This window comes from Thalassophryne amazonica, chromosome 3 (assembly GCF_902500255.1).
Source record: "Thalassophryne amazonica chromosome 3, fThaAma1.1, whole genome shotgun sequence".
Taxonomy (NCBI): Eukaryota; Metazoa; Chordata; class Actinopteri; order Batrachoidiformes; family Batrachoididae; genus Thalassophryne; species Thalassophryne amazonica.
The window spans coordinates 146,920,644-146,992,732 of NC_047105.1; the positions used below are offsets into that span (position 1 = coordinate 146,920,644).

The 72,089-nt window shown below is 44.0% G+C and overlaps 1 protein-coding gene across 1 annotated transcript; it reads right to left on the reverse strand.

The window, feature by feature from the left end:
• Window positions 1–6,619: 6,619 nt before the first annotated feature.
• Window positions 6,620–43,769, reverse strand: ldlrad2 (low density lipoprotein receptor class A domain containing 2). Its single transcript, XM_034167639.1, has 4 exons — window positions 43,270–43,769; window positions 25,196–25,333; window positions 20,510–20,650; window positions 6,620–6,924 (listed from the first exon to the last, which is right to left on the reverse strand). Exons 1-4 carry the CDS (start codon window positions 43,709–43,711, stop codon window positions 6,620–6,622), a joined length of 1,026 nt encoding a protein of 341 aa, XP_034023530.1. The 5' UTR covers window positions 43,712–43,769.
• Window positions 43,770–72,089: the final 28,320 nt, after the last annotated feature.

Sequence of the window (72,089 nt, forward strand, 5' to 3'; positions counted from 1 at the left end):
ACATCCAAATCTTTCCATACATGTTGGTGAACATTGCAAACACAGTGGAACTGACAGAAAATTATTGTTGATGACAAAAAAAAACATCTACTTTTGCAGATGATGTGGTTCTGTTGGCATCATCAGGCAGTGACCTCTGATGTTCAGTGAGCAGGTTTGAGGCCAAGAGTGAAACAAACAGGATGAGGACCAGCACCTCCAAACAAGACCATGGTCCTCTGTTGGAAAAGGATGGATTGTCCCCTCTGGGTCACGGGAGAGTTACTGCTTCAAGTGGAGGAGTTTAAGTATCTCGCGGCCTTGTTCAATAGGAGCACTGGTGTTGTGTCTGATGTTCTATGGATGCAGTACCTGACCATTGTGGTGAAGAAGGAGCTGAGACAGAAGGAGACACTCCCAGTTTACCAGTGGATTTATGCTCCTATCTTCACCTTCAGTCATGAACTTTGGTTAATGTTAATGTTAAGATCGCAGATACAAGCAGCAGAAATGAGCTTCCTCCATTAGATATCTGGGCTTCCACTCCTGGACAGGGTGAGAAGTTTGGCTATTCTGTACAGCTGCTGCCAGACATTTGACAGGAAGCAGAAAGTTTGACCACATGACACCCATCTTGGCGTCTCTTCACTGGCTTCCTGTCCCAGTGAGATCAGATTTTAAAGTTCTGCTGCTAGTCTATAAAATTGTTCACAGACTTGCAACTCCCAGCTGGCCTACTTAAACCCTACGTACCGGCCCGGGCTTTGCGTTCTCAGGGTGCAGGACTAGTTTGAGTCCATAGGGTGCATAAAAAGTCTGCAGGTCACAGAGCTTTCTCTTATCGTGCCCTGTTCTGTGGGACAGAGACAAAACAGTCAGATTCTGTAGACACTTTCAAGTCCAGCTGCATCTGTTCTCCCTCTCGTGTGACTAGCATTCTGGCATACTATGGCACCATGATTCCTATCTTTTTAAAATCATTTTATTAGCAGTGGAACAGGTCTCTGCCTCAACTTTACCTAAAGTCTGGGTCTGTTAGTGAAGCTTAGGGCTAGCAGCCGGTGATCACCTTCGTATATTCTCTGCTTTCTTGTTGATTTACTGCTAATTGACTCTAATTTGAATCTAAAAGCTAATTTCTGTTGACTGCCTCTACTGCTGGTTGGCTCTCACTGCGGTATTGTATCACTTCCTGTTCCGGAGCACAGCGGTGTTTTGCTGTATCTGTTAGCTGTTTAATCTGCGCAGTTAGATTGATCTAGTTACCTAGATAACGATTTGTTTCACAGTGTAATCTTCACATGCCTTAACTAAAGCACTCCCTCTGCTGAATCACCTCAAAATTATTTACACATTATTCATTTTGTGTGTTTTTAGGAATCCGCTAGCTTAGCGCAGCTACTAGCTCTTAGCCGGTTTAGCATGGCAGCTTCTCCTGTCTCTCCCGCACTTTTCTGCTCTGGGTGTGAAATGTTTAGTTATTCCTCGGCCTCCTTTAGCAGTAATGGTACTTGTAATAAGTGTAGCTTATTCGTAGCTTTGGAGGCCAGGCTGGGTGAATTGGAGACTCAGCTCCGCACCGTGGAAAATCCTACAGCTAGCCAGGCCCCTGTAGTCACTGCGGACCAAGGTAGCTTAGCCGCCGTTAGTTCCCATCCGGCAGATCCAGAGCAGCCGGGAAAGCAGGCCGTCTGGGTGACTGTGAGGAGGAAGCGTAGTTCTAAACAGAAGCCCCATGTACACCGCCAACCCGTTCACATTTCTAACCGTTTTTCCCCACTCGGCGACACACCCGGCGAGGAACAAACTCTGGTTATTGGCGACTCTGTTTTGAGAAATGTGAAGTTAGCGACACCAGCAACCATAGTCAACTGTCTTCCGGGGGCCAGAGCAGGCGACACTGAAGGAAATTTGAAACTGCTGGCTAAGGCTAAGCATAAATTTGGTAAGATTGTAATTCACGTCGGCAGTAATGACACCCGGTTACGCCAATCGGAGGTCACTAAAATTAACATTGAATCGGTGTGTAACTTTGCAAAAACAATGTCGGACTCTGTAGTTTTCTCTGGGCCCCTCCCCAATCAGACCGGGAGTGACATGTTTAGCCGCATGTTCTCCTTGAATTGCTGGCTGTCTGAGTGGTGTCCAAAAAATGAGGTGGGCTTCATAGATAATTGGCAAAGCTTCTGGGGAAAACCTGGTCTTGTTAGGAGAGACGGCATCCATCCCACTTTGGATGGAGCAGGTCTCATTTCTAGAAATCTGGCCAATTTTCTTAAATCCTCCAAACCATGACTATCCAGGGTTGGGACCAGGAAGCAGAGTTGTAGTCTTACACACCTCTCTGCAGCTTCTCTCCCCCTGCCATCCCCTCATTACCCCATCCCCGTAGAGACGGTGCCTGCTCCCAGACCACCAATAACCAGCAAAAATCTATTTAAGCATAAAAATTCAAAAAGAAAAAATAATATAGCACCTTCAACTGCACCACAGACTAAAACAGTTAAATGTGGTCTATTAAACATTAGGTCTCTCTCTTCTAAGTCCCTGTTAGTAAATGATATAATAATGGATCAACATATTGATTTATTCTGCCTTACAGAAACCTGGTTACAGCAGGATGAATATGTTAGTTTAAATGAGTCAACACCCCCGAGTCACACTAACTGCCAGAATGCTCGTAGCACGGGCAGAGGCGGAGGATTAGCAGCAATTTTCCATTCCAGCTTATTAATTAATCAAAAACCCAGACAGAGCTTTAATTCATTTGAAAGCTTGACTCTTAGTCTTGTCCATCCAAATTGGAAGTCCCAAAAACCAGTTTTATTTGTTGTTATCTATCGTCCACCTGGTCGTTACTGTGAGTTTCTCTGTGAATTTTCAGACCTTTTGTCTGACTTAGTGCTTAGCTCAGATAAGATAATTATAGTGGGCGATTTCAACATCCACACAGATGCTGAGAATGACAGCCTCAACACTGCATTTAATCTATTGTTAGACTCGATTGGCTTTGCTCAAAATGTAAATGATTCCACCCACCACTTTAATCATATCTTAGATCTTGTTCTGACTGATGGTATGGAAATTGAACACTTAGCAGTATTCCCTGAAAACCCCCTTCTGTCTGATCATTTCTTAATAACATTTACATTTACTCTGATGGACTACCCAGCAGTGGGGAATAAGTTTCATTACAGTAGAAGTCTTTCAGAAAGCGCTGTAACTAGGTTTAAGGATATGATTCCTTCTTTATGTTCTCCAATGCCATATACCAACACAGGGCAGAGTAGCTACCTAAACTCTGTGAGTGAGATAGATTATCTCGTCAATAGTTTTATATCGTCTTTGAGGACAACTTTGGATGCTGTAGCTCCTCTGAAAAAGAGAGCCTTAAATCAGAAGTGCCTGACTCCGTGGTATAACTCACAAACTCGCAGCTTAAAGCAGATAACCCGTAGTAAGTTGGAGAGGAAATGGCGTCTCACTAATTTAGAAGATCTTCACTTAGCCTGGAAAAAGAGTCTGTTGCTCTATAAAAAAAGCCCTCCATAAAGCTAGGACATCTTACTACTCATCACTAATTGAAGAAAATAAGAACAACCCCAGGTTTCTTTTCAGCACTGTAGCCAGGCTGACAAAGAGTCAGAGCTCTATTGATCCGAGTATTCCTTTAACTTTAACTAGTAATGACTTCATGACTTTCTTTGCTAATAAAATTTTAACTATTAGAGAAAAAATTACTCATAACCATCCCAAAGACATATCGTTCTCTTTGGCTGCTTTCAGTGATGCCAGTATTTGGTTAGACTCTTTCTCTCCGATTGTTCTGTCTGAGTTATTTTCATTAGTTACTTCATCCATACCATCAACATGTCTATTAGACCCCATTCCTACCAGGCTGCTCAAGGAAGCCCTACCATTAATTAATGCTTCGGTCTTAAATATGATCAATCTATCTTTATTAGTTGGCTATGTACCACAGGCTTTTAAGGTGGCAGTAATTAAACCATTACTTAAAAAGCCATCACTTGACCCAGCTATCTTAGCTAATTATAGGCCAATCTCCAACCTTCCTTTTCTCTCAAAAATTCTTGAAAGTGTAGTTGTAAAACAGCTAACTGATCATCTGCAGAGGAATGGTCTATTTGAAGAGTTTCAGTCAGGGTTTAGAATTCATCATAGTACAGAAACAGCATTAGTGAAGGTTACAAATGATCTTCTTATGACCTCAGACAGTGGACTCATCTCTGTGCTTGTTCTGTTAGACCTCAGTGCTGCTTTTGATACTGTTGACCATAAAATTTTATTACAGAGATTAGAGCATGCCATAGGTATTAAAGGCACTGCGCTGCAGTGGTTTGAATCATATTTATCTAATAGATTACAATTTATTCATGTAAATGGGGAATTGTCTTCACAGACTAAGGTTAATTATGGAGTTCCACAAGGTTCTGTGCTAGGACCAATTTTATTAACTTTATACATGCTTCCCTTAGGCAGTATTATTAGACAGCATTGCTTAAATTTTCATTGTTACGCAGATGATACCCAGCTTTATCTATCCATGAAGCCAGAGGACACACACCAATTAGCTAAACTGCAGGATTGTCTTACAGACATAAAGACATGGATGACCTCTAATTGCCTGCTTTTAAACTCAGATAAAACTGAAGTTATTGTACTTGGCCCCACAAATCTTAGAAACATGGTGTCTAACCAGATCCTTACTCTGGATGGCATTACCCTGACCTCTAGTAATACTGTGAGAAATCTTGGAGTCATTTTTGATCAGGATATGTCATTCAATGCGCATATTAAACAAATATGTAGGACTGCTTTTTTGCATTTGCGCAATATCTCTAAAATTAGAAAGGTCTTGTCTCAGAGTGATGCTGAAAAACTAATTCATGCATTTATTTCCTCTAGGCTGGACTATTGTAATTCGTTATTATCAGGTTGTCCTAAAAGTTCCCTGAAAAGCCTTCAGTTAATTCAAAATGCTGCAGCTAGAGTACTGACGGGGACTAGAAGGAGAGAGCATATCTCACCCATATTGGCCTCTCTTCACTGGCTTCCTGTTAATTCTAGAATAGAATTTAAAATTCTTCTTCTTACTTATAAGGTTTTGAATAATCAGGTCCCATCTTATCTTAGGGACCTCGTAGTACCATATCACCCCAAAAGAGCGCTTCGCTCTCAGACTGCAGGCTTACTTGTAGTTCCTAGGGTTTGTAAGAGTAGAATGGGAGGCAGAGCCTTCAGCTTTCAGGCTCCTCTCCTGTGGAACCAGCTCCCAATTCAAATCAGGGAGACAGACACCCTCTCTACTTTTAAGATTAGGCTTAAAACTTTCCTTTTTGCTAAAGCTTATAGTTAGGGCTGGATCAGGTGACCCTGAACCATCCCTTAGTTATGCTGCTATAGACTTAGACTGCTGGGGGGTTCCCATGATGCACTGTTTCTTTCTCTTTTTGCTCTGTATGCACCACTCTGCATTTAATCAGTAGTGATCGATCTCTGCTCCCCTCCACAGCATGTCTTTTTCCTGGTTCTCTCCCTCAGCCCCAACCAGTCCCAGCAGAAGACTGCCCCTCCCTGAGCCTGGTTCTGCTGGAGGTTTCTTCATGTTAAAAGGGAGTTTTTCCTTCCCACTGTAGCCAAGTGCTTGCTCACAGGGGAGTCGTTTTGACCGTTGGGGTTTTTCCGTAATTATTGTATGGCTTTGCCTTACAATATAAAGCGCCTTGGGGCAACTGTTTGTTGTGATTTGGCGCTATATAAATAAAATTGATTTGATTTGATTAATGATACCTTAGTTATGGGTTTTCCAGTGACTGATTCTGCACTTTTTCTCTCTATCTGAGGTGCGGAGGGAAATGCGTGGGATTGGTGTCTGAGGACAACAGGATGCTGGACTGATCGTGAGATGCCATGCCTGAAGCTGATGCAGCAGATATTTTGATTTCCTGTTTTCTTTTTCTTCAGCTTTGTAAAGCTTTGTAAAAACTTTGTAACTGCTGGAATGGCCCAAGCAGAGGGTCACCCTCCTGAGTCTGGTCTGCTTGAGGTTTCTTCCTCAAATCATCAGGGGGAGTTTTTCCTTACCACTGTGGCCTGTGTTCTTGCTCTGGGGGTTAGTAAGATTAGACCTTACTCATGTGAAGCACCTTGATGCAGCTTTGTTGTGATTTGGCACTACAGCAGCCTCCAGTGGTCACAGGACGCTGTGTTGAGCAACAAGCTTCTCTTTGTGGTCTGCAGCTCTGTGAGATGATGATAATTCCACACAGCATCCGACCAGTGTTGTGGTTTTTCCAGCCCAGTGTGGTGTTGCACCTTTATGAAGCAAAGCTCACCTAGCTAGCGCTTCGTGCACATCATTCTTTAAAGAGACCCAGTTCTCAATCCTGCTTTACTGTTTCTTTGCAATAATCACAGACAGTAACACAAACAGCTTCATCTTTTCCATATTAAAAGCACACATGTAACACTTTTCTTTAAAATGTGGGACCACATGTGTCCAGTGTATAAGCATGATGAAAACATTCTTGGTTACGCTGCATGGCTCAGGGCAAAGTCACCTCTGAGCACAGTTTAATGTTTATTTGTCTGTCGTCTGCAGCTTAAGTTGCCCTGCCGCTCAAACAGCCACAGGCAGAACGTTTTCCTCTGGACTATTGTTGGTTGCCGCCGTGCTCACTGGGGTTCCATTTATTGGTGCATGTGGGGTGACTTTTGCCACTCGGTGCTCTTTGTTGGTGCTGCTGTTGCGGGCGCAGAACTGGCATGAGGCACAGGCTGAGTTACAGTAAGGCAAAAAGCGGCAGGCGCTGACACGCCACAGGAACCAGCCAGGGGACCAACAGCACCAGCACAGGACAATGGCGCTGGCTGCCACACCCAGGATGACGTAAAGAACCAACAGGGTCACTGAGCCTGGAGGATCTGTGCATAACAAGGGAAAAAGTGGGAACACAAATACGGTAAAACATTAATGTTTGTGTTGACAGGAAAAGAACCTGTGATTGACCTTGAATGAACGTGTGGAGAGAGGCCCTTACAGACTACCACCCACATTATTAGTCATGAAACTGAACATGTGCACATGAAGGGATCAGCCTGTGGCCTGTCAGCCACTCGTCTGTCACAGGTGGTCTGTAATGACTACATATTGACTGGAGTGTGAGAGATACTGGGTCATATTTGGGGTCACTCAGTGTTTGCCAAGTTGGTTTCTGAGTGCACTGACTGTCTCTTCAAGGTGTTCCTCCCAGGTGTTGACTATGTGGTGGGAAAAGAATTTCTTCTGGGTTTCATAGTTGTGGGGTGACTTGGCTCACAGTGGCCACACGTTGTGTGATTGTTTTTGGGGGGGGGCTTCTTGGCCTCAGTGATATGGCCACTTAGGTGTCCATACACCAAACTCGAATTCTTTTGGAACTATCTACTACTATGAGCAACAGCTTCATCATTGTGTCCTGCAGCTGCGTGGACTCAAGGTTACTGACATGGAGCAATACCTCCACATTAATGGAAGTACAACAAAATTCAATAAGCGCTCCAGCAGTCAAGGATTTTTTTTTAGTTTAAGTTTAGTTTGCCTTCATAGTGGACTTGCACAGAGAAGAATTTTCTTTCAACAAAACAGATTAGCTCCATGCTCATTCACCACTTTAGTGAGAGCCGTCTCTGTGGAATGATATTTTCTAAAAGCAGACTGCAGTGGCTCAAAAAGATTATTCTCAGTAAGATAGTCTACAAGCTGCCGTGACACCACTTTTTCCAGAATTTTAGAGAAAAATGATAGATTTGATATCGGCCGATAGTTTGTCAATACACTAGGGTCAAGATTAGGTTTCTTAAGTAATGGTTTAATCACTGCAGATTTGAAACATTTAGGAACAGATCCAGAAGTTAAAGAAAGATGAATCATTTCCAGCACAGTCGGCCCAAGAGTGGACCACAGGTCCTTAAACAGTTTTGTTGGTATAGGATCAAATAAACAGGTTGTGCTTTTTGTTGACGTTACGAGTTTCATCAGCACACCTCGTGAGATACTGTCAAATTCTGTAAATCTAGGTAATACCTCAGTAGTGGCGCCCACCTCAATAGCAGGGTGTAGTGGCTGGATTAAGGCATGCTGGGATATGTTTAACCTGATGTCTTCTATTTTCTTCTCAAAGTAATCCAGGAAATCTTGTGCTGTAAAAGGAGAGTGAGCTACAGGTGGTTGTCCATGAATAAGTGTTGCCACCGTGTCAAACAAGAACATTGAGTTATGCTTGTTTTTGTTGATCCAATCAGAGTAGTAAGTCCGCTTTGTAGCAAATAATGCATGCTTATAGTCTAAGATAGCATCACGCCACGCAAGGTGAAATACTTCTAATTTTGAACAACGCCATTTCCGTTCTAGACCTCTTGCCTTATGCTTGAGGTCACGCAGTTAATCACTGAACCAAGGTGACTGTGATTTGGGGGAGCGCGGTTTTAACACAGGTGGCGCAATCATGTCGAGTGTAGTTTTGAGCACTGAGTTTAAACTATCCACAAGTCTGTCTACTGACTGGGTGTTTGTCAACTGTGAAGCTAAGACATCAGGCAGTCTAGCTTCGAGTTCAGTCTTAGTTGAGGAGTTGATGCATCGCCGTAGTGATACACAGTGAGGAAAATAAGTATTTGAACACCCTGTGATTTTGCAAGTTCTCCCACTTAGAAATCATGGAGGGGTCGGAAATTTTCATCTTAGGTGCATGTCCACTGTGTGAGACATAATCTAAAAATAAAAAAAAATCTGGAAATCACAACGTATGATTTTTTAATAATTTATTTGTATGTTACTGCTGCAAATAAGTATTTGATCCCCTACAACCAGCAAGAATTCTGGCTCACACAGACCTGTTAATTTTTCTTTAAGAAGCCCTCTTATTCTGCACTCTTTACCTGTATTAGTTGCACCTGTTTGAACTTGTTACCTGCATAAAAGACACCTGTTCACACACTCAATCAATCACACTCCAACCTGTCCACCATAGCCAAGACCAAAGAGCTGTCTAAGGACACCAGGGGGAAAACTGTAGACCTGCACAAGGCTGGGATGGACTACAGGACAACAGGCAAACAGCTTGGTAGAAGACAACAACTGTTATGATTATTTATTAAAAAGTGGAAGAAACACAAGATGACTGTCAGTCTCCCTTGGTCTGGGATTCCATGCAAGATCTCACTTTGTGGGGTAAGGATGATTCTGAGAAAGCTCAGAACTACACAGGAGGACCTGGTCAATGACCTGAAGAGAGCTGGGACCACAGTCACAAAGATTACATTAGTAACACATGATGCTGTCATGGTTTAAAATCCTGCAGGGCAGCAAGGTCCCCCTGCTCAAGCCAGCACATGTCCAGGCCCGTTTGAAGTTCACCAGTGACCATCTGGATGATCCAGAGGAGGCATGGGAGAAGGTCATGTGGTCAGATGAGACCAGAATAGAGCTTTTTGGAATCAACTCCACTTACCATGTTTAGAGGATGAGAACAACCCCAAGAAAACCATCCCAACCGTGAAGCATGGGGGTGGAAACATCATACTCTGGGGGTGCTCTTCTGCAAAGGGGACAGGACAACTGCACCGTATTGAAGGGAGGATGGATGGGGTCATGTATTGCTAGATTTTGGCAAACAACCTCCTTCCCTCAGTAAGAGCATTGAAGATGGGTCATGGCTGGGTCTTCCAGCATGACAATGACCCCAAACACACAGCCAGGGCAACTAAGGAGGGGCTCTGTAAGAAGCATTTCAAGGTCCTGGAGTGACCTGGCCAGTCTCCAGACCTGAACTCAATAGAAAATCTTTGGAGGGAGCTGAAACTCCAAACCTGAAAAATTTGGAGAAGATCTGTATGGAGGAGTGAACCAAAATCCCTGCTGCAGTGTGTGAAAACCTGGTGAAAAACTACAGGAAACGTTTGACCTCTGTAATTGCAAACAAAGGCTACTGTACCAAATATTAACATTGATTTTCACAGGTGTTCAAATACTTATTTGCAGCAATAACACACAAATAAATTATTTAAAAAAATTCAAAAATCAATATTCGTGACAGCAATACCATGTGCAAGAACCAGATCCAGGGTATTTCCACTAGTGTGCGTCGAGTCCCGAATGCATTGCCAAAATCCTAATTCATCCACAATTTCCATAAATGATTTGCAGACGGGATCAGAAAGCTTATTTATATGAAAGTTAAAGTCACCAATGATCAGAATATCTGCACTAGTTGACAAGTTAGAGATGAATGCACCAATTTCATCTATGAATTCAGAATATGAGCCAGGAGGTCTATATACAGTGACAAAGTAATACGGCTGACCTTGGCAATGCATAATATCCTGAGCAGAGCAGAGAATCAGATGCTCAAATGAGTTATATTTGTGATCCCCCAACAGCTAATAAGCTAAACCTAGATTTATAAATAAGAGCAACACCCCCACCTTGCTTCGCATCACGAGGAACATGACTAAATGTATATGCTGGTGGGCAGGCCTCATTTAAGGGGAGAACAGCTGTAGGTTTAAGCCAGGTTTCACATAACCCAATCATATCTAAGTGATGATCAATAATTGGATCATTAATCACAATGATTTTGAGGACAGTGATCTTATGTTCATGAGACCCAGACTAAGGACCTCAGTGGGGTTGACAGTTGAACTGTTTGGATTCAGGGGTGGTTCCAGAGTAGCATATATAAGCTGCCTAGAAGTAGGTTTAGGTTTGAGACATTCCACGTGCGTTGTAGGTCGCAAACATGAAATCTTTGCTATTGCTGGAACAACCACTGGGCCATCCTCAGTTTCAACATCATCCAATGTCATAATGGGTATTAAGTTTGCAAAGCATATCCCTCTATGATTTTTATGGACACGCCTACGGAAGCAGGCCACAGTCTCAACTTGGTGAATTTCTCTCCCTGGCAGATAAACTGCACTGTTACCACAGTGGATTTTCTGCACTAATTTCCTTGCTAAGCTAATGGGTTCCACACTCACATCTGTCATAAGCCTTGCAGAGTCTCTAATCACCTGCTGCGTGGCCTGCTGTAAATTCCTAATGTTATCCTCCCTGTAGAGCTCTATCTATGTTTGCAGACAAGATGGCGGCATCAGCAAGCCACGGCAGCCCCAGAACAAGGCCAGTTATCAATAAAGCTAAAGCCTTGCTGTCAATAAAATTGCGCCAGCCACCTATTTAACGATGTCAGCCTGCTAAATACCTCATCAGTACCCCGGGAGGGCAGGGGACCAGAGACTATTAATCAATGCCGACACATCTTTCTGACAAGGTCACAAGTACTCTCTATGTCCATTTTTGTGACCTCTGAGTGCTTCATCCTGACATCATTGGTGCCGACGTGAATAACTATGTGACTTTATCTCATGTCATGTTCCTTAGTCTGTCTTCCCTTCTGCAGCATCAGCACCCTAAGATGGGATGCAATGTCAGGAGCTGTGGCCCCAGGAATACATTTAACGTCAGCCGTAACCTGACTTTGTGGGTGATAGAATCCCCTATCACTGAAGTGTGTTTCGGCCTGGAGACAGGAGTGGAAGTCACTTGTGGGCTCAGAGAATTCACATCAGGCAATTCCAAGGGCGAGAACCAATTCACAGTTGACAGTGTCGAGTGTGATCGGGGTGCCACAACCGAGCACCAAGCCCTACGGGGCTTCCTCCACCTAGCCACAGTCCAAAAGCCGTCCTCCACAGCCGGCATTTCTAGGCTAATGCTAATGGGCTCGCTAGCCGGCCCAACACTAACCTCATCTGGAGTGCCCCTAACATCTAATTCCACTGAGCTAAGAAGCTGCTCTAGCTTATGGACACGGCTCTCTAAGAGAGCCAACTTATCTTCCAACATCACGCAGGATTTACGGAGGGTGTAAAGTTGGTAAAGTAGTGTACTTTTTGCACTAAGAAATTCAAGAGTATAGCCAAGCAAGCATGAGCTAACCAATAATAGATAAGCTAACCACTCCTAAGGCTCACACAGGATTCACACAGACATAAATAAATGAATTAAAATTCACCTCCTCCGACAAGTAAACCACTCCTAAGATTAACACAAGAGTAAAGTACTAAGATAAAATTCACAACAGTTACACTAAAAAACTAACAGAAGTATATAAAAAAACGGGGTTGAACTAGCTAATGCAAGCTAACTGCTAGCAAAAATGCTAGCTGCTCCTAAGATTTACACAGGAGTAAAATAATGACCTAAAATTCACAGTAGTTACACTGAAAAACAGAAGTATTAAACAGGTAAAAAAAAAAAAAAAAAGAAACAGCTATCTGCCCTTTTCAGGTTTCAAATCCCACAAAACTTCGAAGAGGTCGCTGCGCTGTGAGATCTCAGTAACATTGAGAACTGCATTGAGACGCTCTGATCACGCTGCCCTTTAACCACTGCACATGGACAACACCATTAACATCGCAACATAAAACTATTTTTATATTGTGCCTAAAACTCTCGTGCCTATTTGAAGAGTTTCAGTCAGGTTTCAGAATTCATCATAGTACAGAAACAGCATTAGTGAAGGTTACAAATGATCTTCTTATGGCCTCAGACAGTGGACTCATCTCTGCGCTTGTCTTGTTAGACCTCAGTGCTGCTTTTGATACTGTTGACCATAAAATTTTATTACAGAAATTAGAGCATGCCATAGGTATTAAAGGCACTGCGCTGCGGTGGTTTGAATCATATTTATCTAATAGATTACAATTTGTTCATGTAAATGGGGAATCTTCTTCACAGACTAAGGTTAATTATGGAGTTCCACAAGGTTCTGTGCTAGGACCAATTTTATTCACTTTATACATGTTTCCCTTAGGCAGTATTATTAGACGGCATTGCTTAAATTTTCATTGTTACGCAGATGATACCCAGCTTTATCTATCCATGAAGCCAGAGGACACACACCAATTAGCTAAACTGCAGGATTGTCTTACAGACATAAAGACATGGATGACCTCTAATTTCCTGCTTTTAAACTCAGATAAAACTGAAGTTATTGTACTTGGCCCCACAAATCTTAGAAACATGGTGTCTAACCAGATCCTTACTCTGGATGGCATTACCCTGACCTCTAGTAATATTGTGAGAAATCTTGGAGTCATTTTTGATCAGGATATGTCATTCAATGCGCATATTAAACAAATATGTAGGACTGCTTTTTTTGCATTTGCGCAATATCTCTAAAATTAGAAAGGTCTTGTCTCAGAGTGATGCTGAAAAACTAATTCATGCATTTATTTCCTCTAGGCTGGACTATTGTAATTCATTATTATCAGGTTGTCCTAAAAGTTCCCTGAAAAGCCTTCAGTTAATTCAAAATGCTGCAGCTAGAGTACTGACAGGGACTAGAAGGAGAGAGCATATTTCACCCATATTGGCTTCTCTTCATTGGCTTCCTGTTAATTCTAGAATAGAATTTAAAATTCTTCTTCTTACTTATAAGGTTTTGAATAATCAGGTCCCATCTTATCTTAGGGACCTCATAGTACCATATCACCCCAAAAGAGCGCTTCGCTCTCAGACTGCAGGCTTACTTGTAGTTCCTAGGGTTTGTAAGAGTAGAATGGGAGGCAGAGCCTTCAGCTTTCAGACTCCTCTCCTGTGGAACCAGCTCCCAATTTGGATCAGGGAAACAGACACCCTCTCTACTTTTAAGATTAGGCTTAAAACTTTCCTTTTTGCTAAAGCTTATAGTTAGGGCTGGATCAGGTGACCCTGAACCATCCCTTAGTTATGCTGCTATAGACTTAGACTGCTGGGGGGTTCCCATGATGCACTGAGTGTTTCTTTCACTTTTGGCTCTGTATGCACAACTCTGCTTATAATCATTAGTGATTGATCTCTGCTCCCCTGCACAGCATGTCTTTTTCCTGGTTCTCTCCCTCAGCCCCAACCAGTCCCAGCAGAAGACTGCCCCTCCCTGAGCCTGGTTCTGCTGGAGGTTTCTTCCTGTTAAAAGGGAGTTTTTCCTTCCCACTGTTGCCAAGTGCTTGCTCATAGGGGGTCATTTTGACCATTGGGGTTTTTCCGTAATTATTGTATGGCCTTGCCTTACAATATAAGGCGCCTTGGGGCAACTGTTTGTTGTGATTTGGTGCTATATAAATAAAATTGATTTGATTTGATTTGAATATATTCTCTGGATTTATAGACGTTGTTATTGTGTTTATTTTATGTAAACATGTGAGAATTACAGTCTGTCTCTCCGTTATTTTCAACAGGAGCTGCTGTGAGCTACAATCGCTTCCTGATCATGTCGTTCTGGGGGAAAGTGAAGTTTGCTCTTTAACGTCTTGATTATTGTTCTTTACAACACTGTTTGTCCTCTTTGTTCCAGACTAATATATATAATATGTCTGAAATTTGGTTTGTGCTTATTAAATTCCACGCAGATTAAACGTAGCAGACACGCATTATTCGTCATAATTGTTTTAGCAAGTTTTCAGGGTATCATGCAGCAGTCTGTTATTAACGTGATGAAAAGCATAAAAAATACATTTTTGTAGTATAATATTAATTTACAATTGGCATCATGTGGATTCTCTATGTTGTTTTGACTGCAGCTACTCTCTGGTGCGCAAGGGATTATGGGATACATGAAAACCCTGGATAAAAGTAACGGCAGGGGGGGAGTCGACCTAGCTAGTGAAAGCTAACCTAGCGATTCACAACAGGACTGTAGTTAAATAAGGTTCAGAGTAGATACACTTAACAACCAGAAGAGTGCTAAACAGAAATTAAAGAAACATATACAACCATGTAAAGTTCAGAAGAGCGTCACAACAGCAAACAATCCGTCAGAAGCAATTATCAGGGGTGCCCAAACTTTTGCATACAACTGTATATATATTCCGATAGACAGTGAAGGCAGCACGAATACTCCCTTGGTAACGCCCTTTCTGGTGATAAAAACCTCTAACGCTTATTCCATCCTGTTCATGCCGATGTCCAACCCGTACCAGAAGAAGCTCCTGTGGAACCGTGACAGCCTTTCAGAGATCAAGGAAGGCAGAGGAAGGTTTTTGGGGGTTATTCCTATGTGATAAACAACCTGACTGAAGCAGACACTGGCCTCTACATGTAAGAAACCAAGATTAGAAAGAGGTGTACAAGAAGAGCGTTGATGTAAAAGCACACTGCCACCTATATAAAGAGTCCAGGTGAAAGCCTCAGCTTCACTTTCGATCAGGAACCCAGCTTGTGCAATATCTACCCGGACTGTGACAGTTTTGAACACAAGCTGAAGGAGTATAAATTACACATATTGTTGGACTTTGTAAAGCCTTGTGGGATATTTGTTGAGAGGCTTCACATGCCGTGGTGCAGTGGAATGTTTCACGTTTGGGATCAGCTGGGCCACTTAGCCATGGGGGGGGTACATTCAGAACACAGGTTCCAGTTACAAGAGTACTGGCCGTGGTGTTGCTGCCTCTTTTGTTGTGTGGCTGGGGGTGCCTGGCTGCCTTTGTTTCTGTCTTCTGTTCTGTCTTTTGTTTTTCCTTCCAGGTGGCACGTGTTTAGGACTGTGTGGCTGAGTTATCAGGACCTCACCCTGATCACCTGAGGCTGATTATGTGCAGCTCGTCAGGACTCACAGCTGTGGTGCATCTACACGGATTGGAGCATGGTGGCATTTAAGTCTGGAGTACACAGTGTGTATTTGCCAGAGACTCGACCTTGTGACCAGATGGGTGAGATCGTCGTCTTGAGAGCCATCTCATCATTATGGATGCAGAGAACGTCCAGGTTTGATGCCATGGTCTGTGAAAGAGGAGGGGGTGAGGTCTCACGCTCGTCAGCACACTTCCTGAGGTACGTTAGGTTTTGTGACTAACATTAGTACAGTCAGTAAATGTGGTGTCCCTCACACCTTATTATATTGAGCTGTTATGTTAGTCGTTTAATCAGCTTCCACTGCAGTTTGAGTATGTGAACTGGGTGTTCCATGCCTGCAGGGTGGGAAGCTGATTAGTAATTAAGCCAGGAAGTGTTTGCTGTTTATGTACACCTTTGAGTGGTCTCTCTGTGTGTGGAGTGTGGACTCACATGATGGTTTCTTCTTTCACAGACTCGGTTTGTCGCGGCCACCTGGGGGGTGTCGGCGGGGTCCTTGGGTCCGAACTGTTTCTGGCTCTGGACCGTTTGTGCAGCTGGGAGCGCACCGTATACCCACCTCACCAGTCCGCGCACTCATTTGTTATACTTTAGCACGTCACTGTTATGTTTATTAAATTTTGTTATCCTTTGTACCATGCTCTGCTTATTTCATACTGGGTCCTTCAAACGCTGGTCGGTTCTCCGGGCTGCGTCTGACACATAACAGTAGTCTCTGGCCAAACATCACGGACCCAGCGGTAGCAGAGACGGTAACGTGCCGGGAAGGCGGCAGCAGATGTTCAGGAGTTATCCGGATCAGTTGCGGGTGCTCTCCGCCCGGATGGTGCGTGTTTGAGAACCCATTATCGAATACAGATTTGAGCTCTCTTGCAGCCGTGTTCCTGTGTTGTGCCTTATCCGAGGGTCGTGGTGGAGTGTGACTGGCGACGGCTTCGCGTCACACTTCGACCGGATAAGAGGTTTAAACGGGAGCTGCATGAGTGGGTCTGTAATGGGTGAACGCGCACGGCGGAGCTCTGTGGCACGGGTCACTGTGCTTCCTGTGTTACAGTTGTAGCCCCGTTTCCCCGGGTGAAGATAACTACTGCGTCTGTTGTGTCAGCTCCGGCGTAATTTAGTTGAAGCACATTTTTGGTTGTGTTTTACACATAGCTGCGCACAGGAAAAGCAGCATGTTGTTTTCTCTGTCACCAAAGGGGTTTTTATTTTCAGCACTTTGGCTCCCTCTGTTGGTGACTGAGTCACATTACCGTTAATGCTCTTAAGGTGGAACAGGTGTGTTCCATTTGTTTGAGCTTAACGGTATACGTCACTTATTAGTTTTGTGTTGGTTCATTTTTTGTGGGTGTTTTTTGAGTTGGTTTTTGTGTGGGATTTTTTACACTATTAGTGTCTGGGGTCGTGACCCTGCAGTCTGTCTGGAGCATAAAAAAGGATCCAAGTCACTTTATGTTAGTCTGTTAGTCTTTCTTTTTATTTCTTTTGGTTTCACCTCCCAGGGTTTGATGGGATGGTCCTCTGGGGGGTGATGGGGGGGGTAATTGGGTTGTTTTTTTTCTTTTTTCTTTTTTTGTTTTTGTTTTGCCCTCTCTTCTCCTCTGGCTCCAGCCGTGTGAGCCGTACGTGTCGGCGTTGCTGGAGTGGTGCAGTTTGGTTATGCTGGGCGTTTCCCAGGTAACCTCTGCACCCGGGAGGGGGGGGGGGGTTTGGGGTATTTTTTTTTATTCCCTCTCTTCTCCTCTGGCTCCAGCTGTGTGAGCCGTAGGTTGTCGGCGTTGCTGGAGTGGTGCAGTTTGGTTATGCTGGGCATTTCCCAGGTATCCTCTGCACCTGGGAGGGGAGGGGGGGGGGGTTTGGTGTGTTGTTTTTTTTTTGTTGATTCCCTGTTCCACCTCCGGCTTCAGCGCGCCTTTGAGCCATCTGCCATCGGCGTGGCTGAGGTTTGGGGCAGTGGAATATACCTGCAGCTGGTTGCTGGTTTGGAAGTCGGAGGGGTGGCGCCGTTTTTGTGCCGTCTGCCAAAACCGCTGTTCCACTCCTCCCGGTTGACTTCTGGGGTATAGTCATGGTTGGTGACACTGGACGTGCTTCCAGTTTCCACTGCGCCGAGGGGGTGGGGTTGGGGTTGTTTGTTTGTTTGTTTGTTTTTTTCTCGTTTTTTTTTTCCGCCCAGTTTCCGCCCTCAGGGTGTGACTGTGGTGTCCTCTGGGGGGGAAAGGGCTGTGGGTCCATCTAGCCATAGACCGCCGGGGCTGGGTCCGTTGGTCATGAGGGGGGGCGTCTCCTGGGGTTGATGGAATGGTCCTCTGGGAGGCACTGGGAGTCCCCGTGGGTGACTTTGGATCCCAGAGGGACCTCGGCTGTGGTTATTACTCCTGGAGCTGGCAGGATGTCCTCTGGGGGGTGTTGGTCCCTACATGTCGTCGGGGGGGGGGGGGTGTTAGCGTTTTTATTTGCAAGCTTATGTTTGGGATATTTTTCTTTTCTCCCCTTCCCGGGGTTTGATGGAACGGTCTCTGGGGAGGGGGGTGGGGGTGGTTTGGTTGTTTGTGTTTGTCTTTTTTGTTTTATGACTAATCAGACTGTAAACATAGTTGGACAAAGGCTGACCGCACAGGTTCAAGAACTCCTGGCCACACCTGTGCAAATTGACTGACAGAGACAAGGGCAAAGATGCAGTCAGAGGAGAAGACGTCAACCGTTCTGTCAGATGAAGATTCTGTTGGAAGATGAATGCAGATACGGTTTCCAGCCATGGTCCCTGGAGGGGGGTGTTTCTCCTGGGCCAGGTTTGTGTGGTCGCCGGGAGGCTTCCCGTGAGGGTGGGGTGCTGTTGTGTGGTTGGGGGTGCCTGGCTGCCTTTGTTTCTGTCTTCTGTTCTGTCTTTTGTTTTTCCTTCCAGGTGGCACGCGTTTAGGACTGTGTGGCTGAGTTATCAGGACCTCACCCTGATCACCTGAGGCTGATCATGTGCAGCTCGTCAGGACTCACAGCTGTGGTGCATCTACACGGATTGGAGTATGGTGGCATTTAAGTCTGGAGTACACAGTGTGTATTTGCCAGAGACTCGACCTTGTGACCAGACGGGTGAGATCGTCGTCTTGAGAGCCATCTCATCATTATGGATGCAGAGAACGTCCAGGTTTGATGCCATGGTCTGTGAAAGAGGAGGGGGTGAGGTCTCACGCTCGTCAGCACACTTCCTGAGGTACGTTAGGTTTTGTGACTAACATTAGTACAGTCAGTACATGTGGTGTCCCTCACACCTTATTATATTGAGCTGTTATGTTAGTCGTTTAATCAGCTTCCACTGCAGTTTGAGTATGTGAACTGGGTGTTCCATGCCTGCAGGGTGGGAAGCTGATTAGTAATTAAGCCAGGAAGTGTTTGCTGTTTATGTACACCTTTGAGTGGTCTCTCTGTGTGTGGAGTGTGGACTCACATGATGGTTTCTTCTTTCACAGACTCGGTTTGTCGCGGCCACCTGGGGGGTGTCGGCGGGGTCCTTGGGTCCGAACTGTTTCTGGCTCTGGACCGTTTGTGCAGCTGGGAGCGCACCGTATACCCACCTCGCCAGTCCGCGCACTCATTTGTTATACTTTAGCACGTCACTGTTATGTTTATTAAATTTTGTTATCCTTTGTACCGTGCTCTGCTTATTTCATACTGGGTCCTTCAAACGCTGGTCAGTTCTCCGGGCTGCGTCCGACACATAACATCTTTGCTTTTTTCTTGCTGTGTGAGGTGGAGGTGCTTCTGCTGCAAGAAGAGCTCCAAAAAAAGTAGGAGTAGTGTTCCTCAAACTACAGCTGCTGATGAACCAATACTATGAGTATGAGACTGAGCCTGCAGAAAATCTCAGAGCCAACCCACTGTGATGCTCCACACGTCCACAGCTGCAGAAGAGCAGCGATCTGCTACAACTCTTCATCATTCCTCAGTGTGCCACGGTTTGAGCTGAAAGGAGTAAACTTTCTGTCTGATGTGTCCCTCAGTTCAGCATCAGTGTCCTGTGATGTTTATACCTCAGACAATCTCAGGTTCTCCTCAGATCCTCCAGACTGAAGTACTGTCAGCTCAGGCATCACTGAAACTGAGCACCAAAAGTGCATTAACATGTGACTTGGTTTTTAGCAGACCTCTAAACGTGCTGAGGCTGACAGTTCTGGCTCAATTTGTCCCACAATTTGTTTTGGGTTTTTGTTTTTTGTTTTTTTGGGGGGGGGGGGGGGTGTTTGTATGTCTTGCTTTGTAACAATAACTGGACACTCCAACCTGTAGAGAAGATGTAAATGGAAAATTAAAATAAAAACAAGGTCCTCAGTTTTGATTCTGAGGTAAAACGTGTATGTTTTTCCACATATTCCAAATTTTATAATGATCTCCTCTGTAAGAAATTGTGAACATATTCTTTTGAAAATCCTTGACATGTATTATGTAGAATGGTGTGAGTGAATAGCTGGATAATATCCATCCTCTCTCATTTAATATGAACACGTAAAAACAATCAATGCTGTCATTCTCGAACTTTGGATTTTTGGATTGGTGTTGAAGGAGTGGGTGTGGCTGACAGTGGCTATGTAATATGAGCAGATTAATTTGTCTGTCTCTATCTCTTCATCTGTCTATTTGAGGAAGTGATGGTGTAGTGGTTAAGCGGTGGGTGTAACACCACAGGGTCCTGGGTTCAAAGCCTCGTCTGGCCAGGAAATCACTAAAATCACCCTTGGGTGAGGTCATTAATGTACATGTTGCTCCTGGTGAGTAGTGAGCACCTTGCATGACAAAGTGTTTTGAGCTTCTGATTCAGATAAAAAAACACTACATAAAATAATCTTATTTGCTCCTCACCTCTGACTGACTTGTGTCTGGGTGTGCTGTCCGGTACGTCACAGTTCACGTGAGGGGAAACTGCCCCAGTGGATGGTTTTACCACAGCGTGTGGTGGAGTTGCTACTGATGGTGAAGCATCTGGACGGGGGGGTTGATCTGCTGCAGAAGAAAACATTTACTGCATTAGAAACAGAAACAAAACCACATGAGCAGGGTGACATTTTGTCCCACTTGCACATTTCAGAGCTCCTCCCACTCCATGAAGATGTCTACGTTGAGCTGAGGTGGTGTAGTCGGTTTCTTCTGCCTTTTCTCTCCCTCATCTGTTTTCTCTGCTCTCATCTCCACTGTTTCCTCTGCTTCTCTCTAGCTCCCTCTGGTGTTCCTGTAGGTTCTTTACACTCCACTCTGTCTCCTCTCTGTGTCTGTTCTCTCTGCTTTTCTCTCTCTCTCTCTCTCTCATTTTTCATTACATTTTCATTTCAGTGGAGCTTTACTGTTGTTGTCCTTCGGCTGCTCCTGTATTGTTGGGGGTCACCACAGCAGATACAACCAGATCGGCATCGGTATTTGCCAACGCAGCTCCGGTTTTACCTGGAGAAACACACAGAGCCGCTGGTGTTCTGAAGAGGTCTCCCATCCAAGTACTAACTAGATCCTGCACTGCTTAGCTTCTGAGATCTGACGGGATCAGACTGACACAGAGCAGACCGGCTGCTCAGTGGAGCTTTACTGACATGGGAAATGTGCGTTTACATCGTCAAATCAAGTGTTACATAGAGCAAAAAATAAAGGTTAAGTAGATTTACACCCAGTTAACAATATTCTACAGTAAATAAATGTGTAAATAGGAGATGTGGGATTGAAATCGTAGTAAAAAACTGTGTTTTCAGTGTACAAATATCCCATCCTGTAAACTGTGTTATATTGTACGTAGATAAAGTGACGTATCAGTTTAATCTCCTGTTTTGGGTTTACGGTGGTTTGTGTCCGTTGTTTCTTCTTTTCATGTCTCAAACCTTGCTGCTGTGTTTGTTGTCCTTCAGCCAACAGATAGTGAAGTTTGAGGATGTTGCTCTCGAAGTCTGTTTGGCTGTTTGTGATCTGTGTCTCTGTTCGTGTCTCTTTGGTGCAGCGGGCAGGTGGTCAGGAAGTGCAGCTCGCTCTCCACCTGGTGTTGTGAGCAGTGGGTCTGTCACAGTCTGTCTTCTCTGGGGAGCCAGGTCTGTCTGTGGTGACGTTTCTCGGCCAGGCTGTGCTCACCGAGTCCGTACGTGGTCAAGGATTTCCTGAGCTTTGGGTTGGTCACAGTGCTCAGGTATTCTGCCACCGAGTTCTGTCTGTTTAGGGACAAACAGCATTCCAGTTTACTCTGGTTTTTGGATGATTTTTTCCAGTGTGTCACATAGTTTTCTTTTTGTTTCCTTATAATTTGGTTTAATCTAACAGGGTTTGTGTTTGTGTAGAGAGTCCCAGAACCAGCTGACTGAGCGGGCATCTCTCCACAGTCTCTCTGTGGATCAGGACTTTGTTATCCAGCATACTGGGGTCTATTTTTAAGGTGCTCATAACATTTAATTGCTCTCTTTTGAAATGTAATAATTCGTGGGTATCATCCTAATTCTGCTCTGCGTGTGTTGTTCGGTGTTTTCCGTTGGACACGGAGGATGAATTTACAGAATTCTGCATTGCAGAGTCTCAGTTGGTGTTTGTGCCATTTTGCTCAGTCTTGGTTGGTGAGTGGGTCCAGACCTCACAACCATGAAGAGAAATGGCTTCTATGATGGAGTCCAATATTTGGAGCCAGATTTGAATTGGGACGTTTACTTTGATGTTCTTTTCGATGTCATAAAAGCCCTTCTTGCCTCGTCTCTCAGGTCATTTACAGCTTTGTCGAAGTTGCTGAAGAGGACTAAGACACAGACCATCGTCAGTAGCACCAGACACCCTCTTTATCTGACTTTGACTGCTCAGAGGAGCAGAAGAAATGATTGTCTCCTGTCAGTGCGCTGCAGGACAGAGTGCGATAAGACATCGTTCATCAAATCAAATCAAATCAATTTTATTTATATAGCACCAAATCACAACAACAGCTGCCCCAAGGTGCTTTATATTGTAAGGCAAAAGCCATACAATAATTACAGAAAAACCCCAACGGTCAAAACGACCCCCTGTGAGCAAGCACTTGGCGACAGTGGGAAAGAAAAACTCCCTTTTAACAGGAAGAAACCTCCAGCAGAACCAGGCTCAGAGAGGGGCAGTCTTCTGCTGGGACTGGTTGGGGCTGAGGGGAGAGAATCAGGAAAAAGACATGCTGTGGAGGGGAGCAGAGATCAACCACTAATGATTAAATGCAGAGTGGTGCATACAGAGCAAAAAGAGAAAGAAACAGTGCATCATGGGAACCCCCCAGCAGTCTACGTCTATAGCAGCATAACTAAGGGATGGTTCAGGGTCACCTGATCCAGCCCTAACTATAAGCTTTAGCAAAAAGGAAAGTTTAAGCCTAATCTTAAAAGTAGAGAGGGTGTCTGTCTCCCTGATCTGAATTGGGAGCTGGTTCCACAGGAGAGGAGCCTGAAAGCTGAAGGCTCTGCCTCCCATTCTACTCTTACAAACCCTAGGAACTACAAGTAAGCCTGCAGTCTGAGAGCGAAGCGCTCTATTGGGGTGATATGGTACTATGAGGTCCCTAAGATAAGATGGGACCTGATTATTCAAAACCTTATAAGTAAGAAGAAGAATTTTAAATTCTATTCTAGAATTAACAAGAAGCCAATGAAGAGAGGCCAATATGGGTGAGATATGCTCTCTCCTTCTAGTCCCCGTTAGTACTCTAGCTGCAGCATTTTGAATTAACTGAAGGCTTTTCAGGGAACTTTTAGGACAACCTGATAATAATGAATTACAATAGTTCAGCCTAGAGGAAATAAATGCATGAATTAGTTTTTCAGCATCACTCTGAGACAAGACCTTTCTAATTTTAGAGATATTGCGCAAATGTAAAAAAGCAGTCCTACATATTTGCTTAATATGCGCATTGAATGACATATCCTGATCAAAAATGACTCCAAGATTTCTCACAGTATTACTAGAGGTCAGGGTAATGCCATCCAGAGTAAGGATCTGGTTAGACACCATGTTTCTAAGATTTGTGGGGCCAAGTACATAACTTCAGTTTATCTGAGTTTAAAAGCAGGAAATTAGAGGTCATCCATGTCTTTATGTCTGTAAGACAATCCTGCAGTTTAACTAATTGGTGTGGTGTCCTCTGGCTTCATGGATAGATAAAGCTGGGTATCATCTGCGTAACAATGAAAATTTAAGCAATGCCGTCTAATAATACTGCCTAAGGTAAGCATGTATAAAGTGAATAAAATTGGTCCCAGCACAGAACCTTGTGGAACTCCATAATTAACCTTAGTCTGTGAAGAAGATTCCCCATTACATGAACAAATTGTAATCTATTAGATAAATATGATTCAAACCACCTTTAAACCTTTAATACCTATGGCAAGGCAAGGTTCAAAGTATTATCTATCTAAGTTGCCTGTGGTGCTGATATTTATTTTGAGGTTGGTGTAGTTTTCCCTCTGGAGGCTGGGTCCTTTTGGAATATCATAATTTTTGTCTTGCTTAGATTCACTGTCAAGGTCCAGGTTTGGGAGAAATTGTGTCGAAGGTCAACTTGTTGTTTTTTCACCTCTTTGGTTGGAGACAGCAACACCAGGTCATTTGCCAAAAACAGGCCTTTGGTTTCTGTGTCCACTAGAGTGATGCCTGGTGCTGCAATGTGTTTTCTCTCTCTCTCTCTGTCTCCCTTTGGCGTTTGTTCTGGTCCCTAAATGTCTATAGTGTTGATTCTTCACACCTGTTGGATTCTGTGGCTGCTTTCTGATAGTTTGGGTATTCAGTCACTGGTCGTTCTTCCTTCAGGTTGCATGTCCATTAGATATGCTATTGCTATATTCACACGGTGGTTGGTTTTCCATCCTGCAATTTCTCCTCTGGTCTTGCTGTCTTGTAAGTACACAGGTTGGCTTTGCTCTTTAATTCCTGCCGAGTCTACTTTCTGGAGAAGATTTATGTCTTGCACTCTCCATCAGTTGAGGAAAGAAGTGTAATGTGTTTTTACTCCTACTCTGTTGAGGCAGTAGTTGGACTTGTTCTTCTGAACAACATTGTCCCAGAAGGCTGAACATCTGTCTAATTAATACCCACCTTCCTGGCAAGAGTGTTTTTGTTTCTACTGGATGAACTTTCCTTAGAGGAGGAAATTCCCTCAGCTGGTCTGCACCAATACCAAAGAAGATACCTGAGTTTTTGTCTGCACCTTAAGTAAAGAAGTAACTTGAGTTTGATCATCACTGGTACTAAGGATGATGCCTGAGTTCCTGCATGCACCTTTAAAGATTCCTGAGTTTATCTGCACTTTCTAGGAGAGAGTCCTGGGTTACTGCCACACTTGAAGAAGAGGATTCCAGAGTTCCTGTCTACAGTTAAGAGCACACCTAAGTTTGGTCTTCACATTGATTTGTATTCTGATTGGTGCCAACAAACTGTTCTGTTCTCCATCCCTGTGTCCCGCTGTCCTGCATTTGGAGTATATCTGACTCTGGTCAATGTCTATGGCCGCCAACCATGACAGACAGTCCAGTTAGGATCTTTGAACTGTGGGTGCCAGTGGCCTGTAGTCTGTCTCACCTTTGCACCCTGAGGTCAGGTCACTTCCATCTCCACAGTTGTCAATGCCCTGCTCATCGCACACCAGACTGACAGGGATACACTTCCCATTCCTACAGATGAAGTAGGGCTCAGTGCTGCACTGTGATTGGTTGAAACCTGAGGAGAAAGGAGAGATAGTAAAGTTTGCTAAAAAACAGGTCAGTAAAGTGCAAAGAAACATCTGCTGTTTTTCTCAGTTCCAGTGAAATAATGACACTGATGGAGAAAACGATGTACAGATTCAATCAAATTACAGTTTACTGATTAAACAAAATCAGTCTTCAGACATGACCTGAACATCCCACAGATGTCAGTCACTTCAAGTTAAGTCAAGTCTGGGAGCACACGTTGGTGTCGCTATCTCCACATCCACCACACTACGGAACATCGTGAGTTGTGGGTTGCAGCCACCTAAACACACTTTTTCAGTTTTGGGGTCCTCACTGCACGGGCTGAAGCTGGATCATGCACAGAGAAGTGCATCACTTTTCTAAGATGTCATACACCTGACCTGAGTCTCCCTCATTCTCCATTTGTTTGACCCAAAGTCACTCCCAGTATACCCAATAATGTTCCAAAGGCAGTTGTGATGTCTCTGAACAAAGGTATCTGCTAGTATCATTACCCATGCAGGAGAACAAAGCTCCATGTCTGCAGTTTCCTGGTCCTTCTTACATTACTGTATGTTTGTGAGACTTGAATGCTACACCTGGTCTGACTTTGTGTCACACTACTGAGGCAGACTCAGATGAGGCCTATAACTTTAACTGTAAGGAAACATCAGCTACAACATTTTAGTGTATCTGTTGCAGTTTCATTCACAGTTCTCTGGGCATGAATGAGCGTGCAGGTTCCTCAGTGTTGAGGAACTCAACAACTGGAAAATTCCAAGAGATACCTACTTTTCTCCTAGCTGCAGCAGATAGGTGGCTACTTTCAGGAAGTGGTGATGGACCAGTTGTATGTCTGGGTGGCTACTATCCAGGGCCTGGGGTGGTTCCATGGTGTGGTGGATGTGGCAAGCATTAGTGCATGTTGCATGCATGACCTGACATCATTTGTGTCCATGTCTGCAAGTCCTCAAACCATATTGTGCGCAAACTCCCACAAACAGATTCTATCATGGGCCCTTTGCAAACAGCTGCCACAGGAATATGTCTCCTGAGCAGCACTGCTGGAATGACAATACCGTGTCCAGTGGTGCTGCTCTGGATGTTGAAACCAGAATCCAGAAAGTGTGAGCCTCATAATACATTCATTGACAGGGGTGATAGCTGACACCATTGGAAGGCTGTGGTCCACTACAGCAGAGACAACTCCGTCAGTACACCAACCATTGGGCAACCAGACCAAAATAGATATACCCACCCACTTAGGGCTCGCCACATTCAGGTTTGGAAAGGTCAGAGAGCACAGTCAGTCATTGCAATTCGGAGCTTTCTAAATTTCTTTGAAAGCCATGACAGATGGTCATCACTGCAGAAATAAAGACTGTTGCCAGTGCCCAACACCATGAGCCATCTCAGGTTTGGACCTGGACTAAATCAAATGAGGATGAGCACCAGAAACAAACCAGTCACAACCTTCCACAGATAAGGTCCTTGGTGCTTTTCTTTGGTTTTTCCACAGATGAGGCTTCAGATGACTTTTCCTCATCTCCTCCATAATTCTTGACACCATCTGATGTAAGGCAGAAGCAGGCTGTAGAAACAGGAGGTCTTCTTTTCTATTGTTGAGCTGTGTAAAGTTTCATTTTTACATGTATCGATCCTGCTACCAAACCCAACACCCGCTTCATGCAAAAACAGAGCACTGTAGGCGCCAGTGCACATCTCTGAGGGACACCAGTATTCAGTGGGCAAAGGAAAGACATTCAGCCCCCATTCCACACAGCACCCACAGTACGTGTGTATAGGCTTGGAGTGATATCCAGCAAATCACGGTTAACCTGTGAATTCTCAGGACCTGTCAGAAAGCAGCCCAGTCAACGTCATCAAAAGATTTGAGAAAATCAACATAGGTTGCAAAGTGCATCTCAGCCTCCGTAGGAAACCTTATGGAACGGTGCTACAAAATGTGAGTTTCTGTCCTGACTACTGAATGGTGAACCAGAGCCTTACCTTATGCATACAGTAGGAATATGATAAGGGACTTGGAGTTGGTCCAACCCACCTACATGTGTTGTGCTGCTCTGGTGTTGTGATTAGTTTCTCTAGTATCTGGTCTTCCACCGTGTGTATTCTAACCTCCTTGTTCTTTATTTTCCCACAGTTCCAGTCATCCATAGCTCAGTTGTGTCCACCTGGCTCTGTCTCCACTGTGCTCATCATATCCCACTCCAGCCTGTGATTGCTGCTCCGGTGCCTTTACGACCAGCAATTCAGTCATCACCAATCCTCAGGTAATAAACCTTTGTCATTTTTTCACCTTAGCCTCACCACATTTGAGTCCACTTCTGTTACTCGCAAAACCTGACATGTTTCTGGCCTCATCATGGATTCAGCAGGGGCAGAACTGGTCCACATGGCCCTCAGCTCACAGGAGACTCTCTTAGGACATCAGTAGCAACAACTTCAAGCCCTCAGTGAACAACAGACCAGGTCAACCCAGGTAACACAACTCTGTTCACAACTGTCCACACTTATGACCCAGTTAGCTCAATTCACTCCTGAACCACCTGCCTCACCGCCACAGATGACACCTTTAGTCACCTCAACATCCTCAGCCGCTCACGAACCATTCATTTCCAATTCCAAACCGTAATCCAGAGCCATAGATAAATGTTCATCATTTTTACTTCTGTGTTTGCTACTCTTTTCTCAGTGGCCATCTGCCGACACCACCGACCAAGCAAAGGTAGCTTACATTTTTAACCCGGTCTGGGGTGAAGTGCTACCCTGGGTAACGGCCCTCTGGGGAAATCAATCCGCCATCCTTGACTCATATCCCACATTAGACCGGAAGTTTAGGAGGGACTTTGATCATCACGTGCATGGACAGCCAACCTTCAAAAGACTTTTTGCTCCATCAGGAGAACTGCAGCTCTATGGACTATTCCATCGAATTCCAAATTTTAGCCACAGAATCAGGCTGAAACAATATGGTGCTGCAGAGTGCATCTGTAAATAGCTTAGCTGAATATCTGAAAGATGAGCTGGAGGTCAGGGACGAACCCAAAACATTAGATGACTTAATTTCACTTACAATTAAAATCCACTATCGTTTGAGGGAAAGATGGAGGGAGAAGGCCAAAGGGCAAAGCGTGTGTCTCTCCCTCAGATCCCTCCACAACTGTGTCCGGTTCCTTCCTTCTTCCTTCTTCTTCTTCTTACTCTACTGGAGATGCACTCACCCTAGCTGCAGTGCCCCCTGCCGAGGAGCCGATGCAACTCGGCAGGGGGCCAAATTTCCTCCAGAAGAAAGACAAAGCAGAACAGCAGCAGGGGCGTGTATCTGTTGCAGTTTCAATTTCATTTATTTCTTCTCTATAGTGCCAAACCACAACAAAGCTGCCGCAATGCAAGTAAGGTCTAACCTTACCAACCCCTACATATTGGGGAAGAAACCTCAAGCAGACCAGATTCAAAGGGGTGACCCACTGCTTAGGCCATTCTAACAGTTACAAGGTTTTGCATGGTTTTACAAAGCTGAAGAAACAGAAAATAGAAAATCAAACAATATGATGGGGAGGTGATGGTCTAGTGCTTAAGGTGTTGGGCTTGAGACCAGAAGATCCTGGGTTCAAATCCCCGCCTAACTGGAAACTCACTAAGGGACCTTGGGCAAGGTCTTTAATCCCCTATTGCTCCCGGTGTGTAGTGAGCGCCTTGTATGGCAGTACCCTGACATCGGGGTGAATGTGAGGCATAATTGTAAAGTGCTTTGAGTGTCTGATGCAGATGGAAAAGCGCTATATAAATGCAGTCCATTTTACCATGATAATAATATAAAGAAGATAAGAAGGCCACACAGGCATCAGCAATACAGACAGGGGTCATCCACGCCGTCAGCTGGCCTGTCCCTGCGACAGGGTCACTTTCAAATGCAGACTGCAGCAATGCAGCACCCGCCTCTGGCCTTCCACCTCACAGTCCATCCAGGCCCTTCAGTTCGGATCCGTCCATCATCGGTACCTCGGACAGAGAGAAAAAGAGCAAAATCGGTCGGTCGGAAAAAACTACACCTATAATTCCTCAGCAGTAAATCAACAGAAAAACAAAAATTACTAAGGTGACCACAGGCCTCTAGCCCCAAGATTCACTCACAGACCCAAAATTTAGATAAAGTTGAGGCCGACACCTGTTCCGTTGCTAATAAAATGACTTTAAAAGGATATGAAGCATAGTGCCATACTATGACAGTATGCTAGTCATATGAAAGGGAAAATAAGAGTGTCTTAAGTCTGGACTTGAAAGTCTCCATAGAATGTACTGTTTTATTGATGCAAGGAGATCACTCCACAGAACAGCTCTCGAGGTCACTTCCTTCGTGATTGTCCGGTTTGGCCAGAATCCAATGCTCACCAATAGACCCCAGGCTACTGATGTCCCAAACCCATATCTCAAGCCTCCGAAAATCCCGGCAACCATATACATTGATAAACAGTCTCTTGCCTTAACTGCTTTACTCAGTTCTGGCACCAAAGCTAATTTACTTGACCAAAATGTAATCACTCAGGCCTGCATTCCAGTGTTTGAACTCCCCTAACTCATAAAGATTAATGCCCCATTACCAGAGATCACTCCATCAGACCACTCCGCTTAAATTGGTAGTGTCAGGTAATTGTCACAAATCCATCTAGTTTTGTATTTACTTCATCATCCCCTCTAGTCTTAGGTCATTCTTGGCTCATTCTTCATAACCCAGTTACTGATTGGCGGACCAGCGGTGGACTGAGACCTGCCACCTCAAATGCCTACAAGCTTCCATTCCTACCACCAAAGGTGCCAGAGAGTCAGCGGTTAACCCTCTGGATCCCTCCATAATCGAAGGATTTATCATGATCTCATGGAACTGTTTGGCAAGGACTAACTGCTATTGTTTCCTCCTCATTGGCTGTATGTCTGTTCCATCAATTTGCTTTGGGGCACGTCCCTGCCGTCGAGTCATTTGTTCAACCTGTTGCACCTAGAGAGGTAATTGATGCAACAGTACATTAAGGATTTTCTAGCAGCTGGACTCATACAACCCTCGTCAACCCTGTTAAGTGCAGGTTTCTTTTTTGTAGGGAAGAAGGATGGGACCCTCCACTCATGCATTGATTTTAGGAGTGTAAATGCTATCACGATTAAAAACAAATATGTCACTTCCGCTTCTCAACTCAGCATTTGACCCTTTGCATGGTATGGCCATATTCACCAATCCTGACCAGGTCAGGAGGTGTGGCTCTCAGCCAAGGACATCCCCCTTAAGGCTGAAGCGCGGAAACTGGCACAGCAGTTTATATATATACATATATATTCCAATTCCAGTGAAGTTGGGACGTTGTGTAAAATGTCAATAAAAACAGAATACAATGATTTTCAAATCCTCTTCAACCTATTTTCAACTGAATACACCACAAAGACAAGATATTTAATGTTCACACTGATAAACTTTATTGTTTTGTGCAAATATTTTCTCATTTTGAAATGGATGCCTGCAACACGTTTCAAAAAAGCTGGGACAGTGGTATGTTTCCCACTGTGTTACATCATCTTTCCTTCTAAAAACACTCAATAAGCGTTTGGAAACTGTGGACACTAATTGTTGAAGCTTTGTAGGTGGAATTCTTTCCCATTCTTGCTTGATGTACGACTTCAGTTGTTCAACAGTCCGGGGTCTCCGTTGTATTTTGCGCTTCATCATGCACCACACATTTTCAATGGGTGACAGGTCTGGACTGCAGGCAGGCCAGTCTAGTACCTGCACTCTTTTACTACGAAGCCACGCTGTTGTAACACGTGCAGAATGTGGTTTGGCATTGTCTTGCTGAAATAAGCAGGGACATCCCTGAAAAAGACGTTGCTTGGATGGCAGCATGTGTTGCTCCAAAACCTGGATGTACCTTTCAGCATTGATGGTGCCATCACAGATGTGTAAGTTGTCCATGTCATGGGCACTAACACACCCCCATACCATCACAGATGCTGGCTTTTGAACTTTGTGCTGGTAACAATCTGGATCGTCTTTTTCCTCTTTTGTCCAGAGGACACAATGTCCATGATTTCCAAAAACAATTTGAAATGTGGACTCATCAGACCACAGCACACTTTTCCACTTTGCGTCTGTCCATTTCAAATGAGCTCGGGCCCAGAGAAGGTGGCAGCGTTTCTGGATGTTGTTGATGTTTGGCTTTCACTTTGCATGGTATTTTTTTACATTTTTCAATTTATTTTCATTTATATAGCGCCAAATCACAACAGAGTTGCCTCAAGGTGCTTCACACAAGTAAGGTCTAACCTTACTATCCCCCAGAGCAACAGTGGTAAGGAAAAACTCCCTGTGAGGAAGAAACCTCAAGCAGACCAGACTCAAAGGGGTGACCCTCTGCTTGGGCCATGATACAGACACAAATTACAGAACAATTCACAAAACAAATATACAGGAAATGCTGTTGGTGCACAGGACAGGAGGATCTCCAGCACAAATACCACACCCATCTCTGGGTGGAGCTGAACCTTAAACAGAAAGAAAAAACTGAATCAGGCATCAGAAAGACAAGAAATACAGTATAATTTCTCGGCATTAAACAACAAAAAAAACAGGAAATACTAAGGTAATCATCGGCCACTAGCCCTAAGCTTCACTAAAAGACGTAGAATTAAGGTAAAGTTGAGGCCGTGGCACACTCCGTTTCCTGAGGCTCTTGAAAAGGTTGTAGATAAGCAACTCATTGCACATCTCGAGGCTGAAGACCTGCTACATCCTATGCAGTTTCGGTTCAGGACAAACCACTCAACAGAAACAGCTTGCTGCCTCCTTGTCGAAAACATAAAAAACATCTGGATAATGGAGGAGTAGTAGGTGGAACCTTTTTAGATCTACGAAGAGCCTTTGACACAGTCAATCATCCGGTTCTTTTTTCTAAATTAGCTAATTTCAAATTCTCTGTGAACACATTGGCCTGGTTAAAATCCTATCTGTCAGATCGTTCTCAGTGTGTTTGTATTAATGATACTACATCCTCACCCTTAGCTGCTGACAGTGGGCTGCCTCAGGGGTCCAATTTGGGCCCTCTGCTCTTCTCCCTATATGGAAACAACTTGCCATCTGTGATGCAGGAGGATATTTATATTCATAACATAAGGGATACTTTGTTTTAATTAAACAGTTTGATTCCTCTGGTCTGCACCAGTTCTAAGTCAGCTGCTAGTGCCAGCCGAGGCTGACTTAGAACTGGTGTATGTATGCAGATGTACGCAGATGACACAGTTGTTTATACTTGGAGGAGAGAGGTAGAGCAGGTAGTTTCTAAACTGACTGAGACTATGGGTAAAGTGGCTGCGTGGCTACTAGAGTCAAAATTAACTCTAAATATAAATAAAACATCTACCATGTATTTTTACAATAAACCAAAAAAGTGTAACTTTCCAAATGTGTATGTAAATGGGGAACAGATAGAAAATGTAACAGAATACAAAGGCGTTATCCTGGATCCTTCGCTTACCTTTAAAAAACATTTAAAACAAATGCATCAGAGATTTAAATCTAGTATAGAAACTTTTAAATGTATCAGGAATTCTAACTGGTGGAAGCAGCAAAAATTTATTTTAATGCAATGATCATATCTAGATTCTATTATTGTATCACATGCTGGTCACAAGGAAATAAAACCACCTTGAAGCCATTAGAATCCATTTACAAACAAGCCTTAAACATCTTGGATCGGAGAACAAGGCAGCACCATCACGGCCGTGTACTAGAAAAATATAGACAGTTGAATTCTGAAAACATTCAAAGAATGGCTAGTATTCAATTAGTGCAGAGAATTATACATAATTCGGCAGCTGGTCCTCTTCAGAACTTTGTCCAGTTAACATCTCAAGTGACAAATAGAAGCACACGTTCCGTCACTAGGGGCCAGTGTGCTGTTCCAAGACGTAAAACAACTTTTGCACAGAGAGCTTTTTCTCTAACGAAGTGGCTACGGGTACGTACCCGTAGCCATGGCTTTTTCAGAATGGAACAATCTACCCACTGTACTAAAAAGTCAAAAAATTATTTTATTTTCACCAGTGAATTAAAAAGTGGCTGTTGAATGGTCAGATCAGCCAGCATTTGACTGAGTTTTTTTTTTTTTTTTTTTTGGTAAGAAACTGTTTAAGTATTAATTTTATGTTTTCTTAGATACAGTTTTTTCTTTATTTTTTGTGTGTGAAATTGTCTTATGTTAACCCCATGTTTTTTAGACTTAAACGTGCTCCAGTACAGTCTTTAGGGGCATGGATTTATATGCTTGCGACTGACTCATAGACTGTGATATCGTGATATGGTACCTGTGAGAGTGACTTATTGTGGGAAAGCAATTTTAGAACTTGAATTTTAGAATATTGTGCTAATATATTGTCATTTCTGAATTTTAATTTATTTATGGTTAAATTATTTGATGTACCTAGGGACTGCAGATGGAAATTAGTTATTCAGCTCTCTCTTCATCCGTCAGTCTGACGAGGACCGCTACTTGTCATCCATCAGGTTGAGTGGGTTGAGTCGCATGTGTCTGCAAGTGCCTGTACAGGCCTATCGTGGCACGGAACTGTCGGCCGCAGTGTGGACATGGGGTCAGAGTGGTGTTCTGTGAAGAGTTGACTGCACGTTCCTTCCTTACCAGCCTTTTCTGCTGGGCAGCAGCTTTGCGTGCATCCTCGTAGGCAATCGCACCTGCTCTAATTTTGCGTCGCCACTGTGTTCAATTGCTAGCAGATTGTTCCCAAGTGTCAGTCTTTATGTCAAAGGCCTTCAAAGATGCCTTTAGAGTCCTTATACCGCTTTTTCTGGCCACCACATGATCGTGTGCCATCTTCAAGTTCACCATAGAACAGTTTCTTGGGCAATCGATGGTCTGGCATCCGAATTAAATGTCCTGATCATCTGAGCTGAGACTGCACTAAGATGGTATGAATATTCAGCATACCTGTGCAGGTCAGTACCTCTGTGTCTGATATTCTATCTTGCCATTTGATATTAAGCAACTTCCTAAGGCGGGTTGTGTGGAAGTGATTGAGTCTCTTTGTATGCGTCTGTACACTGTCACACGCGTATAGGAGCGTCGGAAGTACAACGGCTTTGTAGACCTTAATTTCTGTCTCCAGTCTGATCCCACTTCTGTTCCAGACACTGGCATGAAGTCTGCCAAATGTGGCACTTGCCTTAGCAATCCTGGCATTTACTTCATCATCAATATTGGCATTCTGGTTAAGAGTGCTACCGAGGTACGTGAACTTGGTTACCACATTGAGTTTCTCATTGTTTACAGTGATGGTGGGCTCCACATAAGGTTTTCCTGGAGCAGGTAAGTGAAGCACGTCTGTTTTCTTTGTGCTAATTGTTAGGCCAAAGTTATTACATCCATTTGAGAACTTGTGGACACTGCACTGCATGTCTGGTTCTGAGATGGCATTTAGTGCACAGTCGTCTGCAAACAACAGGTCTCTAAGGACGTCTGACTGCACTTTGGTTTTAGCCTGTAGCCTTCTAAGATTAAACATCTTTCCCTCCATTCTGTACCTGAGGCCAATTCCTATGTGTCCTTCTCTGTAGGCATCTGTCAGCATTGCAGTGAACATGATATTGAACAGCGTAGGGGCTAATACACAGCCCTGTTTTACACCATTTGTGACAGGAAATGGATCAGACAATGCGTCATCGTCCTGTACCTGGGCCTGCATTCCATCATGGAACTGTTTTATCAGGGCAATGAACTTTGGAGGGCATCCATATTTGGCCATGATCTTCCAAAGACCTTCCCTACACACGGAATTAAATGCCTTGGTCAGATCAACATATGTAGAGAACAAGGTAGCGTTCTGCTCCTGACACTTTTCTTGCAGCTGTCTGGCAGTGAAGAGCATGTCAGTGGTTCCTCTGTCTTTCCTAAAGCCACATTGACTCTCTGGTAACAGTCCTTGGTCGAGATGTGCTATAAGGCGATTAAGAAGAAGTATCTTACCTGCTACAAAGAGAAGAGATATGCCTCTATGGTTGTTACAATCCTGTTGATTGCCTTTGTGCTTGTACAGATGCATGATTGTTGCATCTTTAAAGTCCTGAGGAACTGTCTCTTGTTCCCACATGATGGTGAACAGTTGATGAAGCTTATCAGTCACAGCTGTACCACCTTCCTTGTAGACCTCGGCAGGAATAAAGTCCTGACCGGGTGCTTTCCCACTTGAGAACCGGCTTATGGCCTTTTGTGTCTCTAATAGAATTGGAGGAGCTGCAAGATTCTCATTGATGGGCACTTGAGGTAGGCGATCTATTGCTTCTTCATTAATTGATGAGGAATGATTTAAAACATTTGTTGTGTGGGCCGCCAGAAGAGGAGGTACTGCTGGCCCAACACCAGAGGGCGCAGTCGCCTACCAGGAGCACCAGGAGCATGGAGCTGACAGCTGTCACCCATCAGTCATCATCACCATCCACCATAAAAGCCTGGCAGAGACATCACATCCCTGCCGAGAAATCAGCTTACCCGACAGGTAACCTTCTCAGCCGTTTCTGTGCCGTACGCACGTATTGGATTCTAAACTCTTTGCAGTCGTAACCTTCTGTAACTGACAGCTTAGGAGCTAGTTTGTGGGAATTTGGAGGAGTTGGCGATTCCACTCCTGAATTTCTTGTGTTACAGTAGGCACTGCACGTACTTTGTTTTCCTGCTACCTGGGAGTGGAGGACTTTTCACTCAGGAAAGAACTGTGAGTTTGCTGACTGTTGCTGGGTGTTCACACACCCACATAACCTGTTTGTGCTTCCTGCCAGCAGTGCCTGATCCAACAGCTGGAGGCAGTGGCCACCTGGGGACTCAGGACTTGGCGGCTCCGGTGTGTTGCAGGTCTCCATTGGCAGTGGAAATCGTGTGGGGCCCAGCTCTTCTCTAGACAGGCGTCTCCTATCCTCGAGCCTGCACACACGTCACCTGTTATTCAATTGACCGTTACCTAGAAGTAGTATCTGTATTCCGTTGTGCACAGTTTCACAACATTAAATTGTTATCTTTTGGCATTTTCATTGTCCGTTCATTTATGCCCCCTGTTGTGGGACCATGTCACTACATTTTCCCAACAACATTGTTAAAGTGTTCCGCCCATCGTTTCAAAATATCTTCCTTATCAGAGATTAGTGTGCTTCCATTGGCACTAAGGAGAGGGGACAGACCTGTTGATGAGGGTCCATAGATTTCTTTCAAACCATCATAAAGTTTCTTCAGATCGTGTTTGTGTGCATAGCCCTGGATTTCATCTGCTTTGTTCCTCAGCCATGTGTCTCGCATCTCTCACAGCTTTCCCTGTACTGTATTTCATATGGTAGTATATGCATCTTTCTTGGATGTATCACTTGCATCACCAATATATGCTCTATGCAGTCTGTGTTTCTCATTTAACATCTGTTGGATCTCGTCGCAGTTTTCATCAAACTAATCCTTATGGTTTCTGCATGCTGGTCCCAGAGTTTCCAAAGCAGTGCTATGGATGACACTTCGGAATTTTTACCAGCTGGATTCTACATTTTTGTCATCAAGTGAGGTGGACTCCAGGCGGTCTTCTAGCATATTGACAAATGCTTCTTTAGTTTCGGCATTCTTCAGTTTGTTGGTATTCATTCATTTGGGGACTTTTTTCCCTTGCGGGCGACTCTTGGGTTTGATGCGGATGTTCAGCTTAGTGATTATGAGACGGTGGTCAGTCCAACACTCAGCACCACACATGGACTTGGTAATCCAGACATCTTGTCTCTCTCTCTCTCTTCCTGACAATGATATAGTCAATCAAGTGCCAGTGTTTAGATCTGGGATGTATCCACGATGTTTTATTTCTTGTTGGAAGTTGGACGATAGTGTTGGTTATAGTCAGTTCATGTTCAGCACAAGTCTGGAGAAGTAGCAGACCATTGCTGTTACACTGTCCTATTCCATACTTGCCGGTGATACCTTCCCAGGAGGTACTGTCGGCGCCTACTCGTGCATTGAAGTCACTAAGTATGGCAAGTTTGTCGGCTTTGGGAACAGCAGTGATGACAGAGTGAAGATTCTCATAGAATTCATCTTTCACTGCATCTGGGTTGGTCATGGTTGGGGCATAAGCACTCACAATAGTGATGTTAGCGCTCACGCCCAAACTGTTCCCGGATATTAGAGGGAGTTTCAATGTCATCAGCCTGTCATTTACACCTTTTGGGAGACCTGCTAGTTTTCCTACCAAAGTTGTTTTCACAGCTAAGCCTACTCCTGCCTCACGTCTCTCTTCACTACCTCTTCCACTCCAGAAGAAAGTGTAGCCAGAACCCCTTTCACAAAGCTCTCCTTCTCCAGCTAGTCGTGTCTCACTGAGTGCTGCAATATCAATATTGTAGCGGTCAAGTTAAGCGGTCATAGTTATTCAGCTATAATCTGGTACAACTCATCTTTGCTTTGATGAGCTTAATGATGCTGTACACTGTCCCTCTAATAAATTAATAAACTAAACTAATAAAATGAATTAAAAGAGTGAAAAGTGCAGAACTATACTATACCAGTATGCTAGCCATACGAAAGGGAAAATAAGTGTGTCTTAAGTCTGGAATTGAAAGTGTACACAGAATCTGACTTTTATTGACGCAGGGAGATCAGTCCGTAGAACAGGGGCACGATAAGAGAAAGCTCTGTGACCTGCAGACTTCTTATTCACCCTAGGGACACAAAGTAGTCCTGCACCCTGAGAACGTAAAGCCCGGGCCGGTATGTAAGGTTTAATTAGGTCAGCTAGGTAGGGAGGTGCCAGTCCGTGAACAATTTTATAGACTAGTAGCAGAACCTTAAAATCTGATCTCACTGGGACAGGAAGGGAGTGAAGCGACGCCAAAATGGGTGTAATGTGGTCGAACATTCTGCTTTGTGTAAAAAGTCTGGCTGCAGCATTTTGAACCAATTGGAGACCCCTAATGCTGGACTGCGCTAAACCAGAAAATAGAACATTGCAGTAGTCCAATGTAGAACAGATAAATGCATGGATCAGGGTCTCAGCATCAGCCACAGACAGGATGGGACGAATCTTCGCTATATTTTGCAGGTGGAAGAAAGCAGTCCTCATAATATCTCTAATGTGGAGGTCAAACGACAATGTAGGATCAAAAATTGGTAGAGTTTTTGTCTTTCACTTTGCATGGTGGAGTTTTAACTTGCACTTGTAGATGTAGTGACAAACTGTGTTAACTGACAATGGTTTTCTGAAGTGTTCCTGAGCCCACACAGTAAGATCCTTTACACAATGATGTCGGTTTTTAATGCAGTGCCGCCTGAGGGATCGAAGGTCACGGGCATTCAATGTTGGTTTTTGGCCTTGCCGCTTACGTGTACAAAGTTCTCCAGATTCTCTGAATCTTCTGATTATATTATGGACTGTAGGTGAATCCCTAAATTCCTTGCAACTGAACATTGAGAAACATTTTTCTTAAACTGTTGGACTATTTTTTCACGCAGTTGTTCACAAAGTGGTGATCCTCAGCCCATCTTTGCTTGTGAACGGCTGAACCTTTTGGGGATGCTCCTTTTATACCCAATCAATTCCAATTAGGTGAGCATTCATCAACTTTCCCAGTCTTTTGTCCCAGCTTTTTTGAAATGTGTTGCAGGCATCCATTTCAAAATGAGCAAATATTTGCACAAAACAAAAAGTTTATCAGTTTGAACATTAAATATCTTGTCTTTGTGGTGTATTCAGTTGAATATAGGTTGAAGAGGATTTGCAAATCATTGTATTCTGTTTTTATTTACATTTCACACAATGTCCCAACTTCATTGGAATTGGGGTTGTAGATGAGTTTAAATACTTGGGGTCAACTGTCCAAAGTAATGGAGAGTGTGGTAGAGAGGTGAAGAAGAGAGTGCAGGCAGGGTGGAGTGGGTGGAGAAAGGTGGCAGGAGGGATTGGTGACTGAAAAATATCTGCAAGAGTGAAGGAGAAAGTCTACAAGACGGAAGTGAGACCAGCTATGTTGGACAGCTTAGAGACAGTAGCATGAACAAAAAGACAGGAGGCAGAGCTGCAGATGTGATTCTCTTTGGGAGTGACAAGGATGGACAGGATTAGGAATGAACATATCAGAGGGACAGCTCAGGTGGGACATTTCTGAGACAAAGTAAGAGAGGAGAGACTAAGATGGTTTGGACATGTGCAGAGGAGGGACCCAGGGTATATAGGGAGAAGGATGCTGAGGATGGAGCCACCAGGCAGGAGGTGAAGAGGGAGGACAAAGAGGAGGTTTATGGATGTGCTGAGAGAGGACATGCAGGTGGTTGGTGAGACAGAGGAAGACACAGAGAACAGGGTGAGATGGAAACAACTGATCTGATGTGCACCCCCTAAAGGGCACAGGCAAAAGAAAATGAAGTACACACATATATACACTCAACAAAAATATAAACGCAACACTTTTGGTTTTGCTCCCATTTTGTATGAGATTAACTCAAAGATCTAAAACTTTTTCCACATACACAATATCACCATTTCCCTCAAATATTGTTCACAAACCAGTCTAAATCTGTGATAGTGAGCACTTCTCCTTTGCTGAGATAATTCATCCCACCTCACAGGTGTGCCATATCAAGATGCTGATTAGACACCATGATTAGTGCACAGGTGTGCCTTAGACTGCCCACAATAAAAGGCCACTCTGAAAGGTGCAGTTTTGTTTTATTGGGGGGGGGGGGATACCAGTCAGTATCTGGTGTGACCACCATTTGCCTCATGCAGTGCAACACATCTCCTTCACATAGAGTTGATCAGGTTGTCAATTGTGGCCTGTGGAATGTTGGTCCACTCCTCTTCAATGGCTGTGCGAAGTTGCTGGATATTGGCAGGAACTGGTACACGCTGCAAGAACTGGGACATTTTCAGCTTCCAAGAATTGTGTACAGATCCTTGCAACATGGGGCCGTGCATTATCCTGCTGCAACATGAGGTGATGTTCTTGGATGTATGGCACAACAATGGGCCTCAGGATCTCGTCACGGTATCTCTGTGCATTCAAAATGCACCTGTGTTCTTCGTCCATAACAGACGCCTGCCCATACCATAACCCCACCGCCACCATGGGCCACTCGATCCACAACATTGACATCAGAAAACCGCTCACCCACACAACGCCACACACGCTGTCTGCCATCTGCCCTGAACAGTGTGAACCGGGATTAATCTGTGAAGAGAACAACTCTCCAACGTGCCAAACGCCAGTGAATGTGAGCATTTGCCCACTCAAGTCGGTTACGACGACGAACTGGAGTCAGGTCGAGACCCCGATGAGGACGACGGGCATGCAGATGAGCTTCCCTGAGACGGTTTCTGACAGTTTGTGCAGAAATTCTTTGGTTATGCAAACCGATTGTTTCAGCAGCTGTCTGAGTGGCTGGTCTCAGACGATCTTGGAGGTGAACATGCTGGATGTGGAGGTCCTGGGCTGGTGTGGTTACACGTGGTCTGCGGTTGTGAGGCTGGTTGGATGTGCTGCCAAATTCTCTGAAACACCTTTGGTTGACGGCTTATGGTAGAGAAATGAACATTCAATACACAAGCAACAGCTCTGGTTGACATTCTTGCTGTCAGCATGCCAATTGCACGCTCCCTCAAATCTTGCGACATCTGTGGCATTGTGCTGTGTGATAAAACTGCACCTTTCAGAGTTGCCTTTTATTGTGGGCAGTCAAAGGCACACCTGTGCACTAATCATGGTGTCTAATCAGCATCTTGATATGGCACACCTGTGAGGTGGGATGGATTATCTCAGCAAAGGAGAAGTGCTCACTATCAAAGATTTAGACTGGTTTGTGAACAATATTTAAGGGAAATGGTGATATTGTGTATGTGGAAAAAGTTTTACATCTTTCAGTTCATCTCATACAAAATGGGAGCAAAACCAAAAGATTTGCGTTTATATTTTTGTTGAGTGTATATATATATATATATATATATATATATATATATATATATATCCATCCATCCATCCATTTTCTTCCGCTTTATCCAGAGTCGGCTCGCGGGGGCAGCAGCTCAAGCAAAGCCGCCCAGACCTCCCGATCCACACACACCTTCTCCAGCTCCTCTGGGGGAACCCTAAGGCGTTCCCAAGCCAGCCAAGAGATGTAGTCCCTCCAGCGTGTCCTGGGTCTTCCCCAGGGCCTCCTCCCAATGGGACGTGCCCGGAACACCTCTCCAGCGAGGCCTCCAGCGGGCATTCGGAAAAGATGCCCGTCAACAGCTCCCCACCCGCACCGGAAACAGTGCTGATGGAGAGCTGCTTCTGCCTCCTGAGGCATCGGACAGTTTGCCAGAATCTCTTCGAGGCCGACCGATAGTCTTCCTCCATAGCCTCCCCGAACTCCTCCCAGACCTGAGTTTTTGCCTCTGCGACCGCTTGGGCTGCGGCACACTTGGCCTGCCGGTACCTGTCAGCTGCCTCTGGGGTCCCACCTACCAACAAAGATAAGTAGGACTCCTTCTTCAGCTTGACGGCATCCCTTACTTCCGGTGTCCACCACCGGGTTCGGGGATTGCCACCGCGACAGGCACCAGAGACCTTGCGACCACAGCTACAAGCGTCCGCATCGACAATGGAGGTGGAGAACATGGTCCACTCGGACTCCATGTCTCCAACCTCCCCCGGGATCTGGGAGAAGCTCTCCCGGAGGTGGGAGTTGAAGACCTCGCTGACAGAGGGTTCCGCCAGTCGTTCCCAGCAGACCCTCACAATACATTTGGGCCTGCCAGGTCTGACCGGCTTCCTCCCCTCCCAGCGGATCCAACTCACCACCAGGTGGTGATCGGTTGACAGCTCTCCCCCTCTCTTCACTCGAGTGTCCGAGACACATGGCCGAAGGTCAGATGATACGACTACAAAGTCGATCATCGACCTCCGGCTCAGGGTGGCCTGGTGTCATGTGCACTTATGGACACCCTTGTGCTCGAACATGGTGTTTGTGATGGACAAACTGTGACTAGCACAGAAGTCCAACAACTGAACACCACTCGGGTTCAGATCGGGGAGGCCATGCTTCCCGATCATCCCCCTGAAATCCCCCAGAAGAACAATGGAGTCCCCAGTCAGAGCGCTATCTAGTACCCCTCCCAGGGACTCCAGGAAGGTCGGGTACTCTGCACTGCTGCTCGGCCCATAGGCCGAGACAACGGTGAGAGACCTGTCCCTGACCCGAAGGCGTAGGGACGCGACCCTCTCGTTCCCGGAGTGAACTCCAACACATGGCGACTGAGCTGGGGAGCAATAAGCAATGCAACCCCAGCTCTCCGCCTCTCCCCGTGGGCAATGCCAGAAAAATGAAGTGTCCAGCCCCTCTCCAGGAGTTGGGTACCAGAGCCCAAGCTGTGCGTGGAGGTGAGCCCGACTATCTCTAGTCGGTATCTCTCAACCTCCCGCACAAGCTCAGGCTCCTTCCCCCCTAGCGAGGTGACATTCCACGTCCCAACAGCCAGGGGCTGTGAGCATGGACCGGGCTGCCGGGCCACCTGCCCTCGACTGCCACCTAATCCTGTCTGCACCTGACCACCATGGCCCCCTCTGCAGGTGGTGAACCCACAGGAGGGCGGGCTCACGTCGCTCTTTCAGGCTGAGCCCAGCCGGGCCCCATGGGCTAAGGCCCGACCACCAGGCGCTTGCGGGCGAGCCCCAACCCCAGGCCTGGCTCCAGCGTGGGACCCCGGCTCCGCCATACCGGGCGATGTCTCAGTCCTTGATTTTTTACTGGTCATGGAGGATATATATACATATATATATATATTAAAACAGTAAAAAGCCTGATGTTTACGATCGCCAAAACAAATAATGACCCTTTTTTTTCTTTATGCCATGTTTGGGTTCTTCATTCTTACCTAGTCTGAAAGAGGTGAAGTCTCCCACAAAGTCGACTCTGGGTTGGTTTCCTCGGGTCACCAGCCGTAGGGTCAGATAGTTTCCTGTTGAGAGTACTGGGCGGGGGGGACTCTTTCCACACAGGGGAAGTCCAAGAGGCGGTGAGCTCCTGTCTCGCCCATCATAAAACTGAACAAATGAGCCGGCATGACACGGGTCCCCTGGGAACTGGCCAGAACCGGACTCTAGTGTGGGGTTAAGAGGAACATAGCTTGGAGGGGACTCTGGGAACAAAGGGGTGGGATCTAGAGGTGTCACTCGAAGCAAGCTGTAGACAAGGAAGAAGCGGAAGTAAAACTGAACCTTGTCTTTGGGGGATGAAGCCTGCATGGTGATTTGGCAGTCAGTCCCCATGGTCACAAAGTAGTACTTCTTGGATTCAGCGTGTGAGTTGACGATCATGCCATCTCTACGAATCGTCTGGCCACAGAAATCCACCACGTTCACTGAGGGGGAGAAAAGACACTTAAGATTGGATCCTCAAAACTGATAAATGTTTCTCCAAATACTTATTATTTTCTAGTTTCTTTTCATCTGTCCACCAACAGATGGGTACAGAAGGGTACAGAAGTACATACAGGATGTGGCTTTCGGGTTTATTTGGGCTGAACTTGTGACAGTTTTGTATTTATCCACTTTTTAGTTTATGTTTCATGTGAGCAATTAGTGAGAGCAGATGTTTCCAAAAAGACTCTGCATCATGGACAATTCCTCTGACCCATGCACACCACCCCGGTGTTGGTTCCAGGGCATTTCTGTGTCCTGGGTCCAGTGACGAGGCTGAGGACTTCAAGGTGCACCATCAAAGCCCTGCAGCCTGGACAACATCTTCAGTACGATGGACCATGCCACATTCTGGAAGCAGTCACAACACCAGACTGCATGAAGGACCTCTGAACACACGCAGAGTGTCACCAGTGTGGGACATGGACTTAAGGAACATGCTCAACCCAGTGAACGTGACATAATGATTGCTGATAATACCAAAGAGTCAGATCCCATCACTGAAAAGGTTTCAGTTCACTATCCATCCATTTTCTCTACCCGCTTAGATAGATAGATAGATAGATAGATAGATAGATAGATAGATAGATAGATAGATAGATAGATAGATAGATAGATAGATAGATAGATAGATAGATAGATAGATAGATAGATAGATAGATAGATAGATAGATAGATAGATAGATAGATAGATAGATAGATAGATAGATAGATAGATAGATAGATAGATAGATGGATGGATGGATGGATGGATGGATGGATGGATGGATGGATGGATGGATGGATGGATGATCTGGCTCTTTGGGGCCATCTGTCATAGTCCTGGACTAATTTCAACCCCGTGCTCTGAGCATTTGTGTCTTTATTCTTGTCATGCTCCTGCTTTCATTGGTTTTGTTTTCTGTTCAGCATTTATCTTCTGTGTATCACATTTTTGCCATAGGTGTAGTTCTGTCTTAGTTTCTGTAGTTATTTTGCCATATTGTTTTCCTTTATTGTATTACCATATTTACTCTTTCACTTATGGTTTCTTACTTACTTCAGTCTTAGTTTGGTTCTGTTTGTCTCATTTCGTGTATTAGGCTTTTGTCACTGGTTTTCTGTTGATCATATATTTTCTGTTGACTATACTTTGGTCTTGAGTCAAGTTATTTTACTGTAGCCATTCTGAGGTCCGTTCTCATTTGGTTATAGTTTTTATTTTCTTGTTGTCCTCTTTTTGTCACTTTATTTCCTTCTTTTGCTCCTTTGTTTTGTTCACGTTAATTTATTGTCTTTCTTGGGCACGGCATGTTTTTCACCGTTGGGTTTTTCTGTTACTTAATTCTCTTGCTTTGGTTTGCTTTGGTTTTTGGATCACTTCTTTATCTTGTACCTCCCTTTGTGTTTGTCAATCACGCCCCCTCCAGAACCTTCCTCACACCTGTTCCTCATTCACACCCTGATTAGCCTGCAACTTATTTAAACCCTCACAGTTCCACAGCTTACCGCCATGTTATTGATTTCTTATCACTTTCCAGCCTCCGTTCCCAGCTCTGTTTTATCTCGTATTTGCTTGTTGGTATTTTGACCTTGTTTGCCATCGACCTTCTATTTGTCTTTGCCTCTGAACTGTGTATTTTGACCCTGTTTTTGGACCATGTCTCATTTGTGTCCATCCGGTTTGAGCCACGCCTACATGAAACCTGATATTATCGTATCTGATCTCAGTGGTGGGCACAGTTTTGATAATCAAATAACCAATAATTATCGAAGATAAAGTTTTCATTATCGGATAACTTTGAAAACCATTATCGGACTAATTGTCTTCCAATAAATTTCTGTCTGATAATTTTTAGACCGTTAACGTGGTAAACAAAGGTGAACCGATGTGGAGTTCTACCCTCTGTAAACAGAGGAGAACTGCTTCTCGAAGAAACTGCTCTATCCTCTGCAGGCAAAGGAGAACTAGTCACCAAAAAAAAAAAACCTAATTTCTTTTAACCCCATACTGATATGCGGGCAATATCACCCAAGTCATCCAGAGGCATACATTTGGCTGTGGTGAATACCTACTTTAAGAAAAGGGAGGAGCACAGGGTAACATATAAGAGTGGAGGAAGGTGCACACAGGTGGACTACATTCTTTATAGGAGATGCAAGCTAAAAGAAATCACAGACTGTAAGGTGGTAGCAGGAGAGAGTGTCACTAGACAGCATAGGATGGTTGTTTGTAGGATGACTTTAGAGGTAAAGAAGAAGAAGACAGTGAGAGCTCAACAAAGGATCAGATGGTGGAAGCTGAAGGAGGAAGACTGTTGTGTGAAATTTAGCGAGCAGGTGAGAGAAGGACTAGTTGGAGGGGAAGCAATTTTGGACAACTGGAAAAGTACTGCAGATGTGGTGAGGGAGACAGCTAGGGCAGTACTGGGTATGACATCTGGACAGTGGAAGGAAGACAAGGAGACTTGGTGGTGGAATGAAGAGGTCCAGCAAAGCATAAGGAGAAAGAGGTTGGCAAAAAAGTTTTGGGATAGTCGGAGAGATGAAGAAAGTAGACAGAAGTACAAGGAGATGCAGCGTAAGGCGAGAAGAGAAGTGGCAAAAGCAAAGGAAAAGGCATATTGTGAGCTGTACAAGAAGTTGAATAGTAAGGAAGGAGAAAAGGACTTGTTTCCGATTGGCCAGACAAAGGGACAGAGCTGGAAAGGATGTGCAGCAGGTTAGGGTGGTAAAATATGCACATGGTAATGTGCTGACAAGTAAGGAGTGTGTGCTGAGAAGGTGGAGGGAATATTTTGAAGAGTTGATGAATAAAGAAAATGAGCGAGAGAAAAGGCTGGATGATGTGGTGAGAGTAAATCAGGAAGTAAAAGAGATTAGCAAGGAAGAAGTGAGGGCTGCTATGAAGAGGATGAAGAGTGGAAAGGCAGTTGGTCCAGATGACATTCCAATGGAGGCATGGAAATGTCTAGGAGAGATGGCAGTAGAGTTTCTAACCAGATTGTTTAATAAAATCTTGGAAAGTGAGAGGATGCCTGAGGAGTGGAGACAAAGTGTGCTGGTTCCTATTTTCAAGAACAAGGGTGATGTGCAGAGCTGCAGTAACTACAGAGACATAAAGCTGATCAGCCACAGCATGAAGTTATGGGAAAGAGTAGTAGAAGCTAGGCTTAGAAAACAGGTGAAGATCTGTGAGCAGCAATATGGTTTCATGCCGAGAAAGAGCACTACAGATGCAATGTTTGCTCTGAGAATACTGTTGGAAAAGTACAGAGAAGGACAGAAAGAGTTACATTGTGTGTTTGTGGACTTAGAAAAAGCTTATGATAGGGTGCCAAGAAAAGAGTTGTGACATTGTATGAGGAAGTCTGGAGTGGCAGAGAAGTATGTTAGGGTATTGCAGGACATGTACAAGAATAGTGTGACAGCGGTGAGATGCGCAGTCGGAATGACAGACTCATTCAAGGTAGAGGTGGGATTACACCAAGGATCAGCTCTGAGTCCTTTCTTGTTTGACAGATGAGATCAGACAGGAGTCCCCATGGACTATGATGTTTGCAGATGACATTGTGATCTGTAGTGAGAGTAGAGAGCAAGTTGAGTCTAGTCTGGAGAAGTGGAGATATGCTTTGGAGAGAAGGGGAATGAAAGTCAGTAGAACCAAGACTGAGTACATGTGTGTGAATGAGAGGGAGCCCAGTGGAATAGTGCAGTTACAAGGAGTAGAAGTGGTGAAAGTAGATGAGTTTAAATATTTGGGGTCAACTGTTCAAAGTAATGGAGAGTGTGGTAGAGAGGTGAAGAAGAGAGTGCAGGCAGGGTGGAGTGGGTGGAGAAAGGTGGCAGGAGTGATTTGTGACCGAAGAATATCAGCAAGAGTGAAGGGGAAAGTTTACAAAACAGTAGTGAGACCAGCTATGTTGTATGGTTTAGAGACAGTGGCACTAACAAAAAGACAGGAGGCAGAGCTGGAGGTGGCAGAGCTGAAGATGTTGAGATTCTCTTTGGGAGTGACAAGAATGGACAAGATTAGGAATGAACATATCTGAGGGACAGCTCAGGTGGGACGGTTTGGAGACAAAGTCAGAGAGGCGAGATTGAGATGGTTTGGAGATGTGCAGAAGAGGCACCTAGGGTATATAGGGAGAAGGATGCTGAGGATGGAGCCACCAGGCAGGAGGAGAAGAGGGAGACCAAAGAGGAGGTTCATGGATGTGCTGAGAGAGGACATGCAGGTGGTTGGTGTGACAGAGGAAGATACAGAGGACAGGGTGAGATGGAAACGATTGATCTGCTGTGGCGACCCCTAACGGGAACAGCCGAAAGACAAAGAAGAAGAAGGAGTGTTACTGCCACTTTAAGGATGGCCCACAGCGTCTGAGAGCCGATCGACAGGCTCACACCCCGTTGAAACAACCAGATCATTTCCAACGTGAAGGCTTTGTTGATCCGGGACGTCATCTGACTTTCACAAAAAGGCAGGAGACGTGGACATCAGCACTTTTTCGGCACATTCCACTGTTGCAGGAGTTTTTTTCATGGAAAGAAAAATCACGGCGTTGCTTTGCCCCATGCAGCTCCACCGCGACGCGTGGAACTCCTTTGCACTTCTGTCTCAATGTGCCAAAAAAGTGCTGATGTCCACATCTTTTCACAATTCCTGTGCTAGTCAGACCGGATCAAGACATTGTCCAGTTTAGAAATGAACGGCACATTCCACTGTTACAGGAGTTTTTGTCATGGAAAGAGGAGCAGAGTTCTGCGCGTCGCGGTGGAATCGCATGGCGCAAAGCAACGCCGTGATGAAGCCTCACAGGACATGTTGGGGCATGTCCAGCTCATGCTCAGTTTCTCGGATAATCACACGACTGAAAAGCAACCGACAGCCATCTGAAATCCACCTGAAAGCTGTCCTGTGAGACCAACACGGAGGTGGTTTTGTGCCGCGTAATGAACGGCTCCGTGGAGCGTCCCTCCGCTTTTCTTTACATGAAAAAAACTCCTGTAACAGTGGAATGTGCCGTTCATTTCTAAACTGGACGCTGTCTTGATCCAGTATGTCATCTGACTAGCACAGGAATTGCAGAAGACATGGACTTCAGCACTTTTTTGGCACATTGAGACAGACATGCGGAGGAGTTCCGCGCATCGCGGTGGAGCCGCATGGTGCAAAGCAACGCCGTGATGAGCCTCACAGGACATGTTCTGGCATGTCCAGGCTCATCCACAATTTCTCGGTTAGTCACACAACTGAAAACCCACCGACAGCCGTCTGAAAGCCATCTCAAAGCCGTCCTGTCAGACCAACACGGAGGTGGTTTTGTCCCGCGCCATGAACGGCACAGTGGCGCAATCCTCCGCTTTTCTTTCCATGAAAAAAACTCCTGTAACAGTGGAATGTGCTGAAAAAGTGCTGATGTCCACGTCTCCTGCCTTTTTGTGAAAGTCAGACGACATCCCAGATCAACAAATCCTTCACGTTGGAAATGATCTGGTTGTTTCAGCGGGGTGTGAGCCTGTCGATCGGCGCTTGAAGTGCGCTGCGCTCTCAGACACTGTGGGCCGTCCTTAGAGCGGCAGTAACACTCCTTAATCTGTGTAATCCCCACAGAATCATCCCTGAAAGCCATATTAATTTTCCGAACGGTGTCCACTTGGAGGTCTCTCACAGTTTCTGGAAAAAAATTGATGCAGCAAAGCTCCAAATCATTCAGACATTTATTCGCAATAAAAAAACGACGAGGGGGTGGACCAGTGCTCACACAAAGCCTGCTCACAGGCGAATGACGCAACCGACAGGCGTGAAAAAACTCACGCATGCGCACGAAGGTTCAAGCTTGGCTGATGCAATCACAAGTGATTCAAATCCATATGGTTTTTGAAAAAAATAAAAAGGTCGGATACTTTTCTAACAGACCTCGTATGTTTTAGTTTTAAAGTAATGCGCTAATTTTTAAGGTTTTAGTGTGGACATGCTGTGGCCAGGTGCATTATGGGTGATAGGGTAATCTTGGTACGTTCACCACAGGAGAAATGCATTGAGACACTCTGATCAGGCTCCATGGACAACAGCATTAAACTCTCATGCCTAAAACTCTCGTGAAAATATTCTCTGGGTTTATGGATGTTGTTATTGTGTTTGCATTTATTAAATTCCACGCATCTTAAACGTAGCAAGTAGCAAGAGATTATCTGAAATTTTGTTTTGGCAACTTTTCAAGGTCTCTACTGCCATCTACTGGCCAGTAGTGTTCATGGCAGTATTTAAACTGAAGCTGGGCAGACACTATGATATTTTCTATCACTGTACTCGGTTCCAGCTCAAACTGTACCACAAAACTGCACGGTGTAAACGTTCAGAGCGCACGATTTATGTTCTCATACACATTGTACGTTGAAAAACCACATGTCGGACTCGTGTTTCCAGAAGCAAAACATAAACAGAAGCTTTTTTTTTTCAAACTTAATGTACAAAAACTCTCAATGGGAGACATCGAAGTTTAAAAAAAACATTACAAGACAGGTCTGTGGTGTTTGGACAGACACAGTGCGAGAGGTTGGATGCTTGTACGTAGCTCTTCAGCAGTGGGATACCCTCACTACAGCCGACCAGAATATCAAACAGGTTTGATTTTCTTCTGACCATACGATCGCCGATCAGGAGGTGGTTGTGAGATGTTAAACACAGCTCGTTACTCCATGTATACTAAATGATGCAAGACGCGTGATTAACCTGAAACTCTGTGCGATCCAAAAAATTCTCGCACGAATGAAAAATCACCTGAAAAAGGGCCAAAACTCGCACTGGCACCAGTAGATCATGGCAGTGTTCTATTTATTTTGACACCGGTTATATCAGAAGGTTATCTAATTACAACTTGGCTTGTTGTTTTTTTTTTTTTTTTTGAAAATGCCTTTTTTTACAAATAAAAAATGGCATATTTTACAAAAGCACATTTATCTGTAAACACTAACACACGACCCACCTCACATTAACGTGTTGGTCTACATAGAATGAATCAGCCAATCAGTGTTAGTGGAAACACATTTTACCCAGAATGCCATCTGTCTGTGTTTGTTAAAAAACTTCAGAATTAGTGCATTATTCAACATTAAAAGATATATGTTATATCTTAACTTTGCACAAATGACAGAACTGACATTAATGGAGTTATTCTATCAGTATTCATTTTATTTATACACTCAGCACTGCTTTATTTTCCAAGACCTCGGCCTGACGGCAGCGTTATGATTGAGTAGAGAGTTGAGCTTTATGGCTCCTCTCTGTTGTTTCTGTGCTAGAAGCCATGTAGTAAACTGGAGCTTCCAGTAGGGGGCAGTATGCTCAAAGACAGAAGTGCTGACTCATTGTTTGGGTCGTGGTGTTAAAAGTCAAAATCAGCTTGTTAGTAGTTGTAAGTGTACCAGAAACAATACTGGAATTTATTGGTTATCTGTAACTTCCGATATATTTTTGGGTGGTTTTTATCATTTTAGCTTTATCAAAGATAACATTTCGGTTATCTGATTATGTGTTATCAAAGTTAATTTTTTTGGTTATCTGTGCCCACGACTGTCTGTTCTTATCTTGTGTGATCTTACAGATGTCATTTTGAATATATACATATATTTACAGTTATATAACAATTAATTAAACAGGATGAGATCAACAGAATGAGCCTGCACACCTGGGAAGGAACAAAGCAGGACGTGTGTGTGTGTGTGTGTGTGTGTGTGTGTGTGTGTGTGTGTGTGTGTGTGTGTGTGTGTGTGTGTGTGTGTGTGTGTGTGTGTGTGTGTGTGTGTGTGTGTGTGTGTGTGTGTGTGTGTGTGTGTGTGTGTACTTGATTGATATTGTGGTGTGTCAAGCCTGCAGGGTGTGCACCCGCTGCTTTATGAGGTATGATTTATGTTGAATTTTCAAAATAAAACTGTTTCACAGTTTGATTGACAGCAGACTGACTCCAGCTCCCACAGGTCAAAATTCATTCTGGACTTAGTTTGGCTGCAAGACACATGGTTCCCTCCCTGTCAGTGGATGGAGGTTATATTGATTCTAAACATATCAGTTTGTTCTTTATAGGGATCATTCTCGTGATGTCATGAATCTGGTCACGTGGGTTTGTTGACTTCCACGGTTGGCAAAACGCCATAGCGCAACAACATTGTTTACAGGTGTGGCAGGGTTGCTGCGTTCGATTGTTTCCTGATGGGTTCAGGGACACGGTTCCTGAGACATCTTGATCAGGAACCAAAAAGATCTGCATGAATTACTGCAATTTAACACAAGAACTGGGTGCTGTTGGCTCAGTCCTGTTTGTGGTTCCACTTCCTGACGGGTTGTGAGTACATTTAAATCATCAGAAATATCAAAGGAATAATTTCTTATTTTAATTTGGTACGTCAGTTCAAATTCCTCAGTTTCCACCCAACAGTCATTTATTTACATCCATTCTCCACAGTCTTGAGTGGGTCTGTGGTTGTTCTGACCACACCAGAGGACATATACAGATGAAAACACCTTTTAGGGCCCTTCACAAATAACACAAAAGACACAGAAACCAGAAGAAAATCTGTGAACCAAAAACAAAATGGGGAACAGCAAAACATTCCACCTGCCATCGGGAGGGAGTGACCCACTGCAAATGTGATCTTTGTTTTAATTATTACAATGTGGGGAAACTATTATTACAATGGGGCGTGCCATGGGGTGATTTCCTGCATGGCACCATATTCAGCAGCATTGCAGTGCGCTGACACGGCGGTCAGCTGAAACAATATGCATTTTAATTTATTTCCACGTGAGGGCAGCACGTTGACGTCTGCGCTTCACAGTACAGATATGTGAGGTTGTATCCTACGTTCCATACGTACATCCGTACGTTTGCGGCAGCTCTGATTTTTCATGAATGGCATGTAATTCCTCCTTCATGTGCGAGTCAGCTTCAGTCGGGTTATGTGTGAAGGGGCCCTATCTGATAAGAATCACTGAGATTATTGGACATTATGTACTGTGAGGCAGTCAGGGACGTGTTATTTAACAGATTCTATTTTGCAGTGATTGTGCACTCTGAGAGCACCCAGATAACCTCAGAATGGGGTCAGAACAAAGACGCACACAGTGTGACTGATGTTCTTATGATGTATCATGTGTTGATGTCCTTTGCGTTACAAAAGTACATGTACACACACAGTTGGGACGTATAAAATGTAAATAAAACAGAATACAATGATTTTCAAATCCTCTTCAACTTATATTCAATTGAATACACCACAAAGACAAGATATTTAATGTTCAAACTGATAAACTTTATTGTTTTTGTGCAAATTGATTTTCTCATGAGTGTTTTTGGTTTTGTTTGCATTCATCTCATATTATTTAAGTGGGTCCTGTCTTGGTCTTAGGTTATGGTTTGTCTTGGTTCTGCTGCCCCCTTCTGTTTAGTTTTGGTTATCACATGGATGTTCTGATTCCTCCAGCTGCAGTTCTTCCCAGGTGCTACTCATTTAGCCAGTTTATTGAAACCTCCTCAGTTTGTTCTTCCTTGGAGGCCCGTTGTTTGTTTGTCTTTGTGCATGAGAGGTGGTGTGTATTATGCTGGTTTTTGTTGTGGATTTTTTTTTGTAGTATTTTCTTGTCAGGTTTTGTGTGCAGTTGATTCCTTTGGACTTTAGTATTTTGGTCATTTGTTTTCACTCCTGTAGCCCCTGGGTTTTTTTCCCCTCACTCTGTGCTCAGAGTTGAATTGTATTTTTGGTTAAACTTTCCCCACCCCTGTTGCATTTTGGATTCCACACCCCTGTGGGGGTAAGATTGTATTTTTGTTATATCCTTCCCCTCACGTGTTTTTGTGTATACTGGACACTATTTAATTATTAAATCTTGGCTGTTTTTGGAACTTACTTCTTGGGTTTGTCTGTCCTTGCATATTGGGATTCTACTCTGCCTAGTCCTGGCTCCAAACCTTAACACAGACAGCAAGCACAATAAACAGAAGCAACATATTTTGTGTCAGCAGACCCAAGGATCCTCTGAGAAGGAAGAACCTTCTCCTTCAGGAAACAGAATGAGCCATCGTCCCCAACACGATGGTACCACAGGACTTTAACGTGGCCACTTACACAGAACTGGTACTGTCAAATCGCTTCCTGAACTTTTTCGGATATAATTCACCACATGAGACCCACTCTAGGTTAAACCTGTTCGCACGTAAAGGTCAGCCACTTACAATTACATTGTGTTTCCTGCTTTACACATGTTGATGAACCACACCTGCATATGGTAAACACATAAATGTCCACCACTCAAGGTTACACCGCTCTCCTCGCCGGACATGTTAATGAGCCAAGACGCACATCTCCTCCTTTCCTGGCAGGTCCCCTGAAGGGCGATGTTCTAATGACTGTTTCCAAAGATGTCTTGATAATGTGTATGCAAACTTTGATCACTCACTGCATTGTGCCAAGCGCAGACAACTGTCCGCACCTTCCACTGCCAAGCCCTCTGTGGGGTAGGAAGCCGGGCTGAGCCTTACATTAACACATTACACAGTTTGTGTGCCTGGAAAGTTTTCAGTTTTGTGTGAATGGGTGATTCTTAGACTATGGGCACTTATTATGTCCTTTGATCATATTGTATGAAAAACAGAAAAAAGGGGAAATTTCACACTTTTATAGTTATCTTTACAATGAAAGTGTGTTAAGAAATTTGTTCTAGTAGTCTATGATGACTTTTTCACCTTTTTTCAGCATCATTATATGCAAATATTGCCGTTTTGTGCTTGTCCCACACCCAGACTTTTGATCTTCAATGTTAAAAATGAATGGTAAAGAAACATTTTTTTGTAATGTTTTAAAATATCAGTAAAATAATCAAAACATAATTGGGGTATTCAATGTCATACAACTGTTGTGATTTTTTTTTTAAACAAAATGTAGTTGTCCCACACTATTGCCGTAATTTCCACCACAACACTAATGTCCCTTTAAACAGTTTGTATGAAAGATTGTTTGGGTAGTTTCTATGGAGATAAACAGTGACATCAGAGCACATGTATATAGCGCCAAATCACAACAAACAGTTGCCCCAAGGCGCTTTTTATTGTAAGGCAATGGTGTGGTGGAAATTACATTTACAAGGCCAGTAGTGCCCGTAGTTAAAGAATCACCCGAATACAGGACATGCCATGTGTGTTAGACTGTCGAAATCGTCTCTCCTCATTTTGTCTGACTCAGTTTCTACACTGGTATCTATTTACATGTATTCTTGCCAACCGTGTCAAAACGCATGTGAATAATATCACGTTTGTAAACAAGACATATCCCTATTGTTTCAAGAAATACATCCTCTATTTCATATTTTATTCATATTTAGGGAGTAACCCTGTTGTGTCTGATTTGTAGATGTTCATGCTGGATTTTGTGACTGTAAAATTCAGCATGAACATCTGCAAATCATCAGACACAAGGGAGTTATTCCCATTATAATCCAATTCCAACGTTTGCACGGATCTGTGAAAAGCTACATCTTAATTTGCATAATAATATAGTTTGATAAAACTGTTACGCAGACAAAGGGTGTGGTCAGCTCGTCAAAGCTTACTGTAGTAACAGCGTCTTGGTGCCAAACTGGAAATTCTGTGAGCAGAATCCACATCAATGCTTTCGTGTGGTATCTTAAATTCATCCATTTTGGCATCGTCGTCACTCTGCCAAGTTTCTCTCGCACTCAGCTGACAGTGCCATTACTGACATCTGTGTAGCAATGCGCATGGTCAGGGCGCAGAGTAATACATCAAATGTGAAAGTTTTAATATTTTGCCACCGTCAACGCGATATTTTATGGTCTGAACTCTCACACGATTAACCAATCAGATTTGCGGAACAAATGTAATTAGATTAGAATGTGGGATTTATGCTCGTGTTAGGCCCTGTCTGCTTTTACATTTATGAAGCAGCTCCCTCCTCATCCACAGACAGATCAGGACCGAGAGGTGGGCAGATCTTGTTCCAGGGACCTGGCCCACCATTTTGCCTCAGAGCCGCACACCAAATAAAGAGGAAATTTACAGCCGCCTCAGGCTTTATTGGCTCTGTTTCCCCGGAGAAAAGTCCATCCTCCTCCACGGACCTCCAGGAATTTCTCCAGCAGGGAGTCCCTATTGGTGGGAAACGGCTCCTCCAGCACATGACTACAGCGCACAAAACACCAGACAGGCTCAAAATAAGAACCTCACACGTGATGTCCAAAATAGTCAAAGAGCTGCAGCTCAGAAACATCTGTCAGTAAAACAAACATGTGAACATCAGTCAGGCTTCACGTGTTGACAGCAACAAGGACGGTGTCAAAAATTACCACAAAAAAAAAAGCAATGCTGTGAAAAAAGAGCACGTTTTGTCCTTCATGTGGAAGGTCAGAGCTTTTATTCCTTTATTTGGCTTTAGAAGCGCCTGCGTTCTTCTGGACGAGGACTCGGTGAGGTTCTGGAAACGCGCTGACTCTGGTGTTCGCCTCCTCTCACTCTACATTCTAAAACCAAAGCCACAGAAAAAAATCATGCCATCTATGAATTATCAGTGCCACAAAATCAGCCACAAGGTGGCGCCTGGGAGTTTGTGAACACTTATCACACCTCAATGTTGGAATTGCATAATAATAATAAAATCAGGCTTCTTTATGCAACACTTTGAAAAATTAACTTTTGCAACTTTTGCATTTTGAATCATCAGTTACACAATGAATTTATTGATTGTGCAGCTGTTTTACTTCAGATTTTGCACAGCTCTTATTTATTTATCTATTCATTCTTAACTTGTTTCTGCCTGCTATGATGGTTCTTTGTATAGTATTTATTTATTTATTTATTTGCTCTTATCCTCATCTTTTAGGATGAAGTACTGTTGTCACTGTGGTTTTAATTGTGTGTGTGTGTGTGTGTGTGTGTGTGTGTGTGTGTGTGTGTGTGTGTGTGTGTGTGTGTGTGTGTGTGTGTGTGTGTGTGTGTGTGTGTGTGTGTGTGTGTGTGTGTGTGTGTGTGTGTGTGTGTGTAAGAAGCTGACTCCACTGTAAACCAAATCTGCATTCAGGTGTAAATAAAGTCACCTTGACCTTGACAGCCTCAGAGCAGGATTTTCATACCACACATCAAATCTCCCATGTGCCTTCTAGCAAACTGCAGCTGAACTTTTAAGTCTCTTCTTAAGAAAAGTCTCCTCGACACCACATGAAGCTGTGGTACTGGTGATGTAAAGTGGTACAGAATATAGATTTAGAGAGTTTTGTTGTTTTTGTTGTTAATGGCACAGTGGCGTAGCGGTTTGCACTCACAGCATGAAGGTCCTGAGTTTGATTCCCAACTGTGTCCTTTCTGTGTGGAGTTTGCATGTTCTCCCCATGTTTGTGTGGGTTCCCCCTGGATGCTCCGGCTTCGTCCCACATCCAGAAACATGCAGGTTAGATGGACTGGAAACTTTAAATTGTCCGTAGGTGTGAGGGTGTTTGTGTGTCTGTATGTGTCCCTGAGACAGACTAGCGTCCTGTCCAGAGTGAACCTGCCTTGTGCCCTATAACTGCTGGGATCAGCTCCAGCAGCCCCAGGCCCCCCCCCATGACCCCTAAGTGGGTATAGAAAATGAATGAATTTCTCTCAGGGTTTAATGATTGAAGAGCAAACATCATTAAGGGCCCCCTCACACAGAACACCATTGAAGCCGAGTGGCGCACCAAGGAGGAATCGCATCGCCACTCGCGAATAATCGCAGCCCAATCAAACGCCTCGTACAGCTGTCGCCACAACCATTCGCACACACTAGTGGCCAAAAGACTGTGAGTGCCCACTTGAACCCTCTCCCGGCAGTTGTCGGCCAAATTCCAGTTTCCACACACGAGCATCTAACACCACTCACTGGACAATTGGAAAAGGCGAGGCTATTCACAATCCCGGTACAAGAGTAGACAGCAGATGACCACATTCGAGCTGTCTGTGAAAATTGTCTGTGTCCCACAGTTACATGGGTGTGACTGTGCCGAACCCCCCCAACACATGTGGCGTGGATGTGTATCATGCCCTGCCCACTCCCCCTGGACACATGTGGCCTGCGTGTGTGTTGCACCACCCCGCGACACGTGGCGTGTGGGGGGGCACACTTGCATGACATGCTGATAATTATGTATAGATAAGATCACATGGGGACCAGCCATGTCTGAGCGTCCACGACACAGCAAGATGCCTCTCAGCTGGTCGCCGGCCAGTCACTCAGTGACAGCTGGAAATGATGCTCAGTGCACACAACATGTTACATTAAAAACAGAGAAACCACAGCCAGGACAAGTATATAAATAAATACTACAATAACTGCATACATAATTACATAAGAAATAACTAAAATAAATAATCACAGTACACAGAAACAGAGAGTGACACTTTGTTCTGTAAGCTCATCAAAAAAGTGAGTGTGTCTGCGGGAGCCGCTACTGTTCAGATCTCTGGACCTGTGAGTCACAGCTGGAGAACACGTACCATGTTATAAAGGACATGATCGTACAACGCTCCACAGTGGGGCACGTGTGTGTGCTTGCTGTCCTCACGTGGAAATACATAAAAACACATATTGCCTTTGCCATGGGCTGGAGCGAGCGCGCACATCGGCAGGCTGTGCCAGGTGAAAAGGACCATCTGATTGTGTGTACAATCAGCTGGCAATCTGAATGTCACATCACCCACATGAGCTATGGTCCACATGAAATGGTGTCTGTCCTTTGTTGCTGCTCACTGGACACGCGGGGCTGGTCACACACATGAGTGGGGCCAACTGGACACAGGGTCTGCAGATGTGGACATGATAAGAGCGCACTGTTTCATTCATTTCATTTGTCTGTGACCATGGGTCGTATACAGAGGAACAGAAGTATCATACTTGTATTGTCCGTTCCATAAGAGGGATTAAATATTAAAAATTGTGGTGTTGTTATGGTGTGTGGTTTTTATCCCCCCCACAGCAATGGCACAATGTGGTGCTACACGTTCCAGCTGCTCGCACTGTGCATGAGCATGCACGAAACCATCGCCGCAGTATTGTTCACATGTGTCTAGATCTTTCTCTTCTAAGTCCCTGTTAGTAAATGATATAATAATTGATCAACATATTGATTTATTCTGCCTTACAGAAACCTGGTTACAGCAGGATGAATATGTTAGTTTAAATGAGTCAACACCCCCGAGTCACACTAACTGCCAGAATGCTAGTAGCACGGGCCGAGGTGGAGGATTAGCAGCAATCTTCCACTCCAGCTTATTAATTAATCAAAAACCCAGACAGAGCTTTAATTCATTTGAAAGCTTGACTCTTAGTCTTGTCCATCCAAATTGGAAGTCCCAAAAACCAGTTTTATTTGTTATTATCTATCGTCCACCTGGTCGTTACTGTGAGTTTCTTTGTGATTTTTCAGAGCTTTTGTCTGACTTAGTGCTTAGCTCAGATAAGATAATTATAGTGGGCAATTTTAACATCCACACAGATGCTGAGAATGACAGCCTCAACACTGCATTTAATCTATTGTTAGACTCGATTGGCTTTGCTCAAAAGGTAAATGAGTCCACCCACCACTTTAATCATACCTTAGATCTTGTTCTGACTTATGGTCTGGAAATTGAAGACTTAACAGTATTCCCTGAAAACCCCCTTCTGTCTGATCATTTCTTAATAACATTTACATTTACTCTGATGGACTACCCAGCAGTGGGGAATAAGTTTCATTACAGTAGAAGTCTTTCAGAAAGTGCTGTAACTAGGTTTAAGGATATGATTCCTTCTTTATGTTCTCCAGTGCCATATACCAACACAGGGCAGAGTAGCTACCTAAAATCTGTGAGTGAGATAGATTATCTCGTCAATAGTTTTATATCATCACTGAGAACAACTTTGGATGCTGTAGCTGCTCTGAAAAAGAGAGCCTTAAATCAGAAGTGCCTGACTCCGTGGTATAACTCACAAACTCGCAGCTTAAAACAGATAACCCGTAAGTTGGAGAGGAAATGGCGTCTCACTAATTTAGAAGATCTTCACTTAGCCTGGAAAAAGAGTCTGTTGTTCTATAAAAAAAGCCCTCCATAAAGCTAGGACATCTTACTACTCATCATTAATTGAAGAAAATAAGAACAACCCCAGGTTTCTTTTCAGCACTGTAGCCAGGCTGACAAAGAGTCAGAGCTCTATTGAGCCGAGTATTCCTTTAACTTTAACTAGTAATGACTTCATGACTTTCTTTGCTAATAAAATTTTAACTATTAGAGAAAAAATTACTCATAACCATCCCAAAGACATATCGTTCTCTTTGGCTGCTTTTATACATGCTTCCCTTAGGCAGTATTATTAGACAGCATTGCTTAAATTTTCATTGTTACACAGATGATAGCCAGCTTTAACTATCCATGAAGCCAGAGGACACACACCAATTAGCTAAACTGCAGGATTGTCTTACAGACATAAAGACATGGATGACCTCTAATTTCCTGCTTTTAAACTCAGATAAAACTGAAGTTATTGTACTTGGCCCCACAAATCTTAGAAACATGGTGTCTAACCAGATCCTTACTCTGGATGGCATTACCCTAACCTCTAGTAATACTGTGAGAAATCTTGGAGTCATTTTTAATCAGGATATGTCATTCAATGCGCATATTAAACAAATATGTAGGACTGCTTTTTTGCATTTGCGCAATATCTCTAAAATTAGAAAGGTCTTGTCTCAGAGTGATGCTGAAAAACTAATTCATGCATTTATTTCCTCTAGGCTGGACTATTGTAATTCATTATTATCAGGTTATCCTAAAAGTCCTCTGAAAAGCCTTCAGTTAATTCAAAATGCTGCAGCTAGAGTACTAACGGGGACTAGAAGGAGAGAGCATATCTCACCCATATTGGCCTCTCTTCATTGGCTTCCTGTTAATTCTAGAATAGAATTTAAAATTCATCTTCTTACTTATAAGGTTTTGAATAATCAGGTCCCATCTTATCTTAGGGACCTCATAGTACCATATCACCCCAATAGAGCGCTTCGCTCTCAGACTGCAGGCTTACTTGTAGTTCCTAGGGTTTGTAAGAGTAGAATGGGAGGCAGAGCCTTCAGCTTTCAGGCTCCTCTCCTGTGGAACCAGCTCCCAATTCAGATTAGGGAGACAGACACCCTCTCTACTTTTAAGATTAGGCTTAAAACTTTCCTTTTTGCTAAAGGTTATAGTTAGGGCTGGATCAGGTGACCCTGAACCATCCCTTAGTTATGCTGCTATAGACTTAGACTGCTGGGGGGTTCCCATGATGCACTGAGTGTTTCTCTTTTTGCTCTGTATGCACCACTCTGCATTTAATCATTAGTGATTGATCTCTGCTCCCCTCCACAGCATGTTTGAATTTATTTGTGGTCTTCTCTAATCCACACAGTCATAATGATACATACAGGCTCTCATATATACATACACCCCCACTAGTAATTGGTTCAATCTCCCACACCAAGCTGCACCTTGGTAGAGTTCATTTAAATTAGTTGGTTTCCTTTTAAGTGTCGTCCACAAACTTTCAATCATGTTCAGGTTGAGGCTTTGTGAAAGTTGTTCCAGAAGTTTAATGTTCGCCTGCTTGGGATCACTGTCCTGTTGGAAAACACAGTTGTGGCCATGTTTCAACCATCCAGCTGTTGATTTGAAGTAATGTTGCAGAATTTGGAGGTCGTCCTCTTCTTCATTATTCCACCTACTCTGTGCACCAGCACCACTGGCAGCAAAACAGTCCCAGAGCCTGATGGTACCACCAGCAGGCCTGACAGCTGGTACAGTGTTCTCAGGTTTGAAGCCTCACCTTTACTCCTCCAAACATACCTCTTGTCACTGTGGACAAATAACTCAATCTTTGTCTCGTCTGACCATCAAAAGTTTCTCCAGAAGACACTTGTCTTGTCCATGTGAGCAGCTGCAAATTTCAGTTTGGTTTGAAGGTGTTGATTTTGGGGCAGGAGCTTCTTTCTTGGTCGGCACTCTCTCAGTCCATGGAGATGGAGAACTTGTTTCTCTGTGGACAGTGACACTGGTGTTCCGGCAGGTTCCAGTTCATGGAAGACCTGAACCTTAGTGGTTCCTGAGTTGCTCTTGAACATCCAAACCAACTTCCTCTCATCTGAGGATGACAGTTTGGGTCTTCACTCAGACCTTGATAAAGTGGTGACACTCTGACCAACTTGTACAGTTTTGTACAGTTGTTTGAACTGATGATCTCAGAATCTGTAGTTTTGGCTCCAAGAGACCTTCCCAACTTGTGTAAATCTGCAGTTCTCCTCCTTAGATCTTCACTGAGTTCCATGGACGTCCCCGTTGTTCTGAGTATCGGTCCGTCCAGTGAGTGCTGTCAAACATGTCCTTCTTATGCTGGCAAAGACAAACTACCAGTCATAGTCAGTCATGATCACTAACGAGGAGTTAATAGACGTCGTCATATTAAAGGACACTGCAGAACCTTCAGCACCACCAATTAAAAGATTTAAGTGAATATATGTGTATATAGTTTAACCTTTTATGTATAATTTTGACTCTGTGTGGGTTTGAGAAGATTGTTTTTAGTCTTTCATGATGTTTGCTGTTCAATCATTAAACTCTGACAAAAGAACAGTTCAAAGACATCATGAAAAGACCAAAATTACGGAGTGACAGACTCATTCAAGGTGGAGGTGGGATTACACCAAGGATCAGCTCTGAGCTCTTTCTTGTTTGCAGTGGTGATGAACAGGTTGACAGATGAGATCAGACAGGAGTCCCCATGGACTATGATGTTTGCAGATGACATTGTGATCTGTAGTGAGAGTAGAGAGCAAGTTGAATCTAGTCTGGAGAGGTGGAGATATGCTTTGGAGAGAATGGGAATGAAAGTCAGTAGACGCAAGACTGAGTACATGTGTGTGAATGAGAGGGAGCCCAGTGGAATAGTGCAGTTACAAGAAGTAGAAGTGGTGAAAGTAGATGAGTTTAAATGCTTGTGGTCAACTGTCCAAAGTAATGGAGAGTGTGGTAGAGAGGTGAAGAAGAGAGTGCAGGCAGGGTGGAGTGGGTGGAGAAAGGTGGCAGGAGTGATTTGTGACCGACGAATGTCAGCAAGAGTGAAGGAGAAAGTTTACAAGACAGTAGTGAGACCAGCTATGTTGTATGGTTTAGAGACAGTAGCACTAACAAAAAGACAGGAGGCAGAGCTGGAGGTGGCAGAACTGAAGATGTTGAGATTCTCTTTGGGAGTGACAAGAATGGACAAGATTAGGAATGAACATATCAGAGGGACAGCCCAGGTGGGATGGTTTGGAGACAAAGTCAGAGAGGTGAGACTGAGATGGTTTGGACATGTGCAGAGGAGGGACCCAGGGTATATAGGGAGAAGGATGCTGAGGATGGAGCCACCAGGCAGCAGGAGAAGAGGGAGGACAAAGAGGAGGTTTATGGATGTGCTGAGGGAGGACATGCAGGTGGTTGGTGTGACAGAGAAAGATACAGAGGACAGGGTGAGATGGAAATGATTGATCTGCTGTGGTGCCCCCTAACGGGAACAGCCGAAAGACAAAGAAGAAGAAGATTAAAAGACCAAAATTACCATGAAGAGTGGATGAAAACGTCTGACTACAGCTGTATGTACGTATATTCAGTCAAAATTACTCTTGTGTTCAAGGGTGATTCTTTAACTACAGGCACTACTGGCCTTGTAAATGTAATTTCCACCACACCATTGCCTTACAATATAAAGCGCCTTGGGGCAACTGTTTGTTTTGATTTGGCGCTATATACATGTGCTCTGATGTCACTGTTTATCTCCATAGAAACTACCCAAACAATCTTTCATACCAACTGTTTAAAGGGACATTAGTGTTGTGGTGGAAATTACGGCAATAGTGTGGGACAACTACATTTTGTTTAAAAAAAAATCACAACAGTTGTATGACATTGAATACCCCAATTATGTTTTGATTATTTTACTGATATTTTAAAACATTACAAAAAAATGTTTCTTTACCATTCATTTTTATCATTGAAGATCAAAAGTCTGGGTGTGGGACAAGCACAAAACGGCAATATTTGCATATAATGATGCTGAAAAAAGGTGAAAAAGTCATCATAGACTACTAGAACAAATTTCTTAACACACTTTCATTGTAAAGATAACTATAAAAGTGTGAAATTTCCCCTTTTTTCTGTTTTTCATACAATATGATCAAAGGACATAATAAGTGCCCGTAGTCTAAGAATCACCCTCAAATGGATCAACTTCCAAACCTAGAAACGTCCTTTGTCTAGGATCCTCCAATATAAGGTCACTGCCCCCCAGTTGCCCCCTAACCTTTATTAAAACTCTACTCATAAAAACAATTGACCACTATGTCCACAAGTTCCTCAAAGCATTGAAACAAAGTTAAATTGACCAAAACTGAATAAGTGTATATACAGTGTATCCAGAAAGTATTCACAGCGCTTCACTTTTTCTGCATTTTATGTTACAGCCTTATTCAAAAATGGAGGAAATTCATGTTTTTCTCCTCAGGATTCTGCACACAATACCCCATAATGACAATGTAAAAAAAGATTTTATTTAGAGATTTTTGCTAATTTGTTAAAAGTAAAAAAAACCACATGTACATAAGTATTCACACCGTTTGCCACGAAGCTCAAAATTGACCTCAGGTGCCTCCTGTTTCCACTGATCATCCTTGAGATGTTTCTACAGTTAAACTAAGACATTAGGAAAAAAATTCACCCCTGTACAGTTAGGAGGAAACTGACTATAGAGACCAAAGCTGTTTTTTGGACCAGGCTGTAAACATGTTTATTTTGTGCTCTAAAGCTGGACATTTTAACGTGGAGTTAAATGGGAACCTGCTCATTTTTGGAGCCAGCCTCAAGTGGCCAGTCAAGGAACTGTAACTTTTTTCTGTTCCGGTTGAAGCTTCATCTGAGGCCACTGAAGATGATCGCATGGTCATACCTTCATTATTCTCAGTTACTGCACATTCTGTAAATCTTGTTTGGTATCTCGTGTTCTGTCTGGTTTGAACGACTGTAGCAGCTTCCTACTTGCTCATGAGGTGGACAAGGTCTTGATCTTAGTCCCTACAGTCCCTTAGGCTGAGATTTGGAGTTATACGAGGTCTGTCCAAAAGTAACGGACCTTTTTATTTTTTTCAAAAACTATATGGATTTGAATCACGTGTGATTGCATCAGCCAAGTTTGAACCTTCGTGCGCATGCGTGAGTTTTTTCACGCCTGTCGGTTGCTTCATTCGCCTGTGGGCAGGCTTTTAGAGAGCACTGGTCCACCCCCCTCTTCGGATTTTTATTGTCAGGGAAATGTCTGAATGATTTGGAGCTTTGCTGCATCAAATTTTTCCAGAAACTGTGAGAGACAGCCAGGTGGACACCATTCGGAAAATTCAGATGGCTTTCAGGGAAGATTTTATGGGGATTAAACAGATTGAGGAGTGTTACAGCCGGTTTAAAGACCGCCCACAGCGGCTGAGAGCGTGCCGCGTTCCAAGCGGCGATCGACAGGCTGAAACGACCAGATCATTTCCAAACTGAACGCTGTGTTGATCCAGGACGTCGTCTGACTACCAGAGAAATGGCAGAAGATGTGGACATCAAGACTTTTTCGGCACATTCCACTGTTACAGGAGTTTTTGTCATGGAAAGAGGAGCAGAGGAATGCGCCACTGTGCCGCGAATGGCGCGGGACAAAAGCACCTCTGTGTTGGTCTCACAGGACGGCTTTCAGATGGCTTTCGGTGGCTTTTCAGTTGTGTGACTATCCGAGAAATTGTGGATTAGCTGGACATGCCAGAACATGTCCTGTGAGGCTTCATGTTGCTTTGCGCCATGCGGCTCCGTCCTGACGCGTGAATTCCTGTGGTTTTGTCCCGCGCCATTCGCGGCACGGTTGCGCATTCCTCCGCTCCTCTTTCCATGAAAAAAAACTCCTGTAACAGTGGAATCAGTCTTGACTCTTGAGACAGAAGTCAGACTACCAGAGCAAGAATTTTAGCTGAGGAAGCTTCTGCGATTTGAAGCGAAACGTCCTCACATCAAGCAACCCAGTCCAGTCGAAGATTCAAGCTTCTCTACTATGGAAACCACCTGGACAACTGAGAGCCTACACAGAAATATCAGGTCCGAACCCTAATCCTGGCTGTCGGTTGTCTCTGGTCTCGGGTATCTTGTGACTGATCATCAAATCAAATCAGTGAGACTGCGCAGTCAGCTGAGATGGGTCATGTTGGACAGACTGTTTCTCGTTGCTTCTCTTTCGTACCAGAGGATTCTTGAGTGTCGTTAGAATGTGTTAAATAAGTACTGACGGTATTTTCTGCAGTATGTTACTGTTGTTTCTTTTTTATTTATTTTTCTTTTTACTAGTTTTGGAGGTCCTGCAATTTACACTCTGGTGTGACTTATAAATAATAATTTTAAATCACAAATTTATTATTATTATTATTATTATTATTATTATTAATTATTTGCACAGGATTTTCCCAGGAATGAAAGAACAAAACAAAATCAGCTCGAATAATGAAAATATGCTGCAACAACATGCAAAAATCCCAAATTAAAGAGCTGATCATAATTAAAGGGACCCACGCTTTCATGGTAGGATTTCCAAAGCTGTGGGCCGGCAGTCTGTGTCCACCTGAAGATTCCTTTTGTACAAATTTTCCATATCATCCAATATGTTGTCCAAAGCGCATTTATTTGTCCATTTTCCTTATTCCTTATGTTCAGTAACAGCACACGCTGTGGCGTGCACATGTGGTACTGAGGTCCTGTCCACTGTTAAACTTGCCTCCGGGGAAATGCTGTTACAGTGAGTTCCACGTGCAAAAAAAGGTGCTGCTTATACTCCAAATAATGCAGTCCTAAAGGAGACCCAGATGAGCCAGGTTTCTTGTGTTTTGAGGGAACGTTACCTCCAGCCCCATGGCCACGAGTGTGACCCAGCACACAGCAGCCAAGGACATCAAGAACTGTAAATGGACAAGGTCATGTGAAGACCGGGGAGGAGAGGACCTGGCCACACGACATGTCAGCTCTGTGGTGCACTGTGACCTGCTTCTAGACCTGAACAGTTCCCAGACCTGACCTGCTTCTAGACCTGAACAGTTCCCAGACCTGACCTGCTTCCAGACCTGACCAGCTCCTAGACGTGACCTGCTTCCCGACGTGACCCTTCAGTTTTCATTCTTACCATTTATTTATATTACTGTTACTGTGACACATTTATTTATTGTCTATACCCTCTTTCTTCACTGTGTGAGAGGCAGATCCACCTTGCACAGGTGACCAGTCCATCACAAAACCACATAGAGACAAACACATTCACACCTACAGACTCAGACACCTTTATGAGTTTTTTAACAGTCAATTTAAAGTCTCCAATTCCCCAAACCTGCATGTCTTTGGATGTGGGAGGAAGCTGCAGCATCTGGAGGGAGCCCATGTAATACACACGGGGAGAACATGCCAACTCCACACAGAAAGGACACGTGGGAAGAGAACCTGGAACCTCTGGGATACATGTACAGTAATATGAGGACAACATGTCAGACTCTTCTAGTGTTGGACTGTAAAAAAAATGAGTAACTCATTGGGATCAGACTCATGACCTCCACATTCCTTCTTCCACAGTGTGAAGATGATTTGTATGTCGGGTTCCACGTCAGTTAACCTGGGCTGTGAGTGGGTGCTGGTGCAGTCCTAAGTCCTGAAACCTTACCGGTGTCGATGGCAGCACTCAGAGTCCACGAGCTGAGGAGGACCAGCAACCTGAACCCACCGTACCAACTGCTACTGGCATCCAACGGTGTCATCCTGGATCACAGGGGCAGCCTCCGGTGAGGTCGGATTCTCAAGGCGATCTTAGTCCGGCTTCAGTCTCTGTGTCTGCAGGAGGAGTCCGGGGTCCAGCAGGATCTGGCTCTGAGCTGAAGGCCAGCCGTTATAAATACTGACTGCCCTTTTCTTTTGTCCATTCCACATCAGCCTCGCCTCCGATCTTTTCATTCATGTGGTCCACCATTTCCATGACAACGCTCTAACACTCAGTTTCAAACCCAGCAGGGAAACATGTTTCAGTGGCCGGGATTTAACCGTGAAGAAAACATTTAATGTTAACTCTGTGAAGGACACTGACATGTTCTTTTTTTTTTCCTCTTTCTTTTTAAATTTGCCTTCTTCAGACTCATTTCCATCATGAGTCACAGCCGGCCAGTGTCACATACCAGAACCCACCCCCCCAACCCCAACTCATTTAGGGGTAACAAGAAAAAAAAATGACAACAATGACAAGTCAAGACAGAGCCCACAACAAAAAAAAACACAGACAGTGAAGGAGGTGAGAACAGCAGCCAGTGAGTTAATCTGAACGGATTAAATGTGAGTTCTGATAATCCGTCTGTGAAACCTGTTAATCTACAGTAAATCCGGAAAGTATTCACAGCATTTTTTCCACATTTTGTTGTTACAGCCTTATTCCAAAATGGGTGAAATTCTACACACAATACCCCCTAATGACAATGTGAATTTTTTTTTTTTTTAGATTTTTTCAAATTTATTAAAAATAAAAAAAAACTAAGAAATCAGATGTGCATAGGTATTCACAGCCTCAAAATTGAGCTCAGGTACATCCTGTTTCCACTGATCAGCCTTGAGATGTTTCTACAGCTTAACTGTATAGTCGGTCAAAATTACTCTCGTGTTCAAATGGATCAACTTTCAAACCTAGAAAGATGCTTCATCTAGGATTCTCCAATATAAGGTCACTGCCCCCTACTGAAGAAGCTTGCCCCAGCTGCCCCCTAACTTTTATGTTCTTAAAACTCTACTTATAAAAACAATTCACCACTACGTCCACAAGTTCCTCAAACCATTGAAACAAGAGTCAAACTGACCAAAACATAACTGTTAATATGGTGCATCCAGAAAGTAGTCACAGCGCTTCACTTTTTCCACAATTTGTTATGTTGCAGCCTTATTCCAAAATGGATGAAATAAAATTTTTTTTTCCTCAAAATTCTACACACAATACCCCAAAATGACAATGTGAAAAAAGGGTTTTTTTTTTTTGGTTTTTTTTTAAGTTTTGAAAATTTATTAAAAGTGGGGGAAAAAAACATAAATCGCACATCCATAAGTATTCACAGTTTTTGCCATGAAGCTCAAAATTGACCTCGGGTGCCTCCTGTTCCCACTGATCATCCTTGAGATGTTGCTACAGTTTAACTGGAGTCCTCCTGGGGTAAATTCAGTTGATTGGATTTATTTGGAAGACACACACCTGTCTCCATATAAGGTCTCACAGTTGACAGTCAGAGCATAAACCAAGCATGAGGTCAAAGGAATTGTCTGTAGACCTCAGAGACAGGATTGTCTGGAGGCACAAATCTGGGGAAGGGTACAGAAATATTTCTGCTGCTTTAAAGGTCCCAATGAGCACAGTGGCCTCCATCATCTGTAAATGGAAGACGTTCAGATCCACCAGGACTCTTCCTAGAGCTGGACGCCCATCTAAACTGAGTGATCAGAGGAGAAGGACCTTAGTCAGGGAGGTGACCAAGAACCCGATTGGTCACTCTATTAGAGCTCCAGCGTTCCTCTGTGGAGAGAGAACCTCCCAGAAGGACAACCATCTCTGCAGCAATCCACAAATCAGGCCTGTATGGTAGAGTGGCCAGACAGAAGTCACTCCTTAGTAAAAGACACATGGCAGGCCACTTAGATTTTGACAAAAGGCACCTCAAGGACTCTCAGACCAGGAGAAACAAAATTCTCTGGTCTGATGAGACAAAGATTGAACTCTTTGGTGTCGTGTTTGGAGGAAATCAAATCAAATCAATTTTATTTATATAGCACCAAATCACAACAAACAGTCGCCCCAAGGTGCTCCACATTGTAAGGCAAAGCCATACAATAATTACGGAAAAACCCCAACGGTCAAAACGACCTCCTGTGAGCAAGCACTTGGCGACAGTGGGAAGGAAAAACTCCCTTTTAACAGGAAGAAACCTCCAGCAGAATCAGGCTCAGGGAGGGGCAGTCTTCTGCTGGGACTGGTTGAGGCTGAGGGAGAGACCAGGCACCATCCCTGCAGTGAAGCATGGTGGTGATTTTCAGCAGCAGGAACTGGAAGACTAGTCAAGATTGAGGGAAAGATGAATGCAGCAATGTACAGAGACATCCTGAATGAAAACCTGCTCCAGAGCGCTCTTGACCTCAGACTAGGACAACGGCTCATCTTTCAGCAGGACAACGACCCTAAGCACACAGCCAAGATATCAAAGGAGTAGCTTCAGAACAACTCTGTGAATGTCCTTGAGTGGTCCAGCCAGGTGCACCAAGCTTGTGGCATCATATTCAAGAAGACTTGAGGCTGGAACTGCTGCGAAAGGTGCATCAACAAAGTATTGAGCAAAGGCTGTGAATAATTATGGTCACGTGATTTTTTTTTTTACTTTATTTAAAACAAATTTGCAAACCTTTCATAAAACTTTTTTTTTTCATGTTGTCCTTATGGAGTGTTGAGAAGAATTTTAAGGGAAAAATGAATTTACTCCATTTTGGAATAAGGCTGTAACATAAGAAAATGTGGAAAAAATGAAGCTCTGTGATACTTTCTCAGGGGTGGGTAATCATGTGCCATGAAGGGTCAAGACACTGCAGGTTTTCCTTGCTACCAATCATCTCAGCAGGTGATTTCATTAATGATCTGAGCATGTATCCACAAAGCAAGTCAAAGCCCTCTCAAAGAGCTCCTAACCAATCACAGCTGTCCCCTCCTCCTTGCTCAGAGGTGCTCTCAGACACCTTGAATCTTTCGTAACCAGCCGCCACCTCCTGTACAAGCTGGAAGAGTGAGACACTGACTCACTGATCCACCTCACCAGGAGCTACAGAGAGGATATCGGGATGTCATTCAGATTGGATAAGTGTGGCTGAATGGTGTCAAAAAGAGGGAAGGTGATCAGGACTGAGAGACTGGAGTTACCAGAAGGACATACAGGACAGCTACAAGTACATGGAAATCCCACAAACCATGATGAAGATGTACGAAGATCAGCCAAATACCTCCAGAAGGAAAGTGGTATAGGGGAGGATCTTCTAAAAAAGAAGACCTGAAAGTTCAGCTACAATTTGCCAGAAGGTACATCTGAGATGCAAGCGGAGATTTGATGTTATGGTGAAAGAAAATCCTGCTCTGTACCACTTCATCATGAAGTTGTATAACTGGGGATACAAAATGCAAAACATGCACTGTGCATAATTTCTCCAATCACAGCCACAGAAGCCTGTAACTTCTTCTGGGTTGTCTGGGTGTCTTGGTGGCTTTCCTCACTCTTCTTCTTGCAGTCACTCAGTTTTTGAGAACTGTCTACTCCACACAGATTTATCATAGAGTGTCATACTGTTTGTATTTCTACACAATTGATGCAAATAAAGTCCGGGACATATTCAGTGACTTGAAAATGTTCATGTATCCATCCCCTGACTTGTTTGAAGAAAACTGTATTATACCAAAGAGGCCCATTACTTATGCAACTCCTCATCTTGGCTTTTAAATTTTTTATTCATTTAGAAGAAGTTGTAGAGATTTGTTTTCAGTTTTAGTTTAAGGAATATAATTTTAGAAATTTTTATATTGAGAAGCCGCATTTACTTTTTGTATCTGAAATGGCATAAATAAATTAAAATGTGTGAAATACCAAGGGGCTGAATACTTTTGGGGGCCACCACTGATGTCAAAACACAAAACCTCCTCACAATGCACAGAGCTTTCCACACAAAATCCAGTACTGTGAGGCTCTATGAGCAACGGAAGGCAGGAGGGCGAGGATTGGTGTCAGAGCCACAATCCAGGATGAGATGAGGAGTATCCATGAGAAAGAGATCAGCTGCTACAAGAATGTCTCAGGCAGATGGTGATAAGGAACAGGAAGAGGCTGACATCAAGACCTATCAGTGGCTACAATGCTGACTTCAAGGACAGCACAGAGACTCTGATCATGGCAGCACAAGAACAAGCCCTAAACACCAATCAATCAATCAATCAATTTTATTTATATAACGCCAAATCACAACAAACAGTTGCCCCAAGGCGTTTTATATTGTAAGGCAAAAGCCATACAATAATTACGTAAAAACCCCAACGGTCAAAACGACCCCCTGTGAGCAAGCACTTGGCAACAGTGGGAAGGAAAAACTCCCTTTTAACAGGAAGAAACCTCCAGCAG

Bases quoted from the DNA above. Each gene is read 5' to 3' on its own strand.
- ldlrad2 (XM_034167639.1), bottom strand. From the start codon at position 43,711: ATGATCGTCAACTCACACGCTGAATCCAAGAAGTACTACTTTGTGACC. The intron at 20,651-25,195 runs GTGAGACAGACT...TTTCTTCTGCAG, and splicing joins CCTGACCTCAGGGTGCAAAG to CAGATCAACCCCCCCGTCCA. The intron at 6,925-20,509 runs GTGAGGAGCAAA...TGTTATGCACAG, and splicing joins CAGACACAAGTCAGTCAGAG to ATCCTCCAGGCTCAGTGACC.